The sequence below is a fragment of the Dryobates pubescens genome, chromosome 35, assembly GCF_014839835.1.
Source record: "Dryobates pubescens isolate bDryPub1 chromosome 35, bDryPub1.pri, whole genome shotgun sequence".
Lineage (NCBI taxonomy): Eukaryota > Metazoa > Chordata > Aves > Piciformes > Picidae > Dryobates > Dryobates pubescens.
Genome location: NC_071646.1, coordinates 722,000 through 787,959, shown reverse-complemented (window position 1 = coordinate 787,959; position 65,960 = coordinate 722,000). Strand labels below are relative to the sequence as shown.

General features: G+C 61.9%; 4 protein-coding genes across 4 annotated transcripts; 3 read left to right on the top strand and 1 right to left on the bottom strand.

The window, feature by feature from the left end:
* Positions 1-37,436: 37,436 nt before the first annotated feature.
* On the top strand, positions 37,437-42,873 carry LOC104305388 (polymeric immunoglobulin receptor-like). Its single transcript, XM_054176283.1, has 5 exons — positions 37,437-37,797; positions 38,328-38,639; positions 39,151-39,480; positions 42,095-42,144; positions 42,667-42,873. The coding sequence occupies exons 1-5, from the start codon at positions 37,437-37,439 to the stop codon at positions 42,871-42,873; spliced, it is 1,260 nt and encodes a 419-aa protein (XP_054032258.1).
* An 869-nt stretch (positions 42,874-43,742) lies between these two features.
* On the top strand, positions 43,743-46,219 carry LOC104305348 (triggering receptor expressed on myeloid cells 2). Its single transcript, XM_009906194.2, has 4 exons — positions 43,743-43,827; positions 45,088-45,429; positions 45,735-45,789; positions 45,987-46,219. The coding sequence occupies exons 1-4, from the start codon at positions 43,785-43,787 to the stop codon at positions 46,192-46,194; spliced, it is 648 nt and encodes a 215-aa protein (XP_009904496.2). The 5' UTR covers positions 43,743-43,784; the 3' UTR covers positions 46,195-46,219.
* Positions 46,220-49,558: 3,339 nt separating this feature from the next.
* NFYA (nuclear transcription factor Y subunit alpha) lies at positions 49,559-60,059 on the bottom strand. Its single transcript, XM_054176380.1, has 9 exons — positions 59,894-60,059; positions 57,995-58,078; positions 56,132-56,278; positions 54,159-54,290; positions 53,482-53,587; positions 52,490-52,656; positions 50,985-51,158; positions 50,213-50,314; positions 49,559-49,762 (listed from the first exon to the last, which is right to left on the bottom strand). Exons 1-9 carry the CDS (start codon positions 59,966-59,968, stop codon positions 49,709-49,711), a joined length of 1,041 nt encoding a protein of 346 aa, XP_054032355.1. The 5' UTR covers positions 59,969-60,059; the 3' UTR covers positions 49,559-49,708.
* Positions 60,060-62,274: 2,215 nt separating this feature from the next.
* Positions 62,275-64,806, top strand: OARD1 (O-acyl-ADP-ribose deacylase 1). The gene is made up of 6 exons (XM_054176454.1): positions 62,275-62,375; positions 62,652-62,719; positions 63,159-63,303; positions 63,429-63,487; positions 64,189-64,301; positions 64,663-64,806. Exons 1-6 carry the CDS (start codon positions 62,300-62,302, stop codon positions 64,763-64,765), a joined length of 564 nt encoding a protein of 187 aa, XP_054032429.1. The 5' UTR covers positions 62,275-62,299; the 3' UTR covers positions 64,766-64,806.
* Positions 64,807-65,960: the final 1,154 nt, after the last annotated feature.

Below are 65,960 nucleotides of genomic sequence, written 5' to 3'. Positions count from 1 at the left end.
GCTGCTGCCCTGCCCGCAGCAAGGGGATGGGGAGCAGGGAGGCCACCACGCTCCAACACCAGCACAGCTCTGCTTCCTGCTGCCTCTCCTCTGGGCTCTGCTCAGCTGCCCGCAGCTCCCAGCCCTGCCCTTTGGAGGAGTCACTGTCCCAGCAAGTGCAGCCAGCTGGCTGCTTCCCTTTGAAGCGTTTTGTCTCCTTCCTCTTCTCTTTCATCCCTTTGCTTTCCATCTCTCCAGGGCTGCTTTCCTCTCCTGAGCCTGTGTGAGCCTGAGAAGGGTGCATGGCAGACCTCACCTCTCTGAGCAGCACCAGCAGCTGCCCAGGGAAACTGCATCAAATCACAGAATTGCTTGGAAAAGCCTTCTGAGATCATCCAGCCCAGCACCAGCCCAGCACCACCCTGGCCACCAAACCATGGCCCCAAGTGCCATGGCCACATCTTTCTTGAACACCTGCAGGGATGAGAACTCCACCACCTCCCTGGGCAGCCTGCTCCAGTGCTTGAGAGCAGGCACAGAAGCAGCTGGTGAGCAAAGCAATCCCTGAGTGCTCCTCAGGACAGTGATTTCCCACTGAGCACCTCCCACCCCAGCCCCCCAGGGTCCTACTCAGAGCCTCCCCAAGGCCAAGCAGGTCTGGCAAGGCTCATCTCTGGGCAGGGGGCTGCATGGTGCAGATGTGTGTGTGCCCTGCTGCTGTTGTGACCACCAGCACTCAGGGGCTGGTCAGTGCCCACTTTGGGCTGTTCATTGCTTGGCCTCTGGTGTGGTTTGTGGTGCTGGGCCAGGGGCTGGCCTGGATGATCTCAGAGAGCTTCCCCAGCCAAAACAACTCTCTGATTCTCTCTCCTCTGCACATTATCACCCTCTCCCCCTTCCTCCTTTTTGCACATCCCCCTTTCCCCTCCCCCTTCAGCCAGCACTCAGCACTTCACACATCTGCCACACTCAACAGGTAGCCAGGCCAAGGCTGCCCTAAACCTGGCAGTGCTAAAGGATTTATTATTTTTTCCAGCATCACCTTTTTTCCCTGAGTCCTGCTGGGCTCCTGGCCCCACTCTGCATGCCTGATGTTTATTTTAAGTCAGTCATTGGGTGGAAGTTGTATCCCTGCAGTTCCTGTTCTTAATCTCTGCTTTTTTCTCCTCTTTTGCTTTCTTTCCCCTCCCCTCCCCTCCTCCCCACCTCGTTTACAAAGCTTTAATTTGTCACTGGAGTCACAGAGGCAGCTGCAGGAGGAGCTACAGGGGGAGAGCATCCTGCTGCTAGAGCCCCAAAGAGCAAGAGAAGGGTGACCAGAGGACAGGAGCTCCAGAGGAGGACTCCTGGCAGGTCTCAGTAAGCTCTAGGCTGGGCTCCTGCTGTTCCTCATCTCCTTGGTGCAGCCCAGGCCCAGAAGATGCCCAAGATGGAGCACAGTTCCTGCAGGCACAGCTCTGTGTGAACCTCATCCATGGGGATGAGCCCAGCTCCATGGAAAATCAGCACCACAAACCACTGAGTCAGAGCCATGAACAGAGAGGCAGAACTAAAAGGCAATTACCTCAAGGATGAGAAAGGTTCCTTTTGGCAGGGCATGGAGCAAGCCTGGGCACCCCCTCAAACAACTGCCTCCACCAAACCACTACCTGCTGCCACCCAAAAGGGGTTCCAGTGGTGGCTGCACTGGTTCCAGTGGTGGCTGCACTGGTCCCAGTGCTCCAGGGGGGCTGGTTGCTATTAATCATTTGTATTACAGCAGCCCCAGGAGGATGCAGGGCAGCCCCTCTGAGCCCCCCTGCTCCCAGCAGGACACCCCACAAGACAGGGGAGGGAGAGAGGCACAGCCAGATGCCACCAAGGTGGCACAGCAGGGACAGAAAGAGTGGGGCCCTGCCTCCCACCTCAAGCTCCTGGCACTATCCCTCTGCCTCCCACTGCCTCATGGTGGGGAAATGAAGATGGAGAGGTTGCAGACAACAGGCCGCCGGAGGGGCTGGGGAGGAGAGATTTATGAGGCTCTGTCCTGGAGAAGCTTCCAGGAAGGGATGAAATAAAAAGGATAAGAAAGCCCTTCAGGTGGCTGGGGATCTGTCTTGCTGGTGACAGCAGAGATCCTGTCCTGCCAGTCTGCACAGAGGAGGGTCTCAGCTCCAAGGGACGTTGCAGAGGCCGTGGAAGGTGCCTGTGCTGCTGAAGGTGGATCCGTGCCAGGGCTCTCCTTGCTCGTGGGGGAAAACCTCTCCCAGGCTTTGCTTTCCTGCCTGGGACACTGCTGCTGCTGTGCTGGACAGCAGCGATGCTCCAGGGGGGACGACCCCAGCGTTGCTCAAGGCACAATCATAGCATCACAGAATGGGTTGGAAGGGTCCTCAAAGCTCCTCACCCAGCTCCAACCCCCTGCCACGGGCAGGGACACCTCCCACCAGCCCAGGCTGCTCAGGGCCTCATCCAGCCTGGCCCTGAACACCTCCAGGGAGGAGGCAGCCACAGCCTCCCTGGGCAACCTGTGCCAGTGTCTCCCCACCCTCCCAAGGGATCACCTGCAGCACAACCTCTGTCTTCCAGGGTGCTGTGTGCCCTGCTCTCAGGGGTCTGCAGGGCAGCAGCTCACCCTGAAGGCTCAGGACAGGAGCAGGATTGCAGGGAGGTGAGGGCAGGGCTGTGTGTTCCAGCTCTCCCCACTCCCTCCCTGGCCAAGCAAGGGCTGAGCACAGTGGAAGGAAGAAAGAGCAAAGCCAGGCAAACTCCTTCCCCATCATATTTACTGAACTGCTCTGAGTTATGACTGGAGGCCAAGATCTGGCTTCAGGCGATTGCCTAAATCATTTAGGAGCTGACAAGGTAGGGAGGGGGGAAAATGTTCTTGTAATTCTTCAGTCTGAGGTACATTAAGGAGCCATAAGCCATGTCGAGAGCTTGAATTACATTAGAGAGATTATCCTGTTACAGTTCATAATCCTGGATAATAAACCATCCCACAGCACACCTGCCAATGATAAATCTCAACCCATAATGGGGCAGTCGTGACCCTGCCGGGCCTGTGGCCCCCTTGGCATGGAGAGGGAGCACCAGGCAGACAGATGGAGTCAGGAGGGAGAGCATGGAGGAATAACAGCCTGGCACTGGTGTCTGCACCCAGGGAAATTCATGGCTGGGTGGCTCCTGGTGGTTCAGTTTGCTGCCATTCCCTGAGTCCCAGCAGGTCCTCCTTGACCTGCAGACAGCACAGGGATGGGACGAGAGGAATCTATGGGCAGGAGAGCTGAGGAAGTACAGGAAGGACAGCTGGGATCTGTGGAAAGGACTCCTGAGGTCAGTTGTCTCCACAGGGAGCCACCTGGGGCCTCCACTGATGGGGCTGAGGATGTGCCCCATGCCAAGGCTCTCCACACAAGCTGTGGAGCTCTGGCAGCACCCCAGGGCAGAGCAGGAGATCTCCTCCAAGAGAGACTTCTGGCATGAAGCACCAAGCCTCATCCAGTGAGCAATGGGCAGGGATGGGGCTGAGCCCCAAAGGCATGAGGGCCAAAAGCAGCCCCAGGAAGCAGCCTCTCTCCTGGGAGCAGGTTGCCAAAAGGAGCTAAGCTGTCCTGATCCCTCTGGGAAAGTGGATCTGCAGGTGGGATCTGCAGCCTGGAGGTCCTAGGGCTGCAGGGGTCTCCTGGCAGGGTGAGGCAGGGCACTGCCTCCAAGCCTTTAACCCTTGACATTTGGCTGCCTGTGAAGGTGCCAGGGGAGAACTGCTGCAAAGTGCAGCTTTGAAACCCTCAGGCTGCAGGTGCAGGGCTGGGAGGCTCTGCAGGCTCTCTGGGACTGGGACCTGCAAGGTGCTCTGCAGCATCATTTCCCTTCCCCTTCCCACCAGGACACGACTCAGAGCCCCATCCTGCCCTCCTCATGGCACAACCCTGCTGTAATCTTTTACAAGGCCTCCTCAGGTCTCCTTTCTGACTCCTTGGCTCCTGCAGCCCACGTTCCCCCTGCCCAGGAAACTGCAACTGATCCATTTATGTTTCCCAGAGCATCCCAGGGGAGAATTCCTGTCCCCGAGGCCAGGCTGGCTCCTGCTTTTGCAGAGGGCTGCTCCTGTAAGCTGCATCAGTGCAGAGGGGTGACTCTGATTTACACTAACCCCCCCAAAGGAAGGGAATGGGACGGCATCCACCCACTCCTGGCTGTCTCCTTGTCTCCTCTTCCCTCCTGCCTCTCTCCAGACCTGCATCCTGCTCCCTCTGCCCTTGATCTTTTCTCTAACAGCCTCTCACTTCCAGGCTGCTCCCCTCTGATCTGTGGTTAAGCAGCTCCCATGAATTACTGCTGCTGTCTCTGCGGTGGCTGCCAGCCTCCAGCCAAGGTAAATCCCTCCTGCCCTGCCTGCCCTGCCCTGCCCCATCACCTGCAGCAGCCCCAGCTCCAGGCTCTGCACAGTGTAAAGAAAGAGCCCCCTGGATGCCGCAGGGATTTGCAGTCTCCCCTGTGGCCCTGGCTGACACTTGACAGAGCCTCTTCTCTCAGCCTTGTGTGTTTTGTTTAAGTGCTTGGAGATAAAGCCCTTTTATCACGTTAAGAGCTTGGTTGCCCTGGTTTCTTCCTCTGGCCTGAAGGCCATTCTTCTCCTCCCTCATGTTTTTGACCTCAGGTTCAAGAGTGCTGGACCTCCCTGGTTCAGAGGAGACCTTGGCAGCCAGCTCAACAGCCACTGTGGGAAAAGGCAGGGCAAGGGTTGCAGGGGGCTGCCAAAGGCCCAGGCTCAGGGAGCAGCTTCCAAACCCTTTAGGAAAGCAGGAAGGAAGGGAAGCCAAGCTCAGGACAGACATCTGCACTTCCCCCAGGCCGCTCCTCCTCTCCCTTCCCTTTACCTTCCTCCTCCTCTCCGTTGCATCACTTATTTACACCTCCATCCTCCCGCGCTCCTTCCCCCTCTTTCCCTCCCCTTTTTTCCCCTGCCTGTGCCTCCCCTATTTTTTGTCCCCCTCACCCTTGTTTTGCTTCCCTTCCCTTCCCTCCTTCTTTCTCTCTCTCTCTGCCTTCCCCTGCGGCTTGCCAACTGCCAGCAGCTGACATCTCCTTTCATGTTTGGGGCTGAGCGAGGCTCTGAATGTTCGTTTGATTCCGTTAAGATAATAGCTGGTTCACTGTCAGACGCAGACTGATCAGTTAAAACCTTAATCACTGCCTGTCTACTCACATGGCACTTATTTTTTAAGAGATTAATCCCCTAAGCACTGCACCAGCATACATTCAGCCTCAAAGAAAAGGCTGGGGTGGCTTTTTATTATTATTTGATGCCTTTGCTGTTTCTTTTCTTTTTTTCCTTCCCCTCCTTTCCCCTCCCCCCTTCCCCTTCCATCTCTCTCTCTCTCTTTTTTTAAGCATCTTTCCCCCCTACCCCCCCCCCCCCCAAGTCGTTTTGGATGTGCTGCTCAGAGGACATCTGACCTCCACCGCCCCAGCACAGCGCTGCTGCCCTCACGCCAGGCGCGCACGGAGTTGGACCGGCAGGAGCTGGAGGCGGTGCTGCTCCTGCCTCAGGCCTGGGGAGCTGCAGGCTGGCGTGGTGGGCTGTGGATTAAGCCTGATGGGGGACTCAGGAGAGCTCCATCCCTGCTTCCCCACTCATCCCTGGGATGCAGGAAGCAGCTCTAGATAAACATCGCTGAGCAGCAGCGCAAGGGAAAGGCCTCAGTGAGCACATCAAAGCTGGCAGGGGGAGCGAGGTGTCCACCTCTGACTAGGATTTAGACAAAGCTCCTTTAAAGCAACTCAGCTTAGCACCTGCCTGCATTAGAGCAGCACCTCTGCAGGCAGGCTGTGCTGGTACCCAGCCGTGCAGGGTTCCCAGCCACAGGGCAGCTGCAGCCCCAAACCACTGCCTGCACTGCACCGCTGCTTCCAGCACCTCACCACTAAACACCAAGGCAGCAACAAGCTTTGGTCTCCTCCTGAGCTAGGGTTTTAATTAGTGCAGACCACATCCCCCTCAACCTGTTAGATGTTACAGTAGGTGCAGAGAAAGAGGCAGGACAGTGGTACAGAGCCTGGCTCCCTGCCTGCCCCAGGGCAGCAGCAGCAACCTGCTCTTGAGCAGCAGTTTGCATTCAGAGAGCTGCAAGCATTTCAAAGAGGAAGCTGCCTCCATCTGCACCTCCATCTGCACCTCCACCTGCACCTCCACCTCCACCTGCATCTCCACCTCCATTCTGCACCTCTGCCTTTGGAGGGGAAAAGGTCCTGGAAGTTCAGTTGCCCCATACCCACCCTGCAGGTGAGGGCAGAGCTGCCAGCCTGCACTTCCCCACTGCAGCTGCTTCTCTCCCCTGTGAGACTCAGCCCTGGAGCTGAGTGGGGCTGGGAAGGGGCTGGCCAGGGAGGCAGGGGCTGCCTCTTGCTCCTCAGCACCACCAGAGGAACGAGTCAGTGCTCTCTGAATGCTAAAGGCTGGTGAATTTCTTTCCTGGCCGTTTGACTTGTGAGCACAGGAGGAAGAAGAGATTCACCCCAGGGCCAAGGTTTGCTTCAGCACTGGGAAAGCAAGTTCAGGACAAGCAAACCTTTCACTCCCTCCCAGGGAATGTTTCCAGACTCCCATTCCCTGTAACAGCCACGAGGAATGACTGATTCCTGTGGCCTGAGTGCCCACAGCTCCGACCTGCCTCTGCCTGGGCTCAGGGCTCTGCTCTCATGGTGCTCAGCGCTGGGCACACGGCAGCCCCAGAGTCCCTGAGGTCAGTGCTCAGCTCAGAGGGTCCCCACAGCCTGAGCAGCACAGCAAGAGCAGCTCAGCCATGGGGTAGCACAAGAGGGCTTCTCTCTCTGGCACCCTGGAGCTGGGGAACCCCCAACAGGCCCTGCAAAAGCTGCTCTTGTGACAAAGCAGCTTCCAGAGAGCAATTCCTCAGCAGCTCCCAGGGGTTTTGCAGCTCTGGAGCCTGCACTTCCAGCTCCTTCTCCTAACCCTACACCTGCAGCTCCATCAGAACAGCACCAGCAGTGTCACCAGCTCCTGGGTAACAGAGGTGGGACTGCCAGCAGCAAATGATGACTCAGAGTTTGGTAAAATAAAGTTGGAAGGATATAAGAAGAGCTTTTTGTCAGCTGCTGTCTGTTGAAAATGCAGAGAGAGGAGAGGCTCAGAGTGAATCTGGGCAGGGTTTGGTGATGTAAAGCAAAGCAGTCAAAGGCATCTGTGCTTAAACATCAAAGCAGGGTTCACCTGCAGACCTCATTCTGCTCATTTCCCAAGATATTCCTGGGGCTGGGGCTGAGTGGAGTTGGGAAAAACCATACAGAAAACAAACAACAAAACCCCCCCAGGAAAACTGAAATGAAGAATGGCAGGGATGGAGTTTGAGAACAGAAAGCTTGCAGAGGAAAGGGACAGAGAGCTCCTGACTGCCAAGGAGAAAGCAACCTCTAACTAATGGAGATTAGGAAGAGACTCTCCCAGAGGATTGGTTACCCCATAAATTAATGGAATCAATAGTCCCATAAATTAATAGAATCAATAGTGACCCAGAGCTCAGCCACAGGGGCCCAAACCATTGTGCTAAGTGCCAGCAGTGTGTGAGGATCCTCCTGGGGAGCAGCTGGGGCTGGCCACTACTGCAGATTACAGCATGGCCAGAGCCCAGGCTGGGACTGACCCTTCACAGGTTTCAGAGCAGTGCCAAAAAAAGCCTGGAGTAGGGAATGAGCAAAAAGCACTGGGATCCCTTCTGGGGAAAAGGGTGCTGGCTCTGACTCAAGGCTGGCTTGACTTTGATCTCCTCTGTTAAACCTGGCAAGAGATTCCCTGGGATGTGCACAAGGCTTCAGGCACAGCAGATGCAGCCTCCAGTGTCCACTGAGGCCAGAAGGAGTTCCTGCTTCCCCTGCCCCTGGTTGTTAGAGAGCCAGGTAGCTGTGTGATCACAGCTGCACCTTGGCTCAGAGAGCTCTGCTCTGCCAGGCTGAGGCTGTTGCATAGCTACAGAGATCTCTCATCTACCCTGGGAAGCAGATTGAACTTCCTCCTCTCTTATCAAACTGCAGAAGGATCCTCCTCTGCCTGACCCTAAATTTCAGAGGCTGTGCACCACACTCAGAGTCATGGAATCACACAATGGGTTGGGTTGGAAGAGACCTCAAAGCTCATCCAGCTCCAACCCCCTGCCACGGGCAGGGACACCTCCCACCAGCCCGGGTGGCTCAAGGCCTCATCCAGCCTGGCCTTGAACACCTCCAGGCTTGGAGGCTCCACAACTTCTCTGGACAACCTGTCCCAGTGCCTCAGCTGACCCCCAGCACCACCTGCAGCTCTCAGCTCTTCCATGCTTGCTGACTTTTAAGCCTCTCCCTTTCCCCAGCCAGGTCCTTCACCTCCACACTTAACCATCTCAACCCAAACCTCCTCTCCCACTTTTCAGATCCCCAGGAAACAATTCCCCACTCCCTTTGTGGCTTGCCCACTATTGTTGCTCTGGCTGCTCCATGGCTAGGCTGAGCTCTGCACTTAGGGCTGATGTTAATGAGTAACAGCCACGAATGGACAATATGCCTCTTGCCCCCTTAACTACAGTTGTGGTCCCCACTGCAGAGCCTTTTCCTGCCTCTGTGCTCACCCCACTGCTGGGCAGGGTTACCAGGGGGGAAACTGCTGCACGTGGAGCTTGCAGCCAAAGCCTCCCAGGGCTGCTGAAGAGTTTAACTCCCACTGAAACTCCAAACTGTTCCAAGGCTCCCAGCCTGAGAGGCTTGCCCGAGCCTGTGGTGGATCTGGGAGTGCAGCAGCGTTTCCTTCAGGCTCACACCCTGTGAGCTCCTCCCTTTGGTATCTCAGGATCTCCAGACCGTTTAGAAGCAGGTTAATAAACAAAGTGAGGCAGGGAAGAGGCCACCTCAGCTCCTCCAAGGGGCACCGAGGCACAGAGCCAGAGGAGGGAACTCGGACATTAAGCTTTTGCTGGAAGCTCTGAGATCTGAGCGCCTGTCTCCTTGTTCTCATCCCAGTGTCTTGACCTCCAGGACCATCTCAGCTCTCTCAGCAAATGAAACCAGGCAGGGTATGACAGATTGAGCAGCCAAGCTTCCTGGAGGTATTTCCCACAGATTGTTGCTGAGACATACAATGAAAGCGATAAATATCCCAGTGGGAACTGGCTGGCAGCGCATCCCCCACTTGTGCTGCCCTGAAGAGCCGGGGATAAATCCTAAAAAGGCCTTTTCCCTCGTAGGGGATAAATCCTTCAGGACCAATCCTCTGGTGGGAAGCAGAGAACAACTGGCAACCCCCTCCCCCGACCCTGCCTGCAAGCGCGGAGTCAACAAGTGGTCAGGCGGAGGTCAAGAGGCCGGAGCGGGGCCAGGCAGGGCGCACTCCGCTGTGCCCATCTGCTGGCCGACAGGCAGCAGCCACCCAAAAGGTGCGGCACGAAGCAGGCTCCAGGACTCGACTGTTTCTTCCCCCAGACAGTAGCAATTATCATAATCAAGCAGTTGACTCCAATTACGCCTTCCTCTCATTACAGCCGAGGGGACGGCGGCGGCGGCAGCCGGGGAAAGTTCGCAGCTGTGTCGCCTTTGCATATCTTAATCTGAAATGACAGGGGGTGACACGGGGGGGCGCTGACCCTGCCAGCCTTCAGCTGTTCGTGTGGCAACAATTTCCAGCGCCAAATTACTCCCAGGCAGGCCTTGATTGGGAGGTTGGAGGCAGCAGGAGAGAGAAGCCATTTAGGGGACTGCAGCATCCTTCACGGCCCTATTTAAATACAATTTACATTCCGGGCTCTGCTGTTTGTGCCTTGTTAATTGCACCTCGCACCTCGCTCGGCTTTGGAGCTGAAGGGCTCTCTGCTTGCCTGGTGGCTTTTCAAAGGCAGCCTCCCTCTGCTTTCTTCTTGGTTTGTGTTTGTCTTTTTGTTTCTTTTTTTATTCTCTTGTCCTTTTTCCCCCTCTCCTGAGGGGCTGTTGTTGTTCTCAGAATGCAGCTCTGCTTCCTGGAAGGGAAAATAGATTAGTGGATTGAAAGGCCAGGAGGGACAAACAGATCAGCTAGGTGACCTGCTGGAGAAGACAGGCCAGGACATTGTGCTCAGTAATTCCTGTGTCTCCGTTTGTCCAGACCAGTGCCCTGCCCTGGCTGAAATACCCCTCCCAGAAGCTGCCAAGAAACAGGAACCACTGCTTCAGGAGACATCCCTGAGCAGTGAAGGGGAATCCAGCACCTCCCTTGGGAGATGATCCCAATGCCCAATGGGAGATGATTCCAATGTCCAGTGGGAGATGATCCCAATGTCTAATGGGAGATGATTCCAATGCCCAACGGGAGATGATCCCAATGTCTAATGGGAGATGATCCCAATGTCCAGTGGGAGATGATTCCAATGTCTAATGGAAATGATCCAGTGCCTAATGGAGATGATCCCAATGTCCAATGGGAGGTGATCCTAATGTCTGATGGAGATGATCCCAATGTCCAGTGGGAGATGCTGGGACCTTCTGTCTGCTTTCCAGCAGAAGAGCTGCAGGAGTGCACCAAGGGCTGACTTCTGCCCTGGTGCTCATCTGAAGTGAAAGCTTTTCCAAGTCTCTTCCCCTCAGCTCTGCAGATCAGCTGATTGCCAAAGTGGAAAATGGGTTTTGTATTTCCCAGCTTGGGTGGGATGTCAAAGCTCAGCCTGCAGAGCACAAACCAAAGCAGCAAAACCCACCCCAAAGCAAACATCTGCTGGGGAAGCACCCGAGGAAGCACTGCAAACTTTTCACTCCTCTCTTTCCAGCCTGCTCAGCTGCTGGCTTTGAAGAGCCAAAGCCTTTGGTGCTGGGTTGTTTGTGGCCCTGAGCTTCCCAGCAGCTCCAGAGCCAGCTCTGGATGCTCAGCAGCTGGAGCTGGGACCTGCTCCTGGGTCTCAGGACTCTCTTGCTTTAGCAGAGCCCTGAGAACTTCAGCTTGGCTGTACAAGACTGAAACCACCAAACCACCCCCCAGGAGCAGGGCAAAGCCATCCCTGCCACAGCCTGCCCCACGGGCAAGGTCGGATTCTGCCCTGGGTGACACCAGGCAGTGGCAGTTTGCAGCTCTTTTGGCATCCTTTTCTTTGAGCCCCATCTGCTGGAGCCCTGTGAGCTCCTGGCACGTTGGAGCTTTTGCTCATTTATTCAGATTTTTTCCAAGCACTTCTGCAGCTTCTGCAGCCAAGGAGAGAAGCTGCAAGCCCCAGGAAGCGAATGGAAGGAAAAGGATCAAACCTGAGGAGTTCAGGATAAGTCCCACGGGTCCCCAGCTGCTGGCTGGGGGCTATCTGGTGCTGCCACCAGGAAACCAGAACCTCTCAGGCCTGGTTCTCATTTACATGAAGGTCCTTCCACAGCAGTCTGGCAGCGCTGGGAGCCGGTGCAATATAAAGAGAGGTGTTGGTGTAAATGACAGCTAAGCCCACTTGACCCCAGCCAGCCTACTCCTAATTTACTCCAGCTCTGGGGAGGTCTGAGTCAGACATCAGCTCGGCAAAACTCGCCAGAGAGACAGACAAATGTGCTGCACAACCTGCTGCCGCTCCAGAGGCCTCCCAGCCAATTATTTTGGTGATCTCACTCCTCCTTCGCCTGCTCCCTGCTCTCTCCCCCTGCTCCCCATCAGGTGCTGGCTCCCAGCGCAGGTCCTGCGCCGGTGCCGCGGCCGCCGAATGCGCAGGGCTGGGGAGCCCCCGGGGGCAGGCAGAGCCTCCTGAGCGGTGCCTGCCCCCGCCCAGGCAGCAGCAGCTCGGTTTACATAAGTGCTTTGCCAGATGAAGGAATAATTCAGTGGTATTAATAGAGGTTAAAGTTTCCCAGGAATCCAGAGCAGGCCTCGCAGACACAGGTGGGTTCCTTCACTCACAGCGATGGGGAGAGAAACCTGACTCCTTCCACTGGAGGGGAGAGCAGAGAGGGTGATGAGGGGCAGAGGCTCTGCCATGGGCTGTGTGTGGACAGTGTGGTAGGTCCTGCTGCCTGCTGGATGATTTACTGCTGGGTGTGATGGGCTGAGGGGCAGGGCTTTGCTGGGGGATGTGATCACCGTGCTGCTAACCCTTCCATGCTGCTAACCCCCCCGTGCTGCTAAACCCCCGTGCTGCTAACCCGCCCCCCCCGCTAACCCCCCCTGTGCTGCTAACCCCCCTCCCCCTGCTAACCCCCCCCCCGCTAACCCCCCCCCGTGCTGCTAACTCGTCTGTGCTGCCTGCCTGAGCACAGGGGTTGCAAGGGCAGGAGGTGCAGGTCCTTTAGGAGGCTGTTAGAGCATCTCTGTGAGGAGCAAAGGCTGAGAGCCTGGAGAAGAGCAGCCCCAGAGGGGATCTGATCAATGCTCAGCCCTGCCCAAGCACCTCTGCTGTGGGGCAGAGAGAGCACAAGGCCCTGCAGACCTCAGCTGCAGTGCTGCTGCCTGTGCTGCCTCAGCTACAGCAGAGCCACCTGCAAACACCTCCCACTTCAGTGCAGAGCCACAGCTGATGCTCAGCTCTGATTCATCTCCAGGATCTCCAGGAGAGGAGGACTTCATCCCCACTGGATGGATAAAGTGGCATGGAGCAGGGAGAAGGGGCTGGGGGGGGGAGCTCCAAGCAAGGAAACAGGAAGCCTAAATCCTCCTTTGCTTAGATTAGGATCTGAGATGATGTTGCTGATTGTCAAACACGAAGCTTCTTACAGCCCAGGGAGTATTACACCACCCCAACAATAATCCCCTCCCAAAGCTCTGCTGATTATGAGGCTCTCACCCCACAAACCACACAGGACCCCAGGCTGCAGCCCACCCTACGTGGGGCTGCGCTGCCTTGCACTGCTTCGGGGCTTGGAGCACAGCCTCCAGATCAAACCCTCCCAGACCACATGGCTGCTGCTGCTCTGCTCTGGAAGGGACTAAGAAAGAAATCAGAAGAATTGTTAATATTTTTTTCCACTGCAAAGCAGCTAAAGCTCCTAAGACATTTTTTCCAGACATCTAAATCCTTTAAAAATTTTCTCTAGACTCCATAAAACTCAGAGCTCCCCCAGCCTCTCCCCTGAGTTATTAAAAACCTCAAGTCCCTACCTTAAGAGCTCTGGAGTTTGGTCATGATCAGAAAACCAACTCTGCAGAGTGGCAGCTCCCTGAGCATGCAGAGCCACAGCTGCTGACTTGGTGGGAAGCAGCAGAGCCAGCTGCAGGAGCAGCACAGCCAGAGGACAGCGGCCAAGGTGCTGCAGAGAGAGAAGGGATCTGGGGGTAGCCAGGCTCAGAGGGATGGGGTTGAGGTGGCAGAGCCTTGGCACACCCTGGGGAGGGTCCTTTGCTGGATGTCCCAGCACAAAGATGTTGTGCATAGGTCTGAAGAGAACCACAGGATCCCAGCATGGTATGGCTGGAAGGGACCTCTGGGGATCATCCAGCCCAAGCCCTGCTCCAGCAGGGCACCCACAGCAGCTTGCCCAGGAGCACAATGGCCAGAGGGGGTTGGAAGCTCTCCACACAACCTCTCTGGGCAGCCTGCTCCAGGCCTCCAGCAGCCTCACACCAAAGAAGTTTCTCCTCCTCTTCAGCTGGAACCTCCTGGGGTCCAGTTTGTGCCCATTGCCCCTTGTTCTGTCCCTGGGCACCACTGAGCAGAGTCTGGCCCCAGCCTCTTGCCCCCCACAACTCCTTTAGCTCTTGCTAAGCACTGCTCAGATCCCCTCTGGGGCTGCTCTGATCCAGGCTCTCAGCCCAGAGCTCTCAGCCTTTGCTCCTCACAGGGATGCTCCAGGTATCTCCACTGCTCTCTCTCTGGTAGCTCTCTGCCTCTCTTGACCTGGGGAAGCCCAGAACTGGAGGCAGTCCTCCAGCTGTGGCCTCACCAAGGCCAGCTCCATGTCTGCAGTCACCCATCCCTGCCTGCATCAGCACAGCCTGGGGGCACTGCTGTCAGCAGCACGGTGCCAGGCTGAGTCTCAGCAGGGCCAGCTGAAGGGCGCTGTGTGGGCAGCAGGTTCCTGGCACAAAGCTTCCCCTCTGCATCAGGACAAGGCAATGGTGTGGTCTGAGAGACACTCAGCACAGAGGGGCTTCAGACACTCAGAGGAGGGTGGGTTTTTTTTTTCCCCTGTAGCTGCTTTTCTAGCCCAGAACTGTGCTCCAACACTGCTGGAATCAAAGGGATCCTAACACCCTCCCTGCTCACTTAACCACCAGTTTGTCTGGGGCATGAACTCTGCCAGCAGCAGCTCCTGCAGAGTGCTGAGCTCTTTCTTTCCCCCCTTTCCAAGCAGCTTTCTGGGCTTGGGGTTTTTTTTTGGTAGGTTTTTTTGGTCTTTTTCCCCCCCCCCCTCAGCTCTTCCCTGGCTCCCTCTCCACCTCCCCACAGCCTCCCAGAGGAGCTGGCGTGTTCTTAACCCAGGCATGAAACAACCCCAGGGCCACAGATTTGTGATGTTTCAGATAACAGACGGAGAATGTAAATTCTGTCAGCAAGTGCAGCAGCCATAAAAGGCCAGAAAGGATTCCTGTGGATTAGAAATAAAACACAGAGAGGGCCCTGTGCTCTCCCTTCCCTCATCTCCCAACCTCTCTTCCACCTCCCCTTCAAAACAACAGAAAGAAACCATACCAAGCTGCCTGGAAATGCAGGGGGAGAGGGGGAGGCCTCTGCTGGCTTCTGCAGTTTGCTTTATTTTCTTTCTTTCTCCCCCCCCCCCCTTCATCCACTTAAAAGAAAACTCAAACACATTCCAGGAAAGGAACTGCTGCGAAGCAAACCCAGCCCAGGAAAATGCTTAAAGGTCTTTTTAATGACTTAAACACAGGGCTGGGAGTGGGGCTAAAAGCTTCCACGTTGAGAAAAGGGGTTGGGAAGCAGAGGAAGAGAGGGAGGAAGAAAGAGAGGAAGAAAGGGAGGGAGGGAGGGAGGGAGGGAGGAAGGAAGGAAGGAAGAAGGGAAGGAAGAAGGGAAGGAACGGAAGGAAGGAAGGGAAGGAAGGAAAGGAAGGAAGGGAAGGAAGGAAGGAAAGGAAGGAAGGGAAGGAAGGAAGGAAGGAAGGGAAGGAAGGAAAGGAAGGAAAGGAAGGAAAGGAAGGAAAGGAAGGAAAGGAAGGAAAGGAAGGAAAGGAAGGAAAGGAAGGAAAGGAGAGCCCAACAAATTCACTCTGAACTGTGTGTCCCACACTCTGCCATTGCTGCTGCATTTCTTTCTCCACCTGACTTTAGCAGCCTGCGAGCAGAGCCAGCAGGAGCAGGCAGCAGCCCAGCAGCAGTTTGTGCTGCAGAGCAGGAGTGCAGAGGCACAACTCGGAGCGCTGCGACTGAAGGCCACCTGAGCTGGGTCCGAGGGCTGTTAACAAGCAGCTGACAAATTCCTGCTCGAAGAATTAGAGCCTCATTTAGAGGCAGATTAGCAGAACTCTTCTAATTGCAGCTCGAGGCTGGGCCGTGGCTGGGCCGGGGGCAGGCGGTGGCTCTGCAGACAAAGAGCCTCCTCCAGCCCGAGGTGGGCTGCGAGGGCTGCTTCAAAGCCTCGGGGTGAGCCCAGTGGGGTCAGCGCTGAGCTCCCCTCCTGAAGCCAGTCCATGTAATTTGTCACGACCGGTAGCCTGTGTTGTGGAGGGGCCTGGCTGCTGATCTGGCATGAAGGGCTGAATCAAAGCCTTTCAGGGGGCAGCCGCTGTGGTTCCTCTAGGTCACGGCAGAGGTTAGGGCAGGGCAGGCTGCTGCAGCTGCCTGCGGTGCCTTTGGCCTTCGGACACCTTCAAAGGGAGGTGTGGGGAAAGCTCCGTGCTGAAGGGCAGCAGCAGCAGCAGAGAAAACCTCCTGCTAAAGCAGCAGCTGAGGAGCTGAGAGCAGATCTGAAGTGCAGTGTCAGGAGCGTTTTGTCCTGCGTGAGCTTGGGCAGACAGGGAGAGCTCCGAGGCTGAGCTGCTGCTTCGAGGCTGTGTAGAGGGCAGACAAAGCAGGCAGGCTGTCCCCTGCCTGCTGCCTGTCCCCTGCCTGCTGCCTCTCCCCTGCCTGCTGCCAGAGCTGCAGACACACACCTGAAGTAAGGATGGACAGATCCAGCTGCTCTCCTCACAGCCCTGAGGGGGTCCTGTGGGGACCCTCTGGGGAAACAAAGCTGTGTGGGACCAGGGGAATTGCCCAGACCTCAGCTGAAAGCCACCCCCCAGCTCCCTGCACCACCTCCCCACTGCAGCAAGGACCGGCTGGGACTCGAGGCCAAAACAGCCCTTCAGCAACCAGCATCTCTCCACCTCCATCCAGAAGCTCATTCCTCTTCTCCAGGCAGCACTGGGGAGAGGGGGCTGCTTGCTTTCTGGTTTATTGAGAACGTGCAGGGGTGGTTCAGAGCCAGATTTCCACCCAAACGAGTAGGAGGCCAGAGTCAGACTTCCCAGCCCACAAAGACGCAGAGCTGGAGCTCTTTCCAGCCAGAGTTTCCATTGTGCTCTCCCCAGATGGACCTTCCAGAGCCCTGTGTGTGTGTGCTTGGCTGTGGCAGAGGCTGCACAAACGGGGCTGGGATTTTTCCTTTGCTTCCTTAACACCAGGAGAAGAGGAGAGAATGGTGAAGAGGTGAGGGAGGCTTTTAGGAGGTTAATAGAGAGACCTGTTGCCAAGTTGGGCATGTGGAGGGGAGGGGGGAGCTGAGGGGGTTTTAATCCCAGTTTTTGATAAATAGAAGACATTCTAGTCATAATAAAACGTGTTTTACACTCGAGGGGAGGAACAAGGGGGGGGGAAAGGAAAGTTTTGGCCAGGCACTGCAAGCTCCCAAGCCCAAACAATGAGGTTAAGAAACATAACTGTAACGCATTAGTAAATTGACAATGAAATTGCAGTTACTTCACTGGCTCTTTATTAAATAAACACAGCCTGAAATGGACCTGTCTGCCCCGGAGGTATTTGTGGAGGGTTCATGTTACTAACTCAACACTGCTGCTCACACACTCCCCAGCACCGCACACCCTGCAGTGCAAACACATTCCAGAGCAGCCCCTGCAAGGTGGGGCCGACCTTGCCCTTCCCCTTGGCACTTTTCCCCCTGCCGGGCAGACCCCAGGCCCTGCAGCCACTGCCTGCCCCCAGGACATCTCCTCCCCAGCTCCTCGCAGGGCTGTGTGTGAGCACTGCAAACACAGGCACACCTCTGCCCTGCTCTCACTGCTGCCAGAGGTCCTCCTCTCCCCCACACCTCTGCCCTGCTCTCACTGCTGCCAGAGGTCCTCCTCTCCCCCACACCTCTGCCCTGCTCTCACTGCTGCCAGAGGTCCTCCTCTCCCCCACACCCTGCCCCACTCTCACTGCTCCAAGAGGTCCTCCTCTCCCCCACACCTCTGCCCCACTCTCACTGCTGCCAGAGGTCCTCCTCTCCCCCACACCCTGCCCCACTCTCACTGCTGCCAGAGGTCCTCCTCTCCCCCACACCCTGCCCCACTCTCACTGCTGCCAGAGGTCCTCCTCTCCCCCACACCTCTGCCCCACTCTCACTGCTGCCAGAGGTCCTCCTTTCTCAAGACTCCTTCACACAGTGGCTGCTTGCCCCCAGCTCACTCAGTTCTGTTCCTCACCAGCAATCAGCCCTCCCCACCCAGCCACAACCCCCACAAACTGCCCCCTGTGTCAGCACAGGCAGTCCAACCAGCACCCACTTACCCCTGGCAGCTGCCAGCCCCAGCAGCAGACATCAGCAGCTGCCTCTCACTGGCTGCTAGACCTCTGCACAGGAGGGGTTTCCACCAACCACATCTCCATCCCTGTCCTCACAGACACCAAGCTCAGCAGCTGCCCCAGCTGCCCAGTGCTGCAGCTGCAACTGGCAACTGCCACAGAGTCATTCCTTGGGTGGAAGGGACCTTCAAGATCATCCAGCCCCAAGCCCCTGCTGTGGGCAGGGACACCTCCCACCAGCCCAGGTGGCTCAAGACCTCATCCAACCTGGCCTTGGACACCTCCAGGCTTGGAGTCTCCACAACCTCTCTGGACAACCTCTTCCAGTGCCTCAACACCTTCATGGGGAAGAATTTCTCAGTCCAGCTCCTTCCAGTCTGAAGCCATCCCCCCCGGTCCTGCCACTCCACACCTTTGGCACAAGTCCCTCTCCAGCTCTCCTGCAGGCCCAGCTGCCATCAACAAGAAGCAGCCATTGGATCTGGAATACAGCTGGAACTCAGTGCAAGGTGAAAAGCCACCTCACAAAGCCTTCTCCTGCAGTTCTCCCTCTCCACTGCTACCTCCCAGCCCAGCCAGGTCCCCAGGCAAGCAGGGATAATCCAGCCCTGCACACACAACACATGTTGGAGACACTGGGAACTTCAGCTTGTTCAGCACCTTGCAAGGCCTTGAACAGCTGCCAGTGTCCCTTGGAGGTGTGCCAAGGCAGCTCCTAAGATGTGAATGATAGAGATCCTCAGCAGCCCATGGGGTCTGCAGCAGGCTGTGCTACTGTTAGCTCTCATGGCCAGGACAGGCTTCCCCCTTGCTCTGAGGCATCCCTCCCGTGGAGGCAGCTTTCCTCAGCAAGGAATTCTGCTGCTGTCTGCAAGCAGCCTGCAAGCTCTCTGCTCCCCTTCCACCTGTGACCAAAGCACACACAGGAGCAGTGGGATGAGTGGTTGCTTGCTCCCACTGTCAGCAAGAGCTTCATGGGGAAACACCAAGGCTCTCAGCAAGGTAAAACTCAGAGCCTGGCCCCAACCAGACTCTCCCTGTAGTTAATTCCAGCCAGCCAGGCTGCACCTAGGCTTGACATTGCCCCAGCCACCCGAGGCTCTCCTTGCAAACCTCCCTGCAGGGGAAGAGTCTGATGTGAGCAACATCTTCCACACAGAGCTGCAGGCTGGAACAAGAGCAAGGCCACCCAGCCCCCAGCCATGCTCCTGCAGCGCACAGCCAGAGGCAGGTGGGCTCCCAAGTGGAGCCTCGACCCAAACACCCCAGCAAGAACCTCCCCTGGGCTGCCCTGGGCTGAGCCTTCACCCCCTGCCTGGCACAGAATCCCAGAAGTGCCTGGGGTGGTAAAAAGCTCTAAGATCAAGTCCAGTCATGAGCCCAGTGCTGGCCAGTCCCTGACTCAGCCACAGCCCTCAGCGAGTCACAGGACACTGCAAGACACTTCCCAGTGAGTTCCACTGCTTGGAGTTTCCCTCCTTCCCCCTCCCCCCAGGGGGCTGCACATCTCCTCTGCCCCTGCTCTCAGAGAGCCCTCCCCTTCCCTCCCTTCCCCTTCCCTTCCCCTTCCCCTTCCCCTCCCTCTTCCCTTCCCTTCCCCTTCCCCTTCCCCTTCCCCTTCCCTTCCCCTTCCCCTTCCCCATTTTCCATGCCTTCCCTTGCCATCTGGTGGAGAAGGATACGACCCACCCTGCAATGAAACCTTACCCTGCCTCTCTCTCCAGGCTGTCTGAGGCAGCACAAGTCAGCTGTGGGCCTCCCCCCCCCCCTCCCCAAGACCCCCCCCAGCCCCAGCAGGTCAGGCTGCTTTAGCATGTGTACCTTTTGTTTGGAGCAGACTGTTCATAATTAAGTGATGCCTTTCATACAGACATTCTCAGTCATTTACCCTTGCCCTGGCTGTGTAATTTATTCCTTGCAGAAGCCAATAAAATAAAGGCCTCAGATTTTGTCTGCTTCTCCTTCTCTCCACGTGGATATAAATACACAGAAATATCTGCAGGCACCCAGGGCCAGAGCACTCTAATAGCTTTCACATATTGTTCCACAGGTATCATTAGGGCAGCAGAGCCAAGTGTCTCAGCTCGTGAGGCTCTCTTTATAATCCACATCAAGCTGAGCTTAGGTTTCCTTCTCCATCCACTGATTCCAAAACAAGATGAGGAAAGCTTTTCTCTCTTGCCCCTTTCCCCTCCTCGCTGCACCCAAGCCCAAATTTGCCACTGGTGACAGAGACCAAACTTCAAAGAACCAAACTGGAGACCATAGAATCCCAGAGGGGCTCAGGTTGGAAGGGAGCTCAGAGCTCAGCTGCTCCAACCTCCCCACCAGGGACAGCTCTCAGCTGGGCTCAGCTGCTCAGGGCCTCATCCAGCCTGGCCCTGAACACCCCCAGGCAGGAGGCAGCCACAGCCTCCCTGGGCAGCCTGTGCCAGAGGCTCAGCAGCCTCCTACTGAAGAACTTCTCCCTCAGCTCCACTCTGACCCTGCTCTGCCTCAGCTCCAAACCATTCCCCCTGGGCCTGGCTCAGACCCCCTCAGGAGAAGTCTCTCTGCAGCCTTCCTGCAGGATCCCTCCAGGTCCTGGCAGCAGCTCTGAGGTGCCCCTGGAGCCTTCTCCTCTGCAGGCTGCACAGCCCCAGCCCCCTCAGCCTGTGCTCAGAGCTGCTCCAGCCCTTACAAACCATCTCTTGTAGTATCTTCCTCTGACCATGACAAGTTTGAAAGGCTCCAGGAACAGGCTTTGAGTAATGCCCACAGCAGACAAGTATCAAATCACCTACCCAGAGAGGAAAACCCTGCCCAGGGCTGTGAGTCATTACTGCTGCTTCTGAAGGCACAGAACACAAACCCCAGCAGGTAAAGGGGAGCTGGAGCCAGGGAGGGGACTGACACCAGAGATTGATTTCCTCTCCAGAAAAAGGAACACTGAAAAAGAGAGGAGGAAAAGAAAAGCACAGGACAGGGGGAGAAGAAAAGTCCAGGGGGGAGAAGAAAAGTCCAGGGGGGAGAAGAAAAGTCCAAGGGGGAGAAGAAAAGTCCCAGCTTGCTGGCTTGGCTTCCACAGAGGATCTGAAGAGGCTGCAGAGGGAAACAAAAGACAAATGTTTTCCTCTAAAGGAACATCAGTACCAACATGTTTATCACAGCACAAGACATTCCATCCCACGGCAGACCTGCTGCTCTGGAAGGTGTGGGGCTGCCCCCTGGGTGTGAGCCAGGCTGAGGAGAGGTCCCTGAGCAGGCTGCTTCCTCCAGCAGGGACCTCTGCCCTCCCCCCCCCCCATCACAGACTGCACCAGGCTGGAAGGGAGCATCCAGGGGCATCTTGTCCAAGCCCCTGCAGGCAGCAGGGACAGCTCCATCTGGAGCAGGCTCCTCAGGGCCACAGCCAGCCTGAGCTTGAACATCTCCAGGGATGGAGCCTCAACCACCTCCCTGGGCAGCCTGTGCCAGGGTCTCACCACCCTCACTGTGCAGAGCTTCCTCATGGTGTCCAACCTGACCCTGCCCTGCTCCAGTTCCAAGCTGTGTGGCTGTGCTCAGAGCCACATCCAGCCTGGCCTTAAAGCCTCGAGGGATGGGGCAGGTCAGGCAGGGAACACTCTGCCCCCATGCCCCACAGCCAGGGCAGTGCTGCCCCACAGGTCAGGCAGGGAACACTCTGCCCCCATGCCCCACAGCCATGGCAGTGCTGCCCCACAGGTCAGGCAGGGAACACTCTGCCCCCATGCCCCACAGCCAGGGCAGTGCTGCCACACAGGTCAGGCAGGGAACACTCTGCCCCCATGCCCCACAGCCAGGGCAGTGCTGCCACACAGGTCAGGCAGGGAACACTCTGCCCCCATGCCCCACAGCCAGGGCAGTGCTGCCACACAGGTCAGGCAGGGAACACTCTGCCCCCATGCCCCACAGCCAGGGCAGTGCTGCCACACATTTGCAGCCAGTCTCAGCCACAGCCTTTCCCCAGGGCTCCAGCAGCTCCTCAGGGCCATCAGGAGCTGTCTGTCTCGTTCCTGCTGTGGCTATTCACTGGTGTGGCAGGGGGAGAAGGGGGCTGGGAGGTGGTGGCTACCGGGAGGGGGTGGCTAACCGCTCCCTGGTGCGTGGTGGGCTCGTGGTGCAGGGCTGCTGGCTCCATATGAGGTGATGGAAAACTTCTCCTAGCATCAGGTGTTGGTGCTGAGTGTGAGCTGCTCCAGCTCCACTCCAGGCAAGTGTTATAAACACACAGGCACAAGCTAAATATTTATGGCACATGAGACCTGCCGTCTGCTGCTCCTCAGCAGCCAGGGAGAGGGGAGGGAGGGTGAGTTAAGAGGTGATTATTGTGCAGGGCCTGTAAAACCAAACTATGGAACTGAGATGGATCCAGCCTGCAGGAATGGTCAGCACAGAGAGGAGCCACAGGTGGCAGCTCCCTCCCCTCCATCTCAGGGGTTTGCCACAGCCTGGGGCCAGCCCAAGCCACAGCTGGGGGAGAGCAGCCAAGGTCCAGCAGCTGAGCCCCTGCTGGCTTACAGCAGCTGCAGGACATGGGCCTGGTGGCTTGGTCTCCCTTTGCCCCTCAAGCACCTCCTGAGAGACTGATTGCTTCAGCTCATAAAACCTTCCTGGAGTTGGGAAGGAGCTGGGGAAGGAGAAGAGCAGGCTGAGAAAACCTTAAACCCACAGAAGAGACAGAGGCAGGCTGGGGCTGTGCAAAGTGCTTCTGGAGCAGCTGAGGGTGACAGAACCACCTCACCAGAAAGGAGAAGTGGAGCTGCTGGAGGAGGGAGATGCAGCAGAGCCTGGGGGCTCAGGGCTGAGCAGAAAGGCTCCACCAGGAGCCCTGGGCTCTGCTGCCAGCAGAAGTCCTTCCAGCCCCTCCCTGCCATGGGGGAGCCAAGGGCGAGGGGCACACAGCTGTGGTTGGGTCGCTGGGCAGCCCTCCAGCCACCTCCTGCAGCTCATCACCGAGGCCTGATGAGAAGAGGCTGCAGAGAGGTTTCCAGGGCCATAACATCCTGCAGCTCCCAAGGACGTGTCTGCCTGTGGGTGAGGGAGCTGGAGGGTGAGAGCATCATCCCCTCTGATCATCTGCATCCAGCCAGGACCCCTGAGCCATGCTTGGCTGCAGCAGACCACCTCAGCAGACCACCTGGAGGGCAGGCAGAGGAGCTCTCAAGGTGCTGCCCAAGCTCCTAGTTCAGACTCAGAATCGCTTCGGGTTGGCAAAGCTCTTTAAGCTCCCCCGGCCCAACCGTGCTGTGACTCTAGCAAGGCTTGGGGCTAAGCCGTGGCCCTCAGCACCTCAGCTCCGTGGCTTTGGAGCCAAAGCAGCTCCTGCCTGCAGGTGCCGGAGCTGCCGCTTGCTGTGCTGCAGCAGCCTCCTCGGCACCTCCCAGCAAGGTGGCACCGGGAGGAGCGTTCTGCCTCCCGAGGGCTGCGGTCCGTGGCAGGCAGGAGCCCAGCAGCAGCGGTGCCTGAGCCCTGCTCTGCTGCTGGGAGAGTGTGCAGGGAAGGTGGGGGCCCCAGAGCTATTTTTAGCAGGAGAGGCTTTGACGTTTTTCCTGAGCAAGGACCAGGACCAAATTTCAGACCAAAATGAAACAGGAGGCAACTTGAGCTCTGGTTGTGAATTTCTACAACCTGCCCCCCCGCTGCTTTCTGCTGGCTTGGGGCAGTCTGGGCAAGGCTGGGGGCAGCCAGGGGAGGGTCAGCAGGGCGGAACTCCCGGACCAGGGCAGAGGGGAGCTCGGAACGTGGTCTCAGCCTCTCCCAGCCCTGCAGCGCTGCCCAGCAGCCGCTGCTGACTTCAAGGAAGCTCTGCGGAGCCTCCGAGGGCTGGGGGCCGGCTGCTGCCAAAGCAGAGCAAACAAGGCCACCGCCACGGCCCCCCGGAACCGCCTCGGCAGAGAGCTGAAGTGGAGCTGGGCCTCAGAGCTAACAAAGCCAGGGCACGTCCTGCCTGGCACAGCCGGGGGCATGTTTACACCCACACCCACCCCGGCGCCAGCCGCAGCCTCCTGCCACGGCTCTGCAGGGCTGCCGCAGCCACGGCGCCTCCTGCCCTGCGCAGGGCTTCCACCCCCGGCGGCTCCAGGGAACCTCCGCCGCAGGGGTCCGCAGCTGGGAAGGGCACCGCTGGCCGGGGTGGGCTCACAGAGCCGCACAGTCAGAGCCACAGAGCCTCAGAGCCGCACAATCAGAGCCACAGAGCCACAGAGCCTCAGAGCCACAGAGCCGCACAAGCAGAGCCTCAGAGCCACAGCATCCCACAGTCACAGAGCCACAGAATGAATGCGGCTGGCAGGGACCCCTGAAGCTCACCTTGGTCAGCCCCCACAAAGAGCAGGGGACACACAGCACCTCGGCCAGCCATGGCACACACCCAGCCCCACCGACCCAGCCCCCACAGCCAGTCCTGATCCTTACAAGGAGCCAAGGTGAGACCTCTGCTGCTGCTCCTCTCTGGCTCCCACCCCACAGCTCTCTGCCAGAGGCTGCAGCAAAGGGGCTGACTCCAGAGGACTTCTTGTGGCCTCTGGGGGGGTCACCTGTCAGCGAGCCAAGGGGCAGCTTTTGAACTCCTCTCATCCATCCCCAGGGCCTCTCCTTTAAACTTCTCCTGTGCCTCTCTACAACTGACCCAAAGAAACAGAGAACCTTCTTCCAGGGAGCTCAGCTGGCTGCAGCCAGGGGTGAAGCTACTGTGGTCATGGAGAAGCCTCCACGCTACCCTGAGACTGCACTTAGACCTCAGGCAAGCCCCAGATCTGCAGCTCAGGCTAATAGACACATCTGCCAACAACTGCTGCTCGTGTTCTGGAACTGCTCTATAGATTATCTCATTGCCAAGAAAAAGAAGAGATATTTATGGTGGTGACTGAAAAGCTTTGAAACTCCAGCTCAGATCCTCAGGGGTGTAAACTGGAGCAGCTTCAGGGAGTCCAGGGGACACTGCCAGCTGACATGGGTTGGACTGTCTGGTTTCACCTGCCTGGCCTCCTGGCACACACAGACAATGGCAGGGGCAAATATCTGCCACTCTCTCCTCCACTCCTCTGGGTGGAAAGGAAATGAAGGCACAAATGTAGAAGAAGTAAAACCATTTGCTCCTGCCCCAGACCCTGAGGTGGCTGCAGCTGCAGCTTCAACAGGGAAATGGGAACTGAGACAGGCTCAGGGAGATGCCTCCAAGGCACCAGGGTCTGTCCTGCAAACCATCTTGAGCTTGTGAGAGGGCTGTATTAAAGCCCTGAGACAGGGAGGTGCTCCAACAGCAAAGCAGCAGGAGCAGGGGGGAGGCTGGGAGCAGAGGCCACCTGCTGAGGGGTCAGCAGGTGCTCAGCTTTATAGAAGGTGCAGCTCAAAGCATTCCTGAACTCTCCTGTGCTTCAGGAACAGGTCCCCAGGTGAGCCTCACTCAGACCTGGAGCCTTGTTTGACACCAGGGAGGGTCTTTTGTCTGTCAGTTTTGTAAGGACTGAGAAGCACACAGAATGGTAGGGGCTGGAAGGGACCTCCAGAGATCATCCAGCCCAGCCCCTGCCAGAGCAGGATCCCCCAGGGCAGGTCACACAGAACACAGCCAGATGGGTTTGGAAGCTCTCCAGAGCAGGAGACTCCACAGCCTCTCTGGGCAGCCTGCTCCAGGGCTCAGCACCCTCACAGGGACAAAGTTTTCCCTCCTGTTCCTGTGGTTCCTCCTCTGCTCCAGCTTGCCCCCAGTGCCCCTTGTGCTGTGCTTGGCCATCCCTGAGCAGAGCCTGGCTCCAGCCCTGCACATCTTTACCCCCAGCACTGAGGGCAGCCCTCAGGCTCTGCTCCCAGCTCCAAGCCCCAGCTGCCTCAGCCTGGCCTCACAGGGAGATGTTCCACTGCCTGCAGCAGCTCTGTGGCTGTGAGCTGAGCTCTTTCAAGCAGTTCCCTGAGATCCTTCTTGAACTAAGATCTTCTTGAGAAGGTTAAGGGAATGTGCACTGAGCAGTGGCCTCTCTTGCCTGCCTGTGGAGCTCAGGCAGTGCACAGCCAGCACAGGTGCTGCAGGCAGCCTGCCCTGGAGCCCCTTCCTGAGGCTGTGCAGCAGACACACAGCAGAGAGTGCTGCTGGCAAACATCCCCCAGGAGCAGCTTCACTCGCGGCAGCAGATGGCATCGGTTTAAACCACTCACCCTGGTGCAGGGACTGAGAGCAGAGCAGGATCAGGCCCCCTGCACTCTGCAGAGCATTTCAAACATTTCACTGTGTCTAATCCCTTCCAAAAAATGTAAACCAGTTGTGACCTCCTGGCACCCTGCAGCTCCAGCGGGGAGCTGTGTCTGCGAGGAGGGGAGAGGCCTTTGTGGGATGGGAACGTGCTGAATTTAATCTCAGAATGGATTTTTATGGCCAAGACATAACCCAGCCCTGGAAAGAGAGAGGAGAGAGAGTTCCTGATGGCAAGGCTGCCACGGGGTGAGTTATAGAGCTGTAAATGACAGCACTTTCATCATCTGAGGAGAGTGACCAACCCCTCCCGGCAGAGGGGAGCTGGAGCCAGAGCTCTGGCAGCAGGTGGAAGCATCCTCCAGCGGCTCCAGAGGTCTTGGGATCAGGCCCAGGTTGTTCCTGGACTGCCACTATTTTTCTCTCCATCCTAGTCCTTATTCAGCTGAAGATTCAAACCCAGGCCAAGCTGTTTGTGTAAGCTGGAGCTCAGCTTCAGACCAGGGCTGGGTGGAACTGCTTTGCCAGCTCTGCTCGAGAGGCTCCTTCTGCACTCTGAGCTCAGACTCTCCTCAGCTCGGTGGTGTTCCCCTCCTTGCTCTGCTGCCCTTGCTCAGGGCACACACTGGCACTGCCCTGCAGGCACTTCCCTTGGCTGGGGGGCTAAAAGCTAACAGGAGAAGAAAAGAAAGAGCCCAAACCTCTGGGCTATTTGGGGTTGCATTAAGTAATTAATGAATTTGGGGTTTCCCCTTTTCATCTTTGGGGAATAGGGGGGGGGGGGGGGGGGGGGGGGGGGGGGGGGGGGGGGGGGGGGGGGGGGGGGGGGGGGGGGGGGGGGGGGGGGGGGGGGGGGGGGGGGGGAAGGGGGAAAAAAAAACAGAATAGGGAAAAAATCCAACAGGGAAAAAATGGAAGGATGAAGAAAAGGAAGGATGAAAAAATGGAAGGATGGAAAAATGGAAAGATAAAAAAAGAAGGATAAAAAAAGGAAGGATAAAAAAACAGGAAGGGATGAAGAAAAGGAAGAATGAAGGATGAAAAAATGGAAGGATAAAAGAATGGAAGGATGAAAAAAGGAAGGATGAAGAAATGGAAGCATGATAAAAAGGAAGGATGGAAAAATGGAAGGATAAAGAAAAGGAAGGATAAAAAATGGAAGGATGGGAAAAGGAAGGATAAAAAATGGAAGGATGGAAAAGAAGGAAGGATGAAGAATGAAAAAATGGAAGGATAAAAGAATGGAAGGATGAAAAAAGGAAGGATGAAAAAAGGAAGGATGAAAAAAGGAAGGATGAAAAAAGGAAGGATGAAAATGACTGGGGAGGGGAAATTGTGGCAATGAGATCAGGCAGAGCAGCAGGGATGTGAACACTGAAGCTCACCAACCAAGCCAGGGGGGAGAGGGGAAACAGCAAGGAACTGAGCTCTGGAACTTTACCTTCCTTTAATTATCCAGGTGACATTTCAGACATTTAGTCTGATCCCCCCTCCCCACCCCCCTCCCCAATCTGCATATTGAAAACAGCCTTTGAAAAACACTCAACAACACAAAGCAGCTGCTCTGGAAGATTTGTTGGGTGCAAAGTAAACCTTACCCAAATTCAATTGCAAAGTGGTTAAAGGTATTTGAATTTCTCTTTCTTTCTTTCTTTCATTCCCCCCCCCCCCCCCTTTCCCCTGTTCAAGAAGAAGAATCCCCAGAAAGAAAGTATTTGATGGCTAATAATCTCATTTCAATATAATAGGACCTTTCTTTTGCAAAGAGCAAGACAGGTTAAAAGATATAATTATGACTTTGCAAACTCTCCCAAGTGCTAGGAGATCATCTGACAGTTCTGATCCCGGGCTCAGCTCTCAGAGGGGAAAAGTCTTTGTCTAGTTAGAGAGTTAAAGAGACAGGATCCCTATTCCACCCTCTGCCTACATTGCAATTTAACTGTCAGGAAAAATCCAAGCTGCGAAATTGTCTTATTCCAACACAGCAGAGGAAGGGAGAGAGAGGTTTGAAACTGACCTGTCAGGAGCACCCTCTTTAAAAATGGATAATATACTTTAAATAGATCTTTATTTCCACTCCCCCCCACACCCCCCTTCCCCTTTCCTGCAGCTACTTAAAGGTTAAAGATGTGCCAAAGGAGTAGGATGGGGCTGGGCTGGGCTGGGCTTGGCTTGGCTTGGCTTTTTTGGTTAGTTATTTCTTTAATCCCTCTCAAAGCTTTTTTAAGGAAATAAAAACAATTAAACAAAAATTTGCTTTCAAGAGGAAGGAGCAGCAGTGTTAAAAACAACAACAACAAGAAGAGCACACCAAAAAACCAAACCACCACAGTCAACTCCTCTGAAGATCAAAAGGAGCACATCAGAATCACAGTAATCCTGATTAAGCAAACAAAAAGAGAGAGAAGAGGGGGAAAAAGGGGGGGGGGGGAGAGGGGGAAAAAAGAGGGGGAAAAAGAGGGGGGAAAAAGAGGGGGGGAAAAAGAGGGGGGGAAAAAGAGGGGGGAAAAAGAGGGGGGGAAAGAGAGGAGGGGGGAAAAAGAGGGGGGAAAAAGAGGGGAATAAAGGTGGGGGAAGAGGGGGGGAAAGGGGGAAAAGAGGGGGGGAAAGGGGGGGAAAAGAGGGGGGAAAAGAGGGGGGAAAGAGGGGAAATAGGGGGAAAAAAGAGGGGGGGAAAGAGAGGAGATAAAGAGGGGAAATAAAGAGGGGGAAAAAAGAGGGGAAATAAAGAGAGGAAATAAGGGGGGGGAAGAGGGGAAATAAAGGGGGGGGGAAGAGGGGAAATAAAGGGGGGGGGGAAAGAGGGAGAAAAAAGAGGGGGGAAAGAGGGGGGAAAAAGAGGAGGGAAAAATGAGGGAAAGAGGGAAAAAAAAACAGGAGGAAAAAAAAAAAAGAGGAGGAAAAAAGAGGGGAAAAAAGGAAGGGAAAAAACCAAGAGAGCCTAAATGCCCTCCCTCCTCCCCCCCTGTTTTTTCAGCGGGAGAGCAGCCTGGAGGACATTTCAGCGGTGTTTGCATTGTCAGAATTCACAGGAAGGTGGAGCAGAGTCTGGGAGAGCTGAAGGCCAAGGCAAGCACTGAGCCATCAGGGCAGACGCAGAGGCTGCTGCTGCCAGCCCATGCTGCCTGCTCCGGGGCTCTTGAAAGCTTTTGCTTCTTTCAGTGTTTCCAAACAGTCAAAGAAGGAGGGGAAAATATTTTCTTTCCCCCAAGTAACCAAACAAAAGAAGCTGTTTCTTGCAGGGGGTTTCCAAGGAGCCACAAACAAACAGCTCCAAATCATTTCTTTACCAAATATAGATGGGCAAGCAGGCAGCTGGCCACCACCAGAGGGGCATCCTGCAGCACCCTGGGCATGTGGCATGGCAGCAGAGCAGCACCTCCCTCACCCAGCACTGCCTCAGCGGGATCAGGGCCCCAGAGCATTGCTGGCAAAGCCTGGGGGCTGCAGCAAGCCCTGGGCTGGGAGCTGTAAGCATGGGGGCTGAGTGGTCATCCCCCAGAGCAGCTAATGCTGTGCCCTAAGCAGGGGGCTGGGGCCAGATTTGCCTCTTCTTCATCTTGCTGCAGGTCAGGAGTGAGCTCCCCATAAATCTGGAGCCCATTCCTGTGTAGCAGCATCCCCCCACCCCCCTAAGGAAGCAGAGCAGAGTGGTCAGGTCCATAGATACCCCTCCAGGAAGACTCAAACACCTCACAGTGGAGCAGCAGCCTCTTCATTCCCTTTATTTGCTGCAGGGGGGCTGGGGGGACAAGGAGCTTGCTGGGTTTCCCTCCCTCCTAATCAGCAAATTGTGCCTTGCTCCTTCCCATCTGTGGCTTGGCTAAAGGTCCTGCCAAAGGTCTGTGGGGCACAGGCTGTGTCACAGAGCTGCACACAGCCAGCACCAGGGGACAGCCAAGGGCCACACAGAGCCATGGCTGAGAGATTTGTAGCTCTGGGACAAAAGGGCTGCAAAATAATGTCCCTCCCCAGCCCTCTCTGGCCTTTCAGAGCTCTCTCATAAATGAGTCCTCCTGGCCTCTTTGGCTCACCAGGTTCCTGCTCTCAAGCCTCTGGGATGCTGCTTTTCGGACTGGGCCAGAGCAGGGCAAGGTTGGGCCAGGAGCTCCTCATTCAGTGGCTCCAGTCCTGCTTCCTTTAAACAGGAGGGAAGGAGCAGGAGCAGGGCCAGAACCCAGCAGCAAGACAAAGGCATCCTCCTGGCAGCCCAAATGCAAGAGCAAAGAGCTTTGCTCCTCAACAGGCAGCAAGAAAGCCTTCCCCACCCTTTCCACGGAGCTCCTTGGTCTCCAGTCCTCCCCAGTTTGCCTCAGCCTTCCAAGGGACCAGATGCTGATGAGGTTCCCTGGAGCAACCCAAAGCAGGCTCTGGGTCTCCTCGGTTGGCAGCAAGTGCTGGAGCTGCCTTCCTCATGCCACTGGGAAGCTGCCCAAACTCACCTGCTTTGCACATCCCCTCTGCATCCACCCTGCTCTGCAGCTCTGCTTCTCTCCTCGGGCACTGCCTCAGAAGGGTTCCTGCCCTGGTGTCAGGCACAGTCTGGCTCCTTGCTTGTGACTGCACCGAGAGGGCTGCAGGTGTCAGAAGGGAATCCTGCACTGAAAACCATGGCTGCAGCTCTGGGGAGCCAGGGGCAGTGAGCAGGCAGCCTGGGGGTCACCTGGCGAGGAAAGAGCAGTGTGGCACAGAGCCCTGGCACTGCCTGGATGTGTTAAGTGCCACGGGAGCAGAAACAAAAGGGGAGAGAAAGTCAGCAGCTGGAAGCCCCTGGAATTGGCTGCACCATTTTCACCTCATCACTTCCCTTCCTTCCTAGGGCTGCAGAAACCTCCCTCACCTGAGCCCCCCCCCCCCCGTGCCCTGCTCCGGCTGGCACACCCCTGGGGCCAGCTCAGCCCAGGGGCCATGCTGAATGCCCACAGCTCTGCCGGGGTTTGCTCAGAGGGGGGCAGTTCTCAGGCGGTGTGAGGCTGCCGCTGCTGCCCTTGCACAGCAGAGTGACCCCCGAGGAGCTGTCCTCAGAGCAGCATCTCACCATCAACCCCCAGCCAATGTGAGCAGAGCTGTGAGCAGAGCTGCCTCCAGGCTGGGACAGGCTCAGGCAGTGTCCCTGCTCGGCTGTGGGTCCCCCCCAGTGCGCAGCACACGTTTGGCTTTGATTGATTTTGTAATTGCTGCTTTAATTGAACAGTTACAGCAACACCAGCAGGAAAAGGTTTCGGGGCTGGGGAAGGGGGAGGTGGGAGGCTGTGGAGGTGGAAGGGGAATTGGAGCTGGGGAAAGAGCAAAATGGGTTTTTCCCTCTTTCTTTAGATGAAAACAGAGAGGAGAGGGCAAGGAGATGAGCTCCCTTCTGCAGGCACCGAGGAGGAGGAGAGCTGGAAACAATGACTTACAAAACAGAGAAGAAAAATGAGAAGTGTGGCAGGGCCAGGGGGTCCTGGGGACTGCTTAGCCTCTCACTGACAGCCTCTTGCTGCTGGCATGAGGAAAATAGGCCACAGAGAAGGAAAACTGGGAAGCTGTGTGAGCTGGAAGGGGAGGAACAAGCAGGACAAGGTGGGAGAAGATGCCTCTGTGCCTAAATTAAAGGTGCCTGAGCAGCATGGAGAGGCAGGGAAGGACACAGCTGAGCCAGAGAAGCTGCAGAGTGTCTGAAGGCAAACCTGGTGTGTGCAGGAGGGGCTGAGCTGCAGCACAAGTGGCTGCCTCAGGAAAGGGGAGGGTGGACCAGCAGGGGAAAGCTGGGATGAGTGGGGGTGAAGGGGGAGGACAACATGTGTGAGTGGGGAAGCAGTGAGGGAGGGAGGGATGGAGGGATGGATGGACAGACACCTCTGCAAGAGCTGAGTGAGAGAGCAGGCCATGGTGGCTGGGGTGGCACTGTGGGGCTTGCTCTGCTGCCATGCTGTGATGTGAGGCTGCCCCTTCAGAGCAGATCTGGTGCCCCTCTGCTGTTCACGCCTGGGACTGTGTCTATGAACCTTCTGGACCGCTCCTGCCCCTGCTCTGTGTCCCCCTCTGCCTCCAGGTGTTGGGGATTTGCATCACTTCCCAGCCTGTTTGTGTGCACCCCCACGAGGGGGTGGGCACGGGGGTGCCTACATCTGCCCTGTGCCCATCTGTGCAGTGGGCACAAGCAGCTCTGCCCCCAGGAGTGCAGATGTGTGCCCCTGGGGGGGGTGTCTGAGCAGGGAGCCTGTGCTCGGGGGGGGGTGTGTCAGGAAAAGGACAGGAGAATCCAGACAGGGTCAGGGGGGAAGGTGCACACAGAGGCCATGGAGCAGCTCCACAGCCAAGCAGATCAGGTTTCAGGAGAGCCTGGAGCTGGGGCTGGAGGGGGACAGGAGGTAGGCTGCAGTGCCTGCATTCCCTGGCAGGCAGCACAAGGCAGGTTTCAAGAACATCCTTCCATTGAGGAGTTTGTTTATTATTCTTAACTAAGCAGCTCAGACAGGCAGGCAGGCAGCACCACAGCCATGCTGGCTTCCCAGGAAGGCAGGGAAGGGAGGGACAGGAAGGCAGATTTCCAGACTAGGGGACAAAGGGATTTATGTACAGCTGAGCTAGGAAAAGGGGCAAAGCAGCTTTGCCAGCTCCTTAAGCTGAGTGTCTTCCACACTCTCCAGGCTGTCAGAGTGGAGTCTGGCTGGGGGCAGACCGGGGGGTGGCAAACAGGATCACAGCAAACTGCCTGCTCCCAAACCCAGCAGCACCCTGGGCTGGCTGCTCCTCTCACACCGAAGGGTTTCAGACTCCCCTCAGAAGCAGAGACTCAGCTCTGTGTTTCCTGGGGAGGAGGGAAAGCAGCTTTCATCCCATCAGGAGTCTCAGGGCACCTGGCTATTTGTGGCAATAGACATTCCCCCCCTGCCCCCCTGCTGTGGGCACCCTGGCAGTGCACAGCTCCCAGCCTCTTGCTTGGCTCCCTGAGCAGATTTGCAGCTGCCTCAGTGACCAAGACTCCGGCAACCTGGCTAGGAAGGAGGGGAAGCATCGGTGTGCATCCCTCCCAGGGACAGAGCAGATGCACCTGGGGGCTGCCTCACACCACATCTGTCCTTGGGCCCTCCTGGAGCACAGCTGGTGGAGAAGGGGAAGGTTCTGCATAGGTACACAGAGTGCAACCCCCAGAGGAGCATTTGCCTGCACGCTGCTTGTGTGCTGCACAGCAAGGGAGCACTGCCCAGGCCTGCAAAGACAGAGCAGCACTTTCCCACCAGCAGCCTTCCACACCTCTGGGCTCTGGGGTGCAGAGTGCCAGCGGCTGGCAGCTCGGGGGGCAGCGCCGCGGGGGGCAGCGCCGCGGGGGAGGGACTGCCTCGGCCATTGGCGGAGTGCTGATGGCTGTGCTCACACCCTCGTGAAAAGGAGGTCAGGGAAGGTCACTCAGTTCAAGAGCATAAATCAAGCAGGAGAGCAGAGTGGAAGGCTGGGAAGGCTCAGGAGCTCTCAGCCCTGGGGGGCGGCTGGGGGGGAGCGGAGGAAGGGCTGAGGGGGCCGAGAATGCCACACGTGGGCGAAGCAGAACATACCAGGCAGGGAAGGCAGCCAAACAGTGGCAGGCAGAGGAGGAGGCAGGAAAGCCCAGGCTGGGGTCCCCTATCCTGTGCTGCAAGCAAGGCTGTGCGAAGTGGCAGGATTAGCCTGCCGGAGCAGGCAGGGAGGCTCCACAGCCCCCGCTCCCCGCCGCTGACAGGAAGCCCTGCGCTGGAGACCTGCTGGAGCTGGCTGCAGAGTGTCTCACTGCTGGTAGCAATTTGTTCCCCATCACAAACATTCCTGGCAGAAGGTTGAGGGGGTAGGAAACAGGGCTGGGGGGGAGGGGGGGTCCCACCTGGCGACCTGGCTAATAACACAATGGAGCAGACAGGAGGCCTTTCACCACCTCTCCCCTTCCTCTGTGTCCCTCACTCCACCTTTCACCACCTCCCCCTCCATTGCTCTCCCTCCCCCTGCCTTTTGCCAGCCTCCTCGCTCCCCTGCTCCGCTTCCCCTCTTCTTTCATCCCTTCAGTGCTCTCTCAGCACACCTGGGCCTCCCAAACTCATCACACCTGTGCCCCTCCTCGCTCTGGCTACGGCAGAGCTCAGCTCGGTCCGAGCCTCCCAAAGGCTTTTTGTGATCAGCCTTCCCCCCCAGCACTCTCTGGACAGCAGCCTCCCTCTCTCCCTCCTCCCTTCCCCCTTCTCTCTCCCCCCCACATAATATTTTCCATATGAAGAAGCCTTCCTGCAGCCCTGCTGCCCCCTCGGCGAGGCTGGGGCGGCTGAGAGGAGACCCTGGGAGCCTTTAATCCTCTCTCTCTCTCTCTTGCTTTCATCCCCAGCCACAGCTGGACGCCCCATTGATGTGGAACAGACCAAACACCAGGCCCCTCGCTAAGCTGCTGCTCTGGGGCCTCCTCTCCTTGAGAGCTGAGCCCAGCCCGTGGCCCCTGTCCTGCGTGGCCAGCAGCCCCTGCGCCGCGCAGCCAGAGCCCCCCAGCCAGGCTTGCTGCTCACTGGAGCTGCTGCCTCCCTCTGCCAGCTGCTGCCACTTCACTCTGCCCCCACCCTCTGCCCTGCACCAGCACCTCCCCTTCTCAGCACTGAGCAGCACTTCCTCACCCCCGGGGAGGGTGAAGGGCAGGTTTGTGCTGCTCTGCTGAGGGAGCAACTGGTGGTGATGCCTGCAGGAAGGGCCTGGCAGGCTCCATCAGCTGGTGGCTGAGGTCTGAGCAGTGCAGGCTGCCAGGGAAGAGGAGTCTCTGGCTGAGACCTCTCTCAGTCACAGAATCATGAAGGTTGGGGCTGGACTCTAAGATCTCCAGAGGTCCCTTTCAGCCCCTGGCATCCTGTGACCATCAAGCCCAACCTTCTCGAGGCACACTGCAGGGTGAAGCAAGGCTCTGCAGCTCCTCAGAATCCTTTGCAGCATGCACAGGAGGGGCTCAGGGGGGCACCTGCCCCCCAGAGCCAGGGGACACACAAGTGCCTCTCCTGGGCAGCCAGCAGCTGGCACCCTGGCTGTGGTGCCAGCTGAGCAGAGTGTTTCACTTCCATGCCAAACACAGGGAGTGTGGTGAGCCACAGAACTGCCTGGGCTGAGAAAGACCTCTAAGGTCACCCAGTCCAGCACCACCCCAACCCCACCATGGCCCCAGGAGCCATGGCCACAGTTTCTTGAGCCCCTCCAGGGATGGGAACTCCACCACCTCCCTGGGCAGCCTCTGCCAGTCCCTGACCACTCCTGCAGCAAAGACATTTTTCCTCCTCTCCAACCTCAGCCTCCCCTGGCACATTCCAGGCCATTTCCTCTATCACCTGAGACTAGGGAGGAGAGACCAACCCCCACCGGGCTCCGGGCTCCAGCTGCAGAGAGCAAGGAGGTCTCCCTCAGCCTCCCCTCCTCCGGAAGGGGAAGACAAAGCCCAGCGCAGACCAGCACCGCCCCTGGGGGTCCCAGGCTGCGCCCCCCCGGCAGAGCCTGACCCCGGCCCCTCGCCCCCCCGGCAGAGCCTGTCCCCAGCCCCTCGCCCCCCCGGCAGAGCCTGTCCCTGTCCCCAGCCCCTCGCCCCCTCGGCAGAGCCTGTCCCCAGCCCCTCGCCCCCCCGGCAGAGCCTGTCCCTGTCCCCAGCCCCTCGCCCCCCCGGCAGAGCCTGTCCCTGTCCCCAGCCCCTCGCCCCCCCGGCAGAGCCTGACCCCGGCCCCTCGCCCCCCCTGCAGAGCCTGTCCCTGTCCCCAGCCCCTCGCCCCCCCGGCAGAGCCTGTCCCCAGCCCCTCGCCCCCCCGGCAGAGCCTGTCCCTGTCCCCAGCCCCTCGCCCCCATTCCTGATCTCCCTCTGCCCCCTAGCGGCCTCGCACCCCGAGCCCAGCCCCGGCGGCGGCTGCGCGCAGCCTGCAGCCTCTGCGATGCTCTCTCAGCGTTATTGATCCTCGGCCGGGGCACCAACCGCTGCTGCTCCTCAGCCAGCGCCAGGCTGGCTCCCGGGCAGGGCTCTCTCCATGACCTGCCCCAGAAGGCTTCTCCAGGGCAGAGCTGGCAAGTGCAGCAAGCCGGGGGGGAGGGAGCCCCAGGGTCATCTGCTCCAACCTTTCCAGGTGATGGTGGAGCAGAGGTGAGCTGGCACAGCAGCCTGGCAAGCTGCCCAGGGTAGGGCCCTCCACCTCTTCCCTCGGGAGCCGATTCCAGTGTCCAGCTGTGCTCACGAGCAAACATTCTCTGCTGGAGCCCAGTGGGAAGCTCCTGTCCCCACCTCCCCTTGGCTGCCCCAGGGGACTCCTCCTTGGTGTCTCCATCCTCCTGGAGGCCACCCTTGATGTCCTGGTCTGTGGTGATAAGGTCTTCCCGGAGCCTTCTCCTCTCCAGGCTGAGCACCCACAGCTCTCTCAGCCTTCCCTCCCGTGTCAGGGCTTCCAGTGCTGAGCTGACTGCTGTGGCCAGGGCAGGATGAGGCCTGCAGTGCAGCCTGGCCCTCGGCTCCCTTTGCAGGCAACCAGCGGCAGGAGCTGAGCTAATTGCAGCCCCCTGGGGCTTGTCCGCGGGAGGAGCAGCAGCGAGGTCCCTGCACCAAGTGCCGGAGCAGAGAGGGCTTTGGGGACGAGACAAAGGGAAGCGCTCCGGCACCAGGTGATTAGGCAGAGGCTGTTGTTAATAAGCTGCTTAGCTCTATAATTGCAGCTGATTTGCAGCCGGGGTCTCAGTGCAGCCCTCCTGCCCTGCTGGAGCCAGCCAGGCAGCTACCGGCCCAGGGGAGACCCCCAGGAGCACAGCTGCTGGCAGGGGGGCAGCAGAGGGGTCTGCTGCCCCTCTGCTGCCCCTCTGCTGCCCCTCTGCTGCCCCTCTGCTGCCCCTGCCTTGAGGGGCAGAGAGAGGCACAGGGATTTCAAGGGGAGGCAGGGGGGAATCTGCCAAACCTCAGTGCCTAAGGGCAGCACAGCAGGGACAGAGCTTCAGCTGTGTCCCCCCAGCAGCCAGAACATGAGTGAGGGGCAGGCAAGGCCTGCCACGGGCTGCCCTCTGCCAGCAGGGCAGGCTGGGCTCTGCTCTCAGCCACTTCCCCACACACAAATTAATTTCTTATCAGGCTGGTTGCAAAACTGGGGAGGGGCTTCCGCTGGCCACAGACCTCAGGCTCTTCCTCCAGCAGCAGCACTGTGCCTGGGGAGGGCTCTCCAGGCAGCCACTCCTGAGCTGGGCACCCCCCAGCAATGCCCCTTCCCTGGCACTGAGGAGAGCCATGGGGCTGAGCATCCTCCTGCTGCTGCCACTCTGCTTCCCAGGTAAGAGAAGGGCTGAGCATGCCTGGGGGTGGGAGGGGGATGCAGGGGGGCCTGACCCTGGCAGGGCTCTGAGCTGGGCAGCTTGCTGCAGGAGCGGGGAGGGAAGGGGCAGCCCAGTCCTCACCATTGCTCCTCTTAGCAGCCCCAGCACCGCAGGGCTGTGGCTCAGAGGCCCTGGAGGCTAAAGCACAGCTGCAGCCCCGGCTGGGGTCTCAGCTCTGCCCACCGGAGACAGCCTTCCCCTCCCCGAGCTGCTGAGCCGAGCAGCAGCAATGGCTCCTGGCTGAGTTCCTCCAGCCACAGGCCCCCGGGGGGGCAGTGAGCAGCCCTGCCCCAGCTCCCCTCTGCCTCCCCAGGTCTGATGCTCACAGCACTGCAAGGCCAGGCCCCTGCTGCCGAGGAGAGCCGGAGGGAGGGCAGCACCTTGCTGCTCAGGTGTCCCTACGCAGCGCAGCAGAGCCAGCAGCTGAAGGGCTGGGGGCGCCTCACAGGGGGGCAGTGGGAAGTCCTGCTGGAGACCACCCCCCCTCAGAACTCCAGCACAACCCAGAGCACGATGGGGAGAGTGTCTGTAAGGGACAACAGCACCTCCAGGCTGGTGACCGTCGTGGTGACCAACCTCCAGGCAGAGGACTCAGGCAGCTACTGCTGCACCCTGCGCTCCCCCCTGCCCAGCAGCAGACCCCTGCCCCTGAAGATCATCTCCCTCAATGTGTTCAAGGGTGAGTCCCTCCCCCCACCCCAAGTCCTGTTGGGAAGCAGCAGCATTCCTGCCCCCACTCTGTCCCCCCCTCACCCATACTGCTGAGCAGCTTCCCACAGCTCCTCAGCCTCCCCAGCCCTGCTCTCTCCTCTCCCAGGCAGGGTGGTGGAGCCCTGGCTGCCCCCTGCCCCGGCTGCTGGGCTGGCCCTGAGGGACAGAGTTTGGGCCAGGTGCCCAGCTCAGGCCAGGGGGATGCCTTTGTGCCCCCCACTCGTGGGGCAGTGACCTCCTCTGCTGTTTGGGACTGGGGGCAATGGTTTGAAACTGGAGCAGGGTAGGTGTGGAGTGGGCATGAGGAGGAGCTCCTCACTGTGAGGGTGGTGAGACCCTGGGACAGGTTGCCCAGGGAAGCTGGGGATGCCTCACTCCTGGAAGTGTGCAAGGCCAGGCTGGATGAGGCTCTGAGCAGCCTGCCCATGGCAGGGGGGTGGAGCTGGATGACCTTTAAGGTCCCTTCCAACCCACCCCACCCCACTCTGTGCTTTGCAGAGGTGCACAGGTGGGAGCTGGACACAGTCTCTGTGCAGTGCAAATACAGAGCTGTGGAGGACAGAGCCACTCCCAAGGTCTGGTGCCGAAGAGGTCCAAGGGGGTGCCAGCCCTGGCTGAGGACAGAGCCCAGCTGGGCAGAGAGCAGAGCCCTGGAGGGCAGAGCCCTGATCCAAGATGACCCCCAGGGAGGGATTGTCACTGTCACCATGAGGAACCTGCAGGCCCAGGATGCTGGCACCTACTGGTGTGCCCTGCACAGGGCCTGGCAGCCTGCCCGCATCATGGAGCTCAGGCTCTATGTCTCCAAGAGTAAGTACCCCCTGGGCCCCCCCCTGCATCCAGCTGTGGTGCCCCCCTCACCTCCCCCCCCCCTGCATCCAGCTGTGGTGCCCCCCTTCACCTCCCCCCCCCTGCATCCAGCTGTGGTGCCCCCCCCCCCCTGCATCCAGCTGTGGTGCCCCCCCCACCTCCACCCCTTGCATCCAGCTGTGGTGCCCCCCCCACCTCCCCCCCTGCATCCAGCTGTGGTGCCCCCTGCTGGGCGCTGCTGGAGGCCTCTCCCCACTGCCAGGCGCTGCTGCTGCCATCCCTCCCCGGTCCTTGCCTGCCAGGCTCTGCAGGCTGAGCACCTCTGAGCAGGAGCCCCTGGGGGAGGCAGGGGGAGGGGGCAGGAGCTGCCCGGTGCCTGCAGCGGTGCTCTGGCTCCAGTGCTCCTCTGCTCTCCCCTCTGGAGGCAGCAGGAGCCCCAGGGGCCTGCCGGGGGAGGGCAGCGCCGCTGTGCCAGCCCTGGGATGCCAGCCTGGCTGTGGCTGTTTTGCAGGGACAAAGCACTGCAGGGCCAAGGAGGCAGAGCAGCTCTCTGTCCAGTGCCTCTACAACCCCTCTGAGCACAGGCCTGTGAGCAAAGCCTGGTGCAGGAAGGCAGCCGGGGAGCCTTGCAGCCTGCTGCTCAGCACGGAGGTGGAGGCCCCAGGGCGCCTCAGGACGTCTCAGCGAGGCAGAGTGGCCATCCAGGACGACAGCCTGCAGGGCATTGTCACTGTCACCGTGAGCAGCCTGCAGGCACAGGACTCTGGGGTGTACTGGTGTGCCCTGCGTGAGCAGGATGGGCTCCTCCGGATGGCAGAGGTGGTGCTCAGCGTCCCTGGGGGTGAGTGCTGCTCCCCTGGGGGGGGCAGGGCTTGGGGCCAGGCTCCCTTTCCTCCTGCCTCTGCACTGCACAGCTCACACCAGCTCCTGGATGCATTTCCCTGCCCCAGCCCTGCTGTGGGACACAACCACAGAATGCTTTGGGCTGCAGAAGCTCTCAGAGCACCCAGCCCAGCGTCGCCCCCAGCCCCCCATGGCCCCCCAGCCGTGGCCCCAGGTGCCATGGCCACACCTTGCTGGGACACCTGCAGGCATGGGGACCCCCTGGGCAGCCTCTTCCAGGACCTGCAGAGGGACTTCTAAGGGCCTGTGGTGGTAGGAGCAGAGGCAGTGGTTTGGAGCTGGAGCAGGGGCAGTGGGTTGGAGCTGGAGCAGAGGCAGTGGTTTGGAGCTGGAGCAGGGGCAGTGGTTTGGAGCTGGAGCAGAGGCAGTGGGTTGGAGCTGGAGCAGGGGCAGTGGGTTGGAGCTGGAGCAGGGGCAGTGGGTTGGAGCTGGAGCAGGGGCAGTGGGTTGGAGCTGGAGCAGGGGCAGTGGGTTGGAGCTGGAGCAGAGGCAGTGGGTTGGAGCTGGAGCAGAGGCAGTGGGTTGGAGCTGGAGCAGAGGCAGTGGGTTGGAGCTGGAGCAGAGGCAGTGGGTTGGAGCTGGAGCAGAGGCAGTGGGTTGGAGCTGGAGCAGGGCAGCTTTGGGCTGGAGAGAGGAGCAAGCTCTTCCCCATGGCAGGGGGAGACTGGCACAGGCTGCCCGGGGAGGCTGTGGCTGCCTCCTGCCTGGGGGTGCTCAGGGCCAGGCTGGATGAGGCTCTGAGCAGCCTGGGCTGGGGGGAGGGGTCCCTGCCCGTGGCAGGGGGTTGGAGCTGGGTGAGCTCTGAGGTCCCTTCCAGCCCAGCCCTTCCTGTGGCTGTGTGCAAGGAGCCCAGCGGTGATTCTGCTTCTCTCCCTCTCTGGGACTGCAGCATCGAATGGAACCACTTTGGCAGCTGCAAACTCCAGCCAGGAAGCTTCTGCTGCCAGCCCCCCAGCCCCAGGGTAAGGCCTAGGGAGAGTCCCAGAGCTTGGGCACAGGCTGTGACATCTCCCCCCCAGGGTGCTCCAGCTGCCTGGGGCAGGCTGGCTCTGGGCCTCCTGAAGACTCCTGCTGGCAGGAGCTGGGCCTGGCAGGAGCTGGGCCTGGCAGGAGCTGGGCCTGGCAGGAGCTGGGTCTGGCAGGAGCTGGGTCTGGCAGGCATCCTTCCAAGGGTGGTCTCTGCCCTCCCAGCTCCTGCCCAGGATGTGACTGCAAAGGAAGCAGCAGGCTGGCAGAGTCTAGGCACAGGCTCCTGGATGCTTTATTCACTTCTGAATCCTTTCCTCTCTGGGCTGTGCTCTCTGCAGCAAGAGGAACCCCCTGCCCCTCTCACCCCTGCCCCTCTCACCCCTGCCCCTCTCACCCCTGCCCCTCTCACCCCTGCCCCTCTCACCCCTGCCCCTCTCACCCCTGCCCCTCTCACTCCTGCCCCTCTCACTCCTGCCCCTGCCCCTCTCACCCCTGCCCAGCTGCTCTTTGCTCCTTCCAGGCTGTTAGCTGCAGAGGATTTCCTTCCCCTTTGGACCTCTGCTGCCATCAGCTCTGCAGCAGCACCAAGGAGGACCAGCAGGAGCCAGCTCCAGTGCAGCAGGGGCAGCAAAGGGCAGGAGGAGAAGGCAGCTCCTGCTTGAGGGAGCCTGGGACTGTGCCCCCGCAGCAGGGGCTTGGCTTTAAAGCCCAGAGGGTAGTTTAGGAGGGGCTCAGGAGGCAGAAGAGTGGAGCCAGCACTGCTGCAGGGGGAATCAGCCCTGCTGGGGGAGGCTGTGCCAGCTCCTGCTCTGCTCCCATCTAATGCTGCCAACTCCTTTGCTCTGCTGGCTCCAGCTCAGGTCTGAACATCTTCCTGCTGCTCTCTGTGGTCCTCAGCACCCTGCTCGCCCTGGCACTGCTCTGCTCAGCGGTGCTCTGTGTCTGGTGGTGCAAGCAGCTGTGGAGGAGAGGTAGGTGGAGGCTGCAGCTGCCTCCTGTCCTGCCCTGTGCTGAGCAGGACCCTCCCTGGCCACCACTTCCCCTTCTCCCCGGGGCAGGTGCAGCAGGCAGCTGCTGGCTCTGCTCTCCTCTCACCCTGTCAGGCTCCAGCTCCTCAGGCTCTGCCCAGGACACCTCCTGGGTGGCAGAGGAGGAGCAGAGCCTGAGCAAAGTGTTCAGCAGGACCAGGGGGGACCAGAGCCCCTGGCTCACCCCCAGCTCCTCTCACTGGCCAGCCCCAGAGCCTTGCCCCTGCCCCCCTGCAGCACGGGCAGTGCCCCCCAGCCTTGCCCCTGCCCCCCTGCAGCACAGGCACTGCCCCCCAGCCTTGCCCCTGCCCCCCTGCAGCACGGGCAGTGCCCCCCAGCCTTGCCCCTGCCCCCCTGCAGCACGGGCAGTGCCCCCCAGCCTTGCCCCTGCCCCCCTGCAGCACGGGCACTGCCCCCCAGCCTTGCCCCTGCCCCCCTGCAGCACGGGCACTGCCCCCCAGCCTTGCCCCTGCCCCCCTGCAGCACGGGCACTGCCCCCCAGCCTTCCAGGGGCTTCTCTGCTTCTAAACCCTCTGCTTTTGGCCCCTCCCAAAGGGAACAGAGGAGGAGAGAGCAGCTGTGGCAAGCCAGAGGACGTGGCCCAGGTGAGCCAAACCAGAGACTCCCCCCTGGTGCAGACCCCCTGGTGAGGAGCTGCCTCCCCCTCTGAGGGGGGACCTTGGTGCTCAGCTGTGGCTGTGAGCAGGACTGAATGTCACCAGGAGGGGAATGGTCCTGGCTGGGGGGAGAGGGCTGGCAGCAGTGCAAGGGGAGCTCCACAGGGGAGCAAAGCAGAGTGGAGCAAAGGACTGCAAGACTCAGAGGCAAGGCTGAGCAGGGAGGAGGTGAGCTGGAGCAGGGGAGGTGCTGAGGGGAAGTTTTCTGTCCTCTCACCTCTGCCAGGACTGAAGGTTAGGGTTTCACAGGGCTTCTCCTCTGGGCAGCAGCTGTGGCCTGGCACTGAGTCATGCCCAGGGGTCACCACCCCAGTTCCAGAACCTTGTGCCCATGGCCCCTGGGGCCATGGTGGTGCTGGGTTGATGGTTGGCCTGGGTGACCTTGGAGGTCTTTTCCAGCCCAAGCCACAGAGTTCTGTGGCTCCATCAGGTTTTGCTTTCTCTCCCCAGGTTGGCAGCCCTGGAAGAGTGGAAAGGGCCAGGGATGAGAGCAAGGACCTGAACTATGCTACCCTGACCTTTGGAGCCCAGCCCAGCCCCGAGGGTGCTCTCTACTGCAACCTGGAACCAGGCCAGGCCCACAGGGGGCCCAGGGCTGAAGATGTGCAGTATGCAATCATTGGGCTCCAGCAGCTGCCAGCCAGTGGCAAAGGATGAAGCACAGAAGCCCCAAACCACCCAGGAGCAGGAGGAAAGAACTGGGGAGCAGAGGTGTGGGGGGAGGGCCAAGCTGCTGCTGCTCTGTGCACGTTGCCTGTGCATCCTGAGGCCAGCAGAGAATTGTGCCAGGAGAGGCCACAGCCTCCTGGGGCAGAGGGAGGTGCTGGGTGCCCCTCAGGACCCCTTGCACCTCTGCTTTCTTCAGTTCCATTAAAATGCAGACTCCTGTGGCCTGATCCTGTGCTCCACCTGGGCTTGGAAGGGTTTGGCTGCAGCCAGGGGGCAAATGGAAGGGGCCTGAGCTGCTCCCTGGTCACAAGCCAGTCCCATCTGAGCAGCTGCTCTGGGCTGGAGCCTGAAGCCACCAGCCCTGGGGCCTGGCACCCCACCAGCCCTGGGGCCTGGCACCCCACCAGCCCCTGTAAAAAGTCCCTCTCCAGCTTTTCCCCAGGGCAAATACTGGGAGGCTGCTCTAAGGTCTCCCTGGAGCCTTCTCTTCTGCAGGCTGAATCCTCCTTTCCCCCTGAAGGTGCTGCCTGGGCTCCCTGCAGAGCTCTGGGGGGAGCCTCCAGCCCAGGCTGCTGCCTGGGGCCAGGCTCTGCTGAGCCCAGAGCAGCTCCTGGGGCCGTGGCTTCAGGCCATCACATGATGCCCTCCTGCAGGCTGGCTGGACTAAATCTGGGCTGTGAGCTGTGGGCTGTGGGCTGGCACTGCTGCTGCCTGAGGCTGCAGCCCAGGGCTAGGTGCCAGGCCCTGCTGGATTGCTCAACGTGCAGGACCCAACCGATGCCAAGTTCCTCTGCTCACTGCTTCCGGCCAGCCAGCAGGGCAAGGCAAAGCTGCTCCTGGGCCAGAGCCCTGCTCCCTGCTCTCCAGCCTCCTCTCCTCCCCTTTGCTGCTCCACAGGGATGCAGAGGTTTGTGCACCTCCTCTTCCTGGTCTTCTCCTCAGGTAAGGAGGCTCCCACGGCCTTGGGGTTTGGCTGGCAGGTGAGGGATTGGTGCAAGACTTACTCCTGGCAAAGCTCTGGGGGAAGGCAGCAGAGGGAGGGAAGTCCTGAGGCCTGCCCAGGTGCTGGGCAGGGTGCTGAGGGCCATGGCTTAGCCCCAGCCTTGGTAGAGTCAGGGAAGGGCTGGGCTGGAGGAGCTCAAAGGGCTTTGCCAGCCCAAAGGATTCTGTGGCCCTACGAAGCCCAAAGCCTTGTGGCCATGCCAGGAGCCAAAGGCAGAGCAGGAGGTGAGGAGGGGGCCAGGAGAGGAAGAGGAGGGGGAGCTGCCTGCACAGGGCTGGGCAGGCAGTGAGGGAAGTCCTGGCTGCAAAGCACCAGGGCAGAGGCTGGAGGGTGCTGGGCACTTGGGCAGGGCAGATCCTTTTTTGTGCCACCTCCCAGTCAGGCCTGGAAGCTCTGCAGAGTTTGTAGCTGCCAATCTGCTTGGAAGGGTTGAAGTCAGGGTAGGAAAAGTTCTTGCAAGGCTCAGGCAGCTCCAAGCCCTCCCAGGAGCCTGCAGTTTGACTCCTGAGCTCTCCCTAGCAGCACAGAGGTGGCCACAGAGCCCACTCTGCCCTGCTCCCTGCACTCCCTCAGAGCTCAGCTGAGCTCCCCTGCCTCTGCCTCCCACCAAGAGGAATGGAAGTCAGAAAGGAGGAAGCAAGGCAGAGCAGAAGGCAGCAGCCAAGAGGAGCTCTCAGCCTGGCTAAAATTAGCAGGGTAGGAAGAGAGGGTTGGGGAAAAAAGGAAGACAACAACCCCCTGGGGTTGGAGAAAGCTGCCTGGTGCCAGCTGGAGCCACCCCGTGCCCAGCTTCACTCCTCAGGGGATGCTGCAAGTTTGTGCTTGCCCCCCCAGGCCCTGACCAGCTGCAGGAGCTGTGAGGTGGTTGAGCTCCAGGCTGCAGCCCAGAGCAGGCAGCACAGGGCCAGAGGGGGAGGCAAGCACCAACCCTGCCTGAGCTCCAGAGGCAGGCAGCTCCTGCTCCTGCTCCTCCCCAGGCAGGGCTGGCTGCCTGGCAAGGGCCCCACCACAGACACAGCCCAGGGGGAAGCAAGACTGCATCTGAGCCCTCTGTCTCCTCCCTGGGGGCAGCCCTGCAGCTGGCAGCAGCCCTCTCCAGAGGGCTAAAAGGTTGCAGGGACACTTGGCACAAGCAGGGGGGCAAGGGGTAGATGTGGGGAGCCTTGGCTCACCTCCTCCTCCTCCTCCTCTCCTGGCAGGCTGTGCTGCAGAGGACATCCCTGTGGTGTATGGGGTGGAGGGGGGCAGCATCTCTGTCAACTGCAGCTACAAGGCCTGGCAGCAGCGCTGGAGGGAGAAGAGTTGGTGCAGGCAGCTGGAGGAGAGGCACTGCCAGCAGGTGGTGAGGGCCAGGCGCCTCTGGCTGCCCTTCCTGAGCAGCTGGAACGGCAGCACCTCCATCAGGGACGACATCCACCAGGGGCTGCTGACAGTCACCATGAGGAGGCTGAGCAGGCAGGACTCTGGGCTCTACCAGTGCAGGGCTCACCAGCGGGGGCAGGCAGAGAGCCTGGGCACGGTGCGAGTGGAAGTGCTGCCAGGTAGGTGCTGGGCTGGGGGAGGGCTGGGGGGGGCTGCTCAGCCCCTGCTGAGGCTTCCTCCGGGGCTGCAGAGGCCAAGGCTGCCCTTCAGTCACCTCCTGCTGCAGCCCTGTGCTGGGGAGGTGGCTGCCCTGCTGCCCCTCTGCCCCCTCGCTGCCCCTGAGTCGCTGCAGGACCCCCCCCGCTGCAGGACCCCCCCTCAGCACCCCCAGAGCCATCCTGCAGCACAGCCCCAGCTCCCCTTGGCTGGCTGTGCCTGGCTGGGGCACTGCTGCCAGCCAGAGCTGTTCTGTGTCTGTCCCCAGAGGGCCTGGAGCCCCAGCTGCCAGAGGAGCCTCCAGCTGTGCAGAGCATCTCCAGGTGAGCCCCAAGGGTCCTGGTGCTGGGGTCTCTGCCACTGCCAGAGCTGAGGTGGGTTTGAAGCGGTGTGGATAGCACCAGGGGCACATCCTCGACCTCCCCCCAGCTCCTGCCAGCCCCAGGGCTGCTGGGGGCTCCCCCCTGCCCTGCTGTGCACAGCCCCAGCCTCACCTGGCTGCCTTTCTGCTTCCCCACAGCCTCCCTCCAGGAGCTGATCTCACTGCCTGCTACGTCCTTGCTGGGCTCCTGGCGGCTAAGTTCCTGGTGGCTGTGCTGATCTTTGTCACTGCCAAGAGCAGGCAGCAGAGAGAGCAGAAGGAGCCAAGCCTGCAGGAGCAGCAGGTCCTGCCCCTGGCTGCTGAGCCTGCAGCTGGGCTCAGCCCCTCCTGGGAGAGCACTGCCTAGGGCCAGGCCCAGGGCAGACCAGAGGGCGAGGAAGAGCAGGCACAGCTTTGCCCCTGCATGAGCAAAGGGTCTCCTACCCACAGCTGGCCAGGAACCACCCCTCAGAGGGCAGCTCACCTGCTGCCACCCCTCAGCCCTCTCCCCTCCAGACCCAACAGCCCCAGCTCCCTCAGTCCCTCCTCCCAGCAGAGATGCTCAGCTCCCTGGTGGCCTCCACTGGACTCTCCAGCAGCTCTGTGTCTCTCCTGAGCTGGGCAGCCCAACACTGGGCACAGGACTGCAGCTTGGTCTCACCCCAGGGCTCTAGAACTTGTGAAGCTACTTGCAGGGAGGTCCCTGCCCCCCACCCCTCCTACCCTGTGGCAGCCTCCAGCAGGAGCAGCTCTGAGCAGAGTGCTGTGGAAGGAGGAGAGCCTGAGATGATTTCCTGGTGGGAAGTGATGAGAGTGGGGCTGGGAAGGCTCTGCCTTAATGACTCAGGAGAAGATCATCCCCAGAGCCCTCTCCTGGGGGGCCCCAGGCAGCTGAGCAGCAGCACCCTGAGAGTTTGGGGTGAGTTGATCAAAGAATTGGTGACCTCCAAGGCAGCAGCTCCTTCCCCCCTGACAAGGAGGATTGCAGGGCAGTGCTCAAGAGCTCTGCTCCCAGCCTGCAGCTCTCCCCAGCCCCAGCCAGGCCCTGCTGCAGCTCTCCCCAGCCCCAGCCAGGCCCTGCTGCAGCTCTCCCCAGCCCCAGCCAGGCCCTGCTGCAGCTCTCCCCAGCCCCAGCCAGGCCCTGCTGCAGCTCTCCCCAGCCCCAGCCAGGCCCTGCTGCAGCTCTCCCCAGCCCCAGCCAGGCCCTGCTGCAGCTCTCCTCTGCTTCCAGCCAGCACAGGGGCAGGGAAGCTGCAGCTGCCTCGAGGAAGCTCTTCTGCTGGGACTGGAAAGTGTGCCTGGAAGCCCAGGCTGCCTCTGAGCCTCTCTGACAGCCCAAATAAAGCACCCAGCCTGCACTCTGCTCCCTGCAGGGCTACAGAGCTCCTTGGCTGGCTGCCAGTGGCCCCTGGGGAGGTGGTTTGGTGGCCCTGGGGGTGTTGGGCTGAGGGTTGGGCTGGATGACCAACCCAGGGACCAGAGCAGGTTGCTCAGGGCCTTCTCAGCCCTGACCTTGACCCTCCCCAGGCTTGGGGCCCCAGCTCCCTCCCTGGGCAGCCTCCTGCTGCAGAGCTTGCTCCTCACATCCAACATCAATCTGCTGCCTCAGCCCTTGCCCCTTGTCCTACCCCCACAGCCCTTCTGCAGTCCCTCCCCAGCCTGCCTGCAGCCCCCTGCAGCTCTTGAGGTGCAGCTCTGAGGTGCCCCTGGAGCCTTCTCCTCTGCAGGCTGCACAGCCCCAGCTCCCCCAGCCTGAGCCCACAGCAGAGCTCAGCTCCTGAGCACTTCCAGGGCCTGCTCTGGAGCTGCTGCTCCAGGGCCACATCCTTCCTGTGCTGAGGGCTCCAGAGGGCTACCTTGGCCTCTCCCAAAAGCTGTTTTTACCCAACAGGCAAAACCTAACCCCCCAGAAAGCCACAGGCAGGAAGCTGCTGACCTCTGGTAGGAAGTGATAGTGCCCCAGGCAAGGGGCTGGGAGCTGTGGGACCTGCTGCTTCCTGCTAGGCTCTCCCCAGCTCCACTCTGAGAGCTGAGGGAGAGCAACTCTGCTGCCTGCCTGCTGGAGCAGCCTCCTGCCCTCACACCTGAGAGCCCTTTGGGCCTCCCCTGCACATCCTCTGAGAGCAAAGCTGCAGAAAGCTCCTCAGAGCAGCAGAGAAATCCACTTCTGGCTGCCCCAGGGGGCTGCACAACTGCATCCTTCCCCTCCTGCCTCCTCCCTCTTCTTGCCTGCTCTTCCTTCCTTCATCCTCCTCCCTGTGACCACCACAGCTCTGGGGAGGGCTCAGGCCAGGCAGCCCTCTGCTGTGGGGCAGCAGGGCACTGAGCTGCCCCCTCCAGAGGGCTGTGGGGAGGGGCTGGGAGAGCAGGGGCTGCTCAGCCTGGGGAAGGGGCTGGGGAGAGCTTGGAGCTGCAGGGGAGCTGGGGAGGGACTGCTGAGAAGGGGCTGTGGGGACAGGGGCAATGGTTAGGAACTGGAGCAGGGCAGAGGGAGGCTGGGGACAGCCTGGCACAGGTGGCTGTGGTCCCATCCCTGCAGACACTGAGGCCCAGCCTGGCTGTGGCCCTGGGCAGCCTGCTCCAGCTGGAGGGGTCCCTGCTGCCTGCAGGGGCTTGGACAGGAGGAGCTCTGAGGCTCTCTTCCCACCCAAACCCTAGCAGAGAGGCTGCCCTGGGTCTGCAGCTGGGGCCCCCCAGCAGTGCCCTGAGGAGCAGAGGCCAAGGCTGGCTTAGAAATGTTTATTAGCTGTACACAGTACTTACAATTCATCTGTTAAAGACCAAAATCCACCTGAAAAAATGCATCAGATAAAAAAACATTAAGAAAGTTGCAGCTCTGCCCCAGCTCTGCCTGCCAGCACCTCAGAGCCCCCCACACCCCCTCCCCAGGGCTCCCCCTCCCCCTTTTCATCATGCAAGGAGCCCTGAGGCCATTCAGCAGCACCTGAGGGCCGTTCCCCACTCCCCAGCTGGGGCTTGCTGCTCTCTGGCTCACTTCTGCTCCAGCCTCCTCTTTCAGCCTCTCATCCCCTCCTGAGGGGCTCCCAGCAGCAGAGATCTTGCTCAGCCCCAAGGACTTCTCAGGCTGCAGAGGTTTGCCCCTGAGGCCATCTCCAATGTCCTGAGGGGGCTCAGGAAGAGGCAGCAGCAGCTTTGGGTGAGGTGGTGTCCACTGCCCCCCAAAGCAAGCTGTGAGACAAGCCCAGGCCCAGGGAAGCCAGGACACAGCTCTCAGGCTGCACAGTAAGCAGAAGGCTTCAACCCAAGCCCTGAGCTCCTAACCTCCTGCAGCCAGGGGCAGAGGGCCTCGGGCACCTGGCAAAGGTCAAGGCTGTGCTGGGCAAGGGCTGTGGTGCAGCTGGAGGCTGTCTCTGTACAGCAGGGCTGCAACTCCAGGAGGGCTCTGCTGGGCCCAGGCAGGGGCAGGCTCTGACTCCTGGGCCCAGGCAGGGGCAGGCTCTGACTCCTGGGCCCAGGCAGGGGCAGGCTCTGACTCCTGGGCCCAGGCAGGGGCAGGCTCTGACTCCTGGGCCCAGGCAGGGGCAGGCTCTGACTCCTGGGCCCAGGCAGGGGCAGGCTCTGACTCCTGGGCCCAGGCAGGGGCAGGCTCTGACTCCTGGGCCCATCTCAGTGCAGGAGGTGCTTAGAAGAGGGGAGGAGGAGGCAGGAGCAGGCAGAGGCTGCAGTCCTTGTGCTGGGCCAGAGGAGCAGACCAGGGAAGTGATGAAGGTTGTTTGAGTCAGCTGCAGCTGAGCTCTCCAGCACCCACTGCAGGGTGAGGACAGGCTGGGTGTGCTGATTGTCCCACTGAGACTCACTGCTGCACTGGGAGGGCAGGGCAGGGGGGAGGGACTCCAGCAGCTGCTGCTGCTTCCTGCAGGTTAGGAGACTCTGATCATCTGTGTCATGGCTTCCTCGCTGGCCTGGGTGGGGTCCTGGGGGTACAGAACACAGCCCCCACAGTGCCACTGGGTGAGACAGCCACACACACACACCCCCCCAGGGACAGCAGGGGTGGCCCAGGGGCAGGGGATAGCCCCTGGGGACAGGGGATGGGGCAGGGGATGGGGCAGGGGGCAGGGGATGGGGCAGGGGATGGGGCAGGGGGCAGGGGATGGGGCAGGGGGCGGGGCAGGGGATGGGGCAGGGGGCAGCAGAGTCACAGAATGGTTTGGGGTGGAAGGGACCTTGGGGACCACGCAGTGCCAGGCCCCTGGCAGGGACAGCTGCCAGCAGCTGCTGCAGGCCTCCCCCGGCCTGGCCTCCAGCAGCAGGGAGGGGCAGAGCTGGGCCACAGCCCCCAGACACCGACAGCAGCAAGGGAAGCTCCGGGGCTGGCTGTGAGGAGCCCGGAGGGGCAGCTGGCCAGGCCCAGCCCTGCTCACCTGCAGGTGGGGACTCTCCTTCTCCTTGGGGGAGAAGAAGCGACCTCCCTCGCCGCGCTTGCGGGCCATGGCGTGCCGGTGCCGCGACTCGTGCAGGTACTTCTGCGGGGCGGCAGGGGGCGCTGAGAGCCCGGCCTGGCAGAGCCCAGCCTGGCAGAACCTGGCCCGGCTGAGCCCGGCCCGGCTGAGCCCGGCCCAGCCTGGCAGAGCCCAGCCTGGCAGAACCTGGCCCGGCTGAGCCCAGCCCGGCAGAGCCCGGCCCGGCAGAGCCCGGCAGAGCCCAGCCTGGCAGAGCCCGGCCCGGCAGAGCCCGGCAGAGCCCGGCTGAGCCCAGCCCGGCCCGGCCCGGCTGAGCCCGGCCCCCAGGGCAGGCCCCCAGCCGCTGCACAGCCCCAGCCTCCCCCCAGCCTCCCCCCAGCCTCCCCCCAGCCACTCTTCAGGACGTTAGTTTCACCTCACGCCCGACCCCAAGCCCCCCCCGGGGCAGCCTGAGGCCACCTCCTGTCCCTGCAGCAGAGCCCAGCCCCCACCCAGGGAGCTGCAGAGAGCAAGGAGGTCTCCCTCAGCCTCCTCCTCCCCACCCCCTCCCCACCCCCTCCCCACCCCCTCCCCAGCTCCCTTCCCCAGCCCTGGGCCTGCTCCTCGATGTCCTTCCCGGGGTGGGAGGCCCAGAGCCAAGCCCAGGCCTGGGCTGCCCCTCGGCGCCGGGGCAGAGCCTGGGCCGGGCCTGGCTCCCAGCCCTGCCTCCCCCAGCCCGGAGCCAGGTCCTCACCCTCCTCTCCTTGGGGATCTTGCCCTCAGCCTCCAGCTTGGCCCTGGCCTGCCTCCTCTTGAGGATCCTGTGGTACTGCTTGGCGTTGACGTAGAGAGGCTCTTCCTCCAGCATCTCGGCGCCGGGCAGGGGGATGCGCTGGATGGCCGGCACCGAGCCCGCGCCGGGCACCATCTGCGGGGGCACTGCTCAGTGCCTGCAGTGCTGCCTGCAGTGCTGCCTGCAGTGCTGCCTGCAGTGCTGCCTGCAGCCCCCAGCGCCTGCAGTGCTGCCTGCAGCCCCCAGTGCCTGCAGTGCTGCCTGCAGTGCTGCCCGCAGTGCTGCCTGCAGTGCTGCCTGCAGTGCTGCCTGCAGCCCCCAGTGCCTGCAGTGCTGCCTGCAGTGCTGCCTGCAGTGCTGCCTGCAGCCCCCAGCACCTGCAGTGCTGCCTGCAGTGCTGCCTGCAGCCCCCAGTGCCTGCAGTGCTGCCTGCAGTGCTGCCTGCAGTGCTGCCCGCAGTGCTGCCTGCAGCCCCCAGCGCCTGCAGTGCTGCCTGCAGTGCTGCCTGCAGTGCTGCCTGCAGCCCCCAGTGCCTGCAGTGCTGCCTGCAGTGCTGCCTGCAGTGCTGCCTGCAGCCCCCAGTGCCTGCAGTGCTGCCTGCAGTGCTGCCTGCAGCCCCCAGCGCCTGCAGTGCTGCCTGCAGTGCTGCCTGCAGTGCTGCCTGCAGCCCCCAGTGCCTGCAGTGCTGCCTGCAGTGCTGCCTGCAGTGCTGCCTGCAGTGCTGCCTGCAGCCCCCAGCGCCTGCAGCCCCCAGCCCCCCAGCTGGGAGCAGCAGTGACTTTGCTCCCCAGCTGCAGAACAGTTTCCACTTCCCCTGAGGAGGGCAAAGGCTCCAGGGCAGCCCCAGGGCCATGCTGCTGGGGCAGCTGCAGCCACTGCTGCCCTCCCCTCCCCCTCCCCCTGACTGTGACTGCAGAGAGCTCTGCAGCAAAGGCCTCCTGCAGAGCTGTGGCACCCAGGGGGGCTCTGTGCCGGCCCCCGGGGGGCTCTGTGCCGGCCCCCGGGGGGTCTGTGCCAGCCCCAGGGGGGGGTCTGTGCCGCCCCCAGGGGGGGTCTGTGCCGCCCCCAGGGGGGGTCTGTGCCGGCCCCAGGGGGGCTCTGTGCCGGCCCCAGGGGGGTCTGTGCCAGCCCCAGGGGGGGTCTGTGCCAGCCCCAGGGGGGGTCTGTGCCGGCCCCAGGGGGGGTCTGTGCCGGCCCCAGGGGGGGTCTGTGCCGCCCCCAGGGGGGGTCTGTGCCGCCCCCAGGGGGCTCTGTGCCGCCCCCAGGGGGGCTCTGTGCCGGCCCCCAGGGGGGCTCTGTGCCGGCCCCAGGGGGGTCTGTGCCGGCCCCAGGGGGGCTCTGTGCCGGCCCCAGGGGCTCTGTGCCGCCCCCAGGGGGCTCTGTGCCGGCCCCAGGGGGGTCTGTGCCGGCCCCAGGGGGGCTCTGTGCCGGCCCCAGGGGGGCTCTGTGTGCAGCTCAGTACCCACCATGACCATGCCCCCCGAGTTGACGACGTTGCCAGCCACGGGCAGGGTGACAGTGACGGTGCCCTGCCCGCTGCTGCTGGTGTTGGTGCTGGCTCCTGTCTGCACGATCTGGGCCCCAGCCAGGCTGGCAGCTGGGATGGTGATCATGCCTGTAACAGGGACTGTGACTGAGGGGACACCCCCAGGGCACAGCAGGGCAGAGCACAGAGGGGAGGGAGCAGCGTTAGAGCCTGGCCCCCGGCCCTCAGCATGCACACAGCAGCTGCAGCGCTGCAGGGCTGGGCCCTGCACACCAACCCAGCCCCAGCCCCACAGCCTCAGACCCTCCCCCAGGGATATCATCCAGCCCTGCCCTGGGCAGCCTGGGCCAGGCCTTCAGAACCCTTCTGGGCAGCAAATTGTTCCTCACACCCAACCCAGAGCTCCCTGTGGGCAGCCTGGGGCTGCCTGCTCTGCCCTGCCACTTGCTGCTGGCAGTGAAGGGCCCAAGCCTCAGCCCAGTACTGCAGGTGAGGCCTTGCCAGGGCCACCCTCCAGCTGCTCCTCAGACCTCCTGTGCTTTGCAGCCCTCCCTGCCTGGGGAGGCCAGTGCCAGGCAGCAGCCCAGGTGCTGAGGTGGAAGCCCAAACCTCAGCATTCCTGTCCTACAGCCCCTCAGAATGGAGCCCCCCAAGCTGGGACACCCCCAGCCCCTGCCATCCCCCCCCCAGCCCCTCTGCTGCCACCCCCCCCAGCCCCTGCCATCCCCCCCCCAGCCCCTGCCATCCCCCCCCCAGCCCCTCTGCTGCCACCCCCCCCAGCCCCTGCAAACCCCCCCCAGCCCCTGCCACCCCCCCCCAGCCCCTGCCATCCCCCCCCAGCCCCTGCCATCCCCCCCCCAGCCCCTGCCATCCCCCCCCAGCCCCTCTGCTGCTGCAGCACTCAGCACCCCCAGCTCCCTCTCTTGCCCCCAGCCTGCCCAGCAGCCCTGCTGTGCCCAGCACAGCTCCTACCCTGCTGCAGGATGGTTCCATCAGCATTCACTGGCTGGTAGACTATGGTCTGCCCTTCAGCTGCCTGTGCCACCTGCTGCCCTTGGACTGCTATTTGCTGCTGGCTCTAGAGAGAAGCAGAACACAGCAGCTCACAGACTGCTGCTGAGCCCAGTGCCACAGCCCTGAGCCAGCAGCAGGTGCTGAGGGTGCCCCAGGCTGGGGCTGGGTTTGCTTTGGTGCCAGCAGCAAGCAAGAGCCTGGAGCACAAAGCAGCTGAGCTGCAGGGCCCCCAGCACCTCCCAGCTGCTCCTAGCAGTGCAGTCACCAGCAGTGCAAGCCCCAGGCCCAGCTCCTCCTGCCTCACCTCGCTGTCAACGTTTGGCCAAAGAATTGCTCTGCCCAGGGGCTGGATTTGGCTGCAATTCAGCAGGGGAAGGCAGGAGAGTGGCCTGAGCAGCAGCTCCTCCTCCCCACATGCCACCAGGTGAGGAGAGAGCCACCCCTGAGCCAGCCAAGGGGCTGCAGGCATGCAGGCAGCCACTGTGCCCCAGGCAGGGCTGCAAGGCCTCAAGCCCAGCCCAGCCAGCCTCAGGCCCTCAGCACCAGGCCCCCTCTGGCTCTGCTGGGCCTCTGCCTGGTGCAGCACAGCTCTCTGCTGTGCCCCTCAAGGGAACCTTTCATGCTGGAGCAGTTACCTGTGTCTGGCCAGCAGTAACTGCAGTCTGGGGCTGCTGAATAATGATCTGCTGGGTCTGGCCCTGCTGCCCCTGTACCTGCACAGCCTGCCCACCTTGAATCTGAATCTGACCTGGCTGCACCAACTGAATCTGTGGAAGAAAGAGTCAGAAAGGAACATTAACTATGCCTCCTCTCCTCCCTCCCTGGCCTCAGCAGCAGCACAGCCACCTGAGGACTCCCTGCTGCAGAGCCAACCACCAGCAGGGAGCAGCTCTGCTCCTGCTCCTTCAGGGCTCCCTGGCACACAGCCACCCAGCACAGAGGCCACCCAGCACCCTGGGGGCTCTGCACCCTGGGGGCTCCGCACTGCTCACCCCAGAGGAGGCTCAGCAGGAGCCAGCTGCTCCCCTGCTCAGCTGGGAGGCAGCAGGAGGCCTGGGGCCTGGGTGCCTGCAGAGTGCTCAGCACAGGGCAGGGAGCAGCTGGCTGCAGGAACTCTCTGCAGCAAGATGGAGCAGTTCCTAGGTGAAAAGGGGAACTGGGAGAGGGCTGAGAGAGCAGCCCAGGGCTGCAGCTATCTCCAGCAGCCAGGCTGGAAGGAGCCTGCCACAAAGCTACAGATTGGAGCCCAGGCAGAGGGCCCCAGCCCAGGCAGAGGGCCCCAGCCCAGGCAGAGGGCCCCAGCCCAGCCTGGCTCCCACCAGAGGCACCTCAGAGAAGCCCTGAATGAACCTCTCACACCACCAAGAGCCCCTGGGCCCTGCTGGCTGATTCCTGAATCCAACTCTCCAGCCACCACTGCCCTGGGCCAGCCCTGCCCCTGCTCTGCAGCAGCACTCCTGGAGCATCCCAGAGCTGCCCCTGAGGCCAAGCTGCCAGGAAAGGCTTCTGCCCAAAGCCAGCTCCCAGCCCCCTGCAGTGCTGGGGCCTCAGTGCCCCTCCAGCCCCTGCCCCAGCTGAGCTCAAGCTCAGGGACTGCTCTCAGGAAGCCTTCAGATGCCAGGGGAAGGCCTCCCTGGGAGCCCTGAGCTGAGCAGGCAGCAGCTCCCCAGAGGAGCTGGAAAGCAGCACTGGGAGGAGAGCACAGCCAGGAAGCCCAAAGCCAGCTGCAGAGCCACAGCAGCAGAGGGCTGGAAGGACTGAACCTCCCTGAGCAGCTCTGCACAGCCCCAGGGAGCCCAACCCAGAGAGCTGCCCTTGCACCCTGCTGCCCCCTGCCAGCCCCAGGGCACCAATCCCTGCCTGCCCCCTGCCTGCCCCCTGCCCACCCTGGGGCACCAATCCCTGCCTGCCCCCTGCCTGCCCCCTGCCCACCCCGGGGCACCAATCCCTGCTGCCCCCTGCCCGCCCCAGGGCACCAATCCCTGCCTGCCCCCTGCCCGCCCCCTGCCTGCCCCAGGGCACCAATCCCTGCCTGCCCCCTGCCTGCCCCAGGGCACCAATCCCTGCTGCCCCCTGCCTGCCCCGGGGCACCAATCCCTGCCTGCCCCCTGCCCGCCCCCTGCCTGCCCCAGGGCACCAATCCCTGCTGCCCCCTGCCCGCCCCAGGGCACCAATCCCTGCCTGCCCCCTGCCCGCCCCCTGCCTGCCCCAGGGCACCAATCCCTGCTGCCCCCTGCCCGCCCCAGGGCACCAATCCCTGCCTGCCCCCTGCCCGCCCCCTGCCTGCCCCAGGGCACCAATCCCTGCTGCCCCCTGCCCGCCCTGGGGCACCAATCCCTGCTGCCCCCTGCCAGCCCCAGGGCACCAATCCCTGCCAGCCCCCTGCCTGCCCCCTGCCCACCCTGGGGCACCAATCCCTGCTGCCCCCTGCCCACCCCAGGGCACCAATCCCTGCTGCCCCCTGCCCGCCCCAGGGCACTGCTCCCTGCCCAGGCTGTGGCAGCAGAGCTGAGGCAGAGCTGCTGTGTGGGCAGGGCAGGGCAGGGCAGGGCAGGGCAGGGCAGGGCAGCCCTGCTGCCCCTCTGCACCACAGCCAAGGTCACCTCACCTGCTGCAGGCCCTGTGTCCCAGACACTGGCACTTGCATGATGGTCTGGCCCTGCCCCCCAGGCACAGCCTGCACCATGATGGGCTGCCCCGTGGAGGTGAGCAGCTGCCCCCCGCTGACCTGCACCATCAGGGGCTGCCCCTGCACCTGGGGAGAGAGAGAGAGCAATGAAGAGCCCTGAGAGCTGCCAGCACAGAGCCCCAGGGGCTGCAGCTTCCCTCCGGCCCTCAGCAGCAGCCACGGAGCTGAGCCCAGCAGCAGCACAGCTCTGAGCTGCCAAAGCTCCTGCCTGGAGGCTGCTGCAGGTCCCCTTCCTGCTGCTGCAGGTCCTTCCCTGCTGCAGGTCCCCTCCCTGCTGCAGGTCCCCTCCCTGCTGCAGGTCCCCTCCCTGCTGCAGGTCCCCTTCCTGCTGCTGCAGCTCCCCTTCCCTGCTGCAGCCTCCCCTCCCCCCTGCTGCAGCCTCCCTGAGCTGCCAGCCCCAGGGGCACTGCAGCAGGGGCAGCTCAGCTGCCTTGCCCAGACCCAGGAGCTGCCTTCATGCACAGCCAGGAGCAGAGGGGAAGCAAAGCAGCTTCAGTGCCCCCAGGGCCCCTGCTGCCCCTGCCCTGGGGCTCCCAGGCTCTGCTCTGGCAGGGAGGCCCTGCAGGAGCCTCAGCTCTGCCCAGGGGTGCTCACAGCCTCCCCCCAGGGGTGCTGACAGCCTCCCCCCAGGGGTGCTGACAGCCTCCCCCCTGCAGGGCCTGGCCATGGCTGAGGGCAGGCAGAAGGGGCCAAGAGCAGAGCTGAGCAGCAGCCACTGCTGAGCCCAGGGAGGGCTCAGGGGGGGTTGTAAGCTGTGGTGTGAGAGAGGCCCAGAGGGGCTGGGAGGCAGCTCCAGAGCCATCCAGCCCCTGCCAGCCCCCAGCAGGGCTCAGCAGCTCTCAGGCCCCACACAGAAGCATGCTGGGGGCAGCCAGAGGGAGCAGCACAGACCCAGGAGGGGCAGAGGGAAAGGACACAGCCAGGGCTCAGGTCAGGGATGAGGGAAGCACAGGACAGAGCAGAGGGGAGAGAGGGGGCAGGCAGGAGGCCAGAGGGAGCCAAGCAGCCAGGTCAGGCACTGGGGACATAGCAAATGCTGTGTTCAGCTCCCCCCCTGCCCAGGGCCTCCTGCCCCTTGCAGCTGCCCTCCTCTGGGGGACTGGGAAGCCAACCACCCCCAGGAGTGAGATGTCTGCTGCCCAGCTGCCAGGGCCCAGCTGCCCCTGCCCAGCCTGCTGCCTGGCTGGGCAGTGGGAGCTGCAGGACAGAGCCCCAGAGCCCCAGTGCCCAGCTGTGCCCTGGCAGGGGCAGACCTGGCTGCCCCAGGGGGGTGGCACTGCCCCCAGCAGCCCTTCTGGCTCACAGGGGTTCAACTCTTGCAGCTCAGGGGCCAGGCACCACCTCTGGCTGCCAGCTGGTGAGGAGAGGGAACTGAGAGCAGAGACCCTGCTGACTTCCTTCCTCAGTCCCCCTCTGCCTCAGCTCCAAACCCTTCCCCCTGGGCCTGCCTCAGAAGGCTCTCTGCAGCCTTCCTGCAGGATCCCTCCAGGCCCTGGCAGCAGCTCTGAGCCCCCCCTGGAGCCTCCTCCTCTCCATGCTGCCCAGCCCCAGCCCCCTCAGGCTGTGCTCCCAGCAGAGCTGCTCCAGGCCTGGGCTCATCCCTGGTGAACGCTGCAGGGCTGTGGCAGTCCCCTGAGCCCCAGGGGCAGTGCTGCAGCCCCACTGCAGCTGGCAGAGCCCAGGAGCCTTCCTGCTCCATCCCCCAGCCTGTGGAACACAGCATTGGGTATGTGGCCCTGGGGGTCATGCAGTGCTGGCACACAGGACCAGAGAGCTCACCACTACCTGCAGGGTCTGGACTTGCTGGCCCGAGGCCGATGCCACCTGGGCCTCAGTCTGCAGCTGGACAGCAGTGACAGCTCCCTGCTGCTGGGGACACAACAGCAACAGCTTGAGACATGGCAGAGCACAGCCAGGCAGCCCCCTGGGCTGGAAGGGGCTGCTCCTGGGGGCAGGCTGCAGCCTCCCAGGCACAGCCCCCTGCAGGGAGCGGCAGAGCTCAGCCCCTCTGCTCTGCTCTGCTGCCTGAGAGCTGCTGCAGGGCCCAGGCCTCCCCTGCAGGGCTCCCAGGGCTTGGCCATGCCAGCCCAGGCCATCAGTTCCTTCTGCACACAGCAGCACAGAGGACTGCAGCCCCAGCCTCACCAGGGCCCCCCCTGCAGCAGTGTCCTTCCACCACTGAGAGGCTGCAGGAGGCCTCTGCTGCCTTTAGCCCCTTCAGAGAGCCCCAAAGCACTGAGAGCTCAGAGTCAGCAGCCTGGGGGCTGAGGGACACCTCCCTGCCCAGAGCTGGGCCACAGCAGGCTGGGAGGCAAGGATCTTGTGTCCCCCCCCCAGAGGGGCCTGGGGAGCAGGCCCTGAGCCCCCTGCACACCAGGCTGGGTTCAGCCTCCTCTCTGCCTACACAATGGCCAGAAGCCAACCCAGGCTCAGGCTCTGCCAGGGGCTGGGCTCTGGCAGCCCTCAGTACCTGACCTCCAGCACCCAGCAGGGTCCTGGCTGTGCTGGGGAAGCCAGCTCAGTGCAGGGGGGGAGCTGGGCCCTGCTGGCAGTGAGCTGAGGCCACAGCTGAGCCTCCTGTCCCCAGCTGGAGCAGGAGGGACAGCACAGGGCAGCAGCAGCAGAGCTCACCTGCAAGGGTGCTGCAGGAGCAGAGTGGGGGAGGCTCAGCCGCACCCCAAAGCTGCCAGGTCCTTGCAAAGCCCCAGCCCAAGCTTCAGAGCATGAGGCAGCAGCTGCTGGCATGGGGGAAGCCATCCAGAGCTGCACAGCTGGCTGCAGCTCCGCTGCTGGCTGCAGCTCCGCTGCTGGCTGCAGCTCCGCTGCTGGCTGCAGCTCCTCTGCTGGCTGCATGCAGCTGCAGCCCAAAGCACCCCAGGGAACACTGCCCTTGAGACAGCCTCTGGGGGCTTGAGCAGAGCCTGCTGCAGCTGGGGGGGGCTGCACAGCTCACTGGGGGGGGCTGCACTGCTCACTGGGGGGGGGGGCTGCACTGCTCACTGGGGGGGGGCTGCACTGCTCACTGGGGGGGGGCTGCACAGCTCACTGGGGGGGGCTGCACTGCTCACTGGGGGGGGGCTGCACTGCTCACTGGGGGGGGGGCTGCACTGCTCACTGGGGGGGGCTGCACTGCTCACTGGGGGGGGGCTGCACTGCTCACTGGGGGGGGGCTGCACTGCTCACTGGGGGGGGCTGCACTGCTCACTGGGGGGGGCTGCACTGCTCACTGGGGGGGTGGGGTGTCTGCACTGCTCACTGGGGGGGGTGGTGTCTGCACTGCTCACTGGGGGGGGGGGGGCTGCACTGCTCACTGGGGGGGGCTGCACTGCTCACTGGGGGGAGCTGCACTGCTCACGGGGGGCAGCTGGCTGCTTCTGAGGCTCTCCTGCTGCTTCCTCCTGCAGAGGGTTTCTCACTTCCCTCACACAACCCCCAGAGCATTCACTGCCTGCTTCACCTTGCTCCCAGCCTGCAGCCTCCTGAGCACCCAGAGCTCTGCCCAGAGCCCACCTGCAAGGCTGTGCCTTTCCCCCCAGCAGTAACAGAGCAAGGATCTGCTGTGCCCGCAGCCAGGCAGTGCCAGCAGGCAGCCAGCTGGCTCTGCACAGCGCTGGGCTGGGCACAGAGGGCTCTGCAGGCCAGCAGTGGCAGCAGCAGTGCCCCCAGGAGCCCCCTGCATACCTGCTGCTGGATCTGCCCAGCCTGCACCACGATCTGCTCCGTGGAGCTGCTGCTGCTGGCTGCGTACTGCTCCATCGCCGCCGGCAGGGGCACAGGGCTCAGCCTCGGGCAGCAGAGGGCAGGAGAGCAGCTGGCTGCTGTGCCAGGCCCTGGAGATCAGGATCAGCCTCCAGCAGCTGCAAAACAAAGCACCTGCTGAGGCCAGGATCACACAGAGGGCTGCTGGGCCACCACCAGCCTCCCTCTGCCACGGCGCCCCTGGCCTGAGCCAGGCCCAGCTGGGCCAGAACCTGCCTGAGGAGGCCAAAGTGGCCCAGGCCTGGCAGCCCTCTGCCCACTGGGAGGGGCAGAGCCCTGGGGCAGGCTGCCCAGAGGCTGGGGAGCCTCCTCCCCGGGGACATTCCCAACTCACCTGGCTGTGTGGCCTGCCCTGGCTGGGCTGGTCCCCTCCCAGCCCCCCCCCCGTGACTGCATTCAGGGGAACAGCAGCCAGGACCTTGCTTCCCTTCCCTCTGCCCCCTCCAGTCTGCCTCTCTGGGGCACAGGCAGCTGCCTGCACTGCTTGCTGGTGGAGGGGGGAGGTGGTCACTGCTGAACCCCCTCCAGGTGCAGGAGCAGAGGTGCAGGGCTGGGAGCTGTGCTCCCCCACAGCTGTCCTCACCAGCAGCTGCTGCTCCCTGGGCTGCACTCAGTGACTCCAGGGTCCAGCAGCAGAGCTTTGTGCAGCACGGAGGAGCCTGCAGCAGCTGCAGCAGCAGCAGCTCCCTCAGCAAATAAACCACAGCAGGCACAGAGCAGCCTGAGGAACCTGAGCTCGGACCCAACCCAGCTGCAAGGCATCAGCCTCCAGTGTGCTGCAGCCCCAAGCTGGGCTCCCCAGGGCAGCCCCTGGCCCCTCCCCGTGCCCCAAGGCCCCCAGCAGACAGCCACACGGCGCCAGGCAGCGGCCTTGGCCTCAGCTCCCACATTTGCTTCCCGACCTCCTCCTGCGGCTTCCAAGGCAGAGTCCACCCCGGGCTGTCTTTACGGCTGGGGGCCTCGGAGCTGGACCTAACTCTGAGCTCAGGCAGCCGAAGCAGCGCCCCGCAGCTCAGGGAGCAGGGAGCGAGGCGGCTCCGGGCCCTCGCCGCGGGAGGACCCCGATCCGGATCCGCTCCCCCGGGGGCAGGAGGCGGCGGCAGGGACCCGCTGCGGGAGGGCCCCGATCCGGGTCCGCTCCCCCGGGGGCAGGAGGCGGCGGCAGGGACCCGCTGCGGGAGGGCCCCGATCCGGGTCCGCTCCCCCGGGGGCAGGAGGCGGCGGCAGGGACCCGCTGCGGGAGGGCCCCGATCCGGGTCCGCTCCCCCGGGGGCAGGAGGCGGCGGCAGGGACCCGCTGCGGGCGCACCCTCGCCGGCGGCTCCCCCCCCCCGCCCCGGGCGAGGCGGGGAAAAGGCGGGGGGGGAGGAGGAGGAGGAGGGGCAGCCCCCGCCGCCCGCGGCCCATCCGTCAGCAGCGCCGGCGGGAGGCTCTGCCGCTCCGCTCCCCCCGCCCGGCCGGTGGAGGGCGGGGCCCCGCCGCCTGCCGCCCCAGCGGCCCGCACGGGCACGGCCTGGCGGCGCCGCGGGAGGCCGGGCCCGCCGCGCAGCTCCCCTCGCAGGCGCCGGCCGCAGCCCCGCTCCCCCCGGCACGGCTGCCGCCCCCTGCCCCGCGCCTCCCGCCGCGCCGCGCCCGCCCCGTCCCGGGCCCTCTCCTGCCGGCGTCCCCCCCCCGCCCGCGGCGGAGCCGGGCCCGGGCCGCGTCCCCTTCGCCTTCCCCCGCGCCCGGCCGGCCCCGGCCCTGGAGCGGCCTCCTGACTGGTCACTCGGCCCCGCCAATCCCGGCGCTGGGGCCGGCGCTCGGGGGCTCCATATTGGCTGCTCGCACTCACCGTGCCTCGCTCCCCCGGTTCGGGTCCCGCGCTGATTGGCTCCGCTACCGGCCCCCGAAACCCAATCAGCGCCGGCACTCGGCCGCCGCGCAAAATGGCGCCCAACCCCGAACAAAGGCGAGGGGAGGGGGCGGGCAGGGGCGGCGCAGGCGCACGGCCGAGCTGGCCCCGGCCCGCTCCGCCTCCCTCCGCGCGGCCCTGAGCGCCAGGCGCCGCCCACCCGCGTCCCGCCCGCCCGTGGCTACTGCGCCTGCGCCGCGGGCGGCGCGAGGCCTACCGCGGCCAGCGGTGCGCAAGCGCCGCCCGAGCCACGCCCCCCACTTCCGGGCCCGGCCCCAGCTCGGCTTTGCGCGCCGCGGGCGAGGGGTGGGCTCCGGAATGTTCTGGGCGGCCACCATAGAGAGGCAGCCTCCGGCCGGCTAGAGGGGCGGCAGGCAGGCCGCGGCCGCCATCTTGGCGCGAGCGCCGGGCCGCCGGGGCAGCGCTGTGCCGGTGCCGATGTTGGCAGCGCTCGGGAGGGTCTTCGTGGCTCCAGCGCCGGCCCGCTGGCTCCTTCTTCGCAGCGTGCCCGCGGGTCTGGCCTGCTGAGGGGTTTCCCGGCGGGACGGGGGTCACTTGAAGGCCAGCGGCTGCCCACGGTGCGGTGGTGCTGGCTTGAGGCCTGCCGGTGCCTCGTGGGCCGGAGCTGTGTGTGCTTGCACCGCGCTCTGCGGGCCCTCCCCTCGTCCTCAGGGGGTGTCTTCATCCCCGCCTGTCCCTGGAGAGAGCAGGCTCAGCCTGCTCCCCAGCCTGACCTCCCCAGTGCCTCCTTTGGGCTTCCTAATAACTCTCTTCTCTGTCACCTTTGCAGCCCCGGGAGCCTTCGCCACGGCCCACGTTACCATGGCCACCCACTTCTCCACGGATCAGGAGGAGAGAGTGCGTAGGAAATGGCTTCCCTGGGGTGCTGCTGTGCTGTGTGGCTGTGCAGAGAGCCTCGGCTGTCCCCCCGCGGGCTGGCAGCTGGCTGCTGCGTGTGGCTCTGCAGGGCAGGGGCTGCTGCCGCTGCCTTCCCCGCGGCTGTGTGCAGCCAGGCAGAGGCGGTGCAGCAGCACAGATCAGTGTGTGGGGGCAGCGATGCTGCTGGTGTGCTGAGCTGTGCACTGACCCAGCGGTGCTCCCCATTCCGTCACTCTGAGCACTGCCTCTGTCGAGCTCCCTGCTGGCCTGGCCTCGGCTTGCAGCCGGGCTCCGAGCTGCCCCTCGCTGCCCGGCGCTCGCCCTGCCCGGGCTCGGAGGCTCCCTGCGGGCCCAGCAGCGCTCCGAGCCGCGCTCCGAGCCGGGCTGTGCTCCCCCTGCCGCCGGGGGTGTCTTGCAGATCAAGTCAGTGAAGGGAGACCTCTTCTCGTGCCCGGGCACGGCGGCCCTGGCGCACTGCATCAGCGAGGACTGCCGCATGGGCGCCGGCATCGCCCTGCTCTTCAAGAAGAGGTTCGGAGGCGTGCAGGAGCTGCTGGAGCAGAGTGAGTCAGGAGCTGGGGGGAGAGCCCTGCCTGCCTGCAGGAAGGGTGTCCCGAGCTCCTCGGGGTGCAGGGAGGATGAGGGAGTGGAGGGCAGCTGGAGTGAAGGTCCCCTGTGTGCCCTGCAGAGAAGAGGACAGGGGAGGTGGCCGTGCTGCAGAGGGAGCAGCGATACATCTACTACCTGGTAAGGGGGAGCTCAGAGCTCAGCTGCTCCAACCTCCCCACCCTGCCCAGGGACAGCTCTCAGCTGGGCTCAGCTGCTCAGGGCCTCATCCAGCCTGGCCCTGAGCACCCCCAGGCAGGAGGCAGCCACAGCCTCCCTGGGCAGCCTGTGCCAGAGGCTCAGCAGCCTCCTGCTGAGGAACTTCTTCCTCAGCTCCACTCTGCCCCTGCTCTGCCTCAGCTCCAAACCCTTCCCCCTGGGCCTGGCTCAGACCCCCTCAGGAGAAGTCTCTCTGCAGCCTTCCTGCAGGATCCCTCCAGGTCCTGGCAGCAGCTCTGAGGTGCCCCTGGAGCCTTCTCCTCTGCAGGCTGCACAGCCCCAGCCCCCTCAGCCTGTGCCCACAGCACAAGTCCCTTCCACCCCAAACCACTCTGTGCCTGGTGAGAGCTGCAGCAACCCTGGGAAGGCTTCTGTAAATAAAGAGATGTGAGAAGGGTGGCTGCAGTGCTGCTCTGAGGAGCAGCCAAGCTGTCTCCTGTGTTGAGATCTAAGCTCTGAGTGGTCAGCCCCAGCTGCTGAACCCTCCTGTGGCACACAGCTCCTTCCCCAGGTCTTTGTTCTCTCCACAGCAGCAGCTCTGGAGGGTGAGGTCTGGGGGTGTGGGGCAGAGAGCAGCCTGTGGTGCTCAGGCCAGAGCTGAACTCTTTAACCTTTGTGTTTAGATCACAAAGAAGAAGGTTTCTCACAAGCCAACATATGACAGCATGAGGCAGAGTCTAGAGGCCATGAAGGCTCACTGCCTGAACAATGGAGTCACTGACATTTGCATGCCCAGGTGAGAGCCTGAGGGCCTGCAGGGCTCCAGGATTCCCTGGAGAGTCACAGGAGGGTTGGGAGGGACCCCAGAGCTCAGCCAGCTCCAGCCCCTGGGCAGGGACCCCTCCCCCCAGCACAGGCTGCTCAGGGCCTCCTCCAGCCTGGCCCTGAACACCTCCAGGGAGGCTGTTGCCCTTCCCTGGATCTTCTCCAGCACCTCAGTTCCCTTGTAGAGAGGGGCCCAATCCTGACCCCAGTGTTGAAGGTGCTGGTTGTGAGCTGCTTGGTGCCACACAGAGCTGCAGCTGCCTGAGGCTGTGGCTGCTGGTGGCAGGCTCCAGGGGAGGCTCTGACAGCTGCTCTGGTGTCTCCTTTTCCAGGATTGGATGTGGACTTGATGGCCTGGAGTGGAGCAAAGTCTCAGCAATCCTGGGGGAGGTGTTTGAGGGCACAGACATCAACATCACAGTGTACACTCTGTGAGGCAGGGAGCTGGCACAGCCTCCCCTGCCCTGCTGCCAGGAGGGGAGCCCTGTGAAGGAGGAGAGAGCTGCAGGCTGAGCACTGCTCTCTCCTGTGCTGCCAGCGGCTTGCAGCAGCAAAACCCAACTGCAGAGCAGCTCAGGAGCCTGTGAGGGAGGCAGGAGAGCTGTGGCAGCCCTCAGGGAGCCCCCAGCCTGTCCCAGCAGCCCAGCAGATGTCACTGCTCCCCCACGAAGCAGCTGCCTGCTCCAGAGCCCTCAGCTCCCTGCTGGGTGGAGCTGGAGCTGCCTGCTGCTTGGCTTTGCTGCCCTCTGCTTGGGGTTGGTGATGCTCTGGAGCCTGACCTGCCTCAAGCCCTGCCCTGCTCACCCCTGGCCTGCACTTTGCTGCCTCTGCTCTTCACAGGACTCTCTGTTCTGGGCACCAGTGCAGTGTTCTGCTGGGACAGTGCCCTCCCTGCCCCCCTGGGAGGTGCTGAGCTGGCAGAGGGGAGCTTGGCACAGCTGTGGCAGTGGCCAAGGGCAGAGCTGGGCTGGGAGGGGAATGCTGCAGGTGCCTCAGAGCACCTTGGGGTGCACTTTGTCCCAGGGGCTTGGTCTGAGGCTGGCCAAGGGGCTGGGGAGGCTTTGGGGCTGCCATGGCTGTGCTGGGGCTGAGCTCTGATGGCACCAGCAGCAGAGGCAGTCAGTCCTTGGCAGACACTTGAGGTGTGCAGGGCTGGCTCCACAGCTGCCACCCTCTCCCCTCCCCCTCATTGCCTTGCTGGCCCTTTCCACCCTCCCTTCACAGCAGATCCTTTTGCCCTCTCCCACTGTGTGCCCAGAGCAGTGCTGCTGTGTTGGGTAAGCTAAAGGAGGGCAGAGGGAAGCTTGTGGCCCACTGCTGATTGCTGCTCCCTGGCTGGCAGGGCTGCAGTGGTTTCTCCTGTGGCCTCCTCTCTCTTCTTGTGGTTTCTTTGCTCTGCAAATCCTCTTTGTGTCTTCAGGAGCTTCACCACTGCTGCTCCCCTGTCCCATGGCTGCCTCCTGTCCCCCTGGCTCTGGGGGGTTGTGGTAGCTAAGTACACCCCTGGCACAGAAATAAACTTGGTGAGACAAAGAGGAGCTTGGAGTGCTGAGCTCTCAAGGGTGGGCTTGCTGGGGGCAGGGTGGGAGTCCCTCTGGGAAAGGGCCTTGGGGCTGCTGGGTGCTGAGCA

Bases quoted from the DNA above. Each gene is read 5' to 3' on its own strand.
- LOC104305388 (XM_054176283.1), top strand. From the start codon at position 37,437: ATGCTCACAGCACTGCAAGGCCAGGCCCCTGCTGCCGAGGAGAGCCGG. The intron at 38,640-39,150 runs GTAAGTACCCCC...GCTGTTTTGCAG, and splicing joins CAGGCTCTATGTCTCCAAGA to GGACAAAGCACTGCAGGGCC. The intron at 39,481-42,094 runs GTGAGTGCTGCT...CCCCTCCCAAAG, and splicing joins GGTGCTCAGCGTCCCTGGGG to GGAACAGAGGAGGAGAGAGC.
- OARD1 (XM_054176454.1), top strand. From the start codon at position 62,300: ATGTTGGCAGCGCTCGGGAGGGTCTTCGTGGCTCCAGCGCCGGCCCGC. The intron at 62,720-63,158 runs GTGCGTAGGAAA...GGTGTCTTGCAG, and splicing joins CCACGGATCAGGAGGAGAGA to ATCAAGTCAGTGAAGGGAGA. The intron at 64,302-64,662 runs GTGAGAGCCTGA...CTCCTTTTCCAG, and splicing joins ACTGACATTTGCATGCCCAG to GATTGGATGTGGACTTGATG.
- LOC104305348 (XM_009906194.2), top strand. From the start codon at position 43,785: ATGCAGAGGTTTGTGCACCTCCTCTTCCTGGTCTTCTCCTCAG. The intron at 45,430-45,734 runs GTAGGTGCTGGG...GTCTGTCCCCAG, and splicing joins GCGAGTGGAAGTGCTGCCAG to AGGGCCTGGAGCCCCAGCTG. The intron at 45,790-45,986 runs GTGAGCCCCAAG...GCTTCCCCACAG, and splicing joins GCTGTGCAGAGCATCTCCAG to CCTCCCTCCAGGAGCTGATC.
- NFYA (XM_054176380.1), bottom strand. From the start codon at position 59,968: ATGGAGCAGTACGCAGCCAGCAGCAGCAGCTCCACGGAGCAGATCGTG. The intron at 53,588-54,158 runs GTAACTGCTCCA...GCTTCTCTCTAG, and splicing joins TTACTGCTGGCCAGACACAG to AGCCAGCAGCAAATAGCAGT. The intron at 51,159-52,489 runs GTGGGTACTGAG...GTGCCCCCGCAG, and splicing joins ACTCGGGGGGCATGGTCATG to ATGGTGCCCGGCGCGGGCTC.